Raw genomic sequence first — 72,089 nt, forward strand, 5'->3', positions numbered from 1 at the left:
CCTCACATAACCCCATGAATCTGCTAAAAGCAAAGTATTTCATGCTGACCTACTTCATGATCCACTCACATGCTTTTGGAAAGCTTAAATATGTAACTCTTAAATAATTTGTAGGTCAGATTTTCAAAAGTCACCCCCATTTAAAGCCTGAGTGCTAGAATATCAAATGTTACTGGTATGTTAATTAGGTCAAACAGTGCTGGAGTCGAAGGCACTCATTACTCAAGTGACTCCTCAAAATATAAGAATGATCTGGCAGTGGTAGAAATTGGGACATAATTGCAGTTTCTGTAGAAGCTCCTCTTATAAAGCACAAAAGGCAATTTGCAGTGAGTTTGCACTGTATCCAGACTGCTTCAAAACTCAAAGATCTGATCAGTAGATGCCTTTTTAATATGCACCTGTTTATGCAACAGTGTAGCCATTTATTTGGTATGTATGTTCAAACTCATATGTGTGTGATGTACATGCTAGCACATTATTATGTAATACATACATGTGTGGCTAGGAAATTGAGCTTGTGAGCCAATACGTGTATGTCTGATAATATGGGAATTTGTGGCCCACATACTTTTTTACATCTTTGATAAAAGGGGAGAGAGAGAATGGGACTGTCTTTGACACCCAGGCAAAATCCAATGTGAAGCCAATTGTAGATCACAATTATAATGTGTCAGGTAAAGTTCAAAAAGGGAGAGCCTTCACAAGAAGTCATAATAAAGGGGTCTGACTGTGTGGCCCTTCAGCAGAAACTCACAGCTGGCAGCTGGGTCTGTCTTACCCTCCAGGAATATACAAAAAATGTTTAAAAAATCAACTGACTGTAGCTCTGATCAATGTGTTATTGCCCAAATATCCTTGAGTGGACTAGAATGCTGTCAGGGCCACAGCTTTGTGAAAAGCTTTTTTAAACACCCCTGCACTACAGGTAAAATAAAATGACAACATCTTTCTTACTTCGAATGGTGAAATTCATTCATTGTCAGAATGAATCAGAACAACTGAATTTCTACTGACTTACAAAACCTCATATAACCTCATTGAATGATGGAGCAGAAGGGTCTATAGAAGGGCCACTCAACCTAATTTTCTCACAGCTGCTGCCAGACCTGCTGAGCTTTTCCAGCAACTTTGTTTTTGTTACCAATTTACATTATCAGAAGTTCTTTCAGTTTTTATTCCTTTTTCCTACCTTTATCTTTCTGGACTTATCCCTTATTTCTACACTGTGTGTATGTATATTGTGACAGTGTTTATTCTCAATAAAATTTTTCATTAATAAAAAGTTTGTTAATTCAAGAAAACCTGCTTAAATTTGCTTATTTCAATTGACAAGTTCATTCAGGCCTGGGACAAAGATATCCACATGGAGCAAGATTCTTTTTAAATTAACCTGGTTACGTCCAGCTGAGAGGGCAGGTGAATAACCTCATCCTTCCCACCTGGGGACCTAAGCAACTTAGAGCATCCCTCAGGAACGGTTAGGAATTGAGGATCCTTCTCTGCGAAGCATTTCTGATGTTATATGAACTTTTTCCAAGTGTTGCCATGAATCCACAGCTCATGTGTTACTCATGAGAGTTCCTCTATTGAAATATATTCCAAGAGCCCTCTTATGACACAGTGGTAGGGTCCCTACCCCTGAACTGAAAGGCCACCTGCTCCAGGGTGTAATTACGTCTCTGAACAGGTTGATCGGAAAAATAGGTTAAATAAAAAGAAATGTGAAATGTTGAAATATTGTGCATTAAACACCACTGAAACCATTCAGTATCTGCCTCCAGCTCTGGCTGAAATGTTCTGCCATTTGGTCGGATGTATTTTTGTAACAGGGACAATTAATCACACAGGACAGTGGGGAGCAGAGGCTTCATCGTTTTCCAGCCACTGCTCCGATTCGGTCCATGAGAGGAAATCCTGGAGAAGACTTTTCCTTCTCCACTCCAACCCCACTGCTTACACAATGCCCTCTTACCCTGTCTGCTGGGATTCCCTCAGCAGCAGGCAGTAAGTAGCCAAGATTGATGTTGGGGTTTTCTCCTGTTCAAAGACGCTGAGAGCCGGACCAGGCGATATAGCGATGGATAGTGGTGGTTTCTCGTAAATCCCTTCCCTTCACATCCCCTGCTCCTCCATGGAAACCACCCTTGGATCAGCACTGTTCCCACTCACCATCACTCACTGTGGCCACGATCCAGTGGCTGGGGTAGGTGTGTAAAACTGGTAGAGTTTATTACATCCGTGGTGGCACTGATGGTCATTGGAGAGCTGTCAGCCTCTGATGGACAGGCACATCTCACGAGCAGGATATTTGCCACATTTACCCTCTGGTAGAGGAACTGCTTTGTCAGTTAGCAGTCTGGTTGGCACCAGATGTGTTAGACCTTCCCAAAGGAGAAAGCCTATCAACATCAATGTTTCCTCTAGCTTCTGCACTCTCTTGTTAAATTTTGACTTCCCATTTCCAGCTTTGCTTCTCTCCCTTTTCCATCTATGTTCAGGTGTTCCCCTGACAACTGAGTTAAAACCTGTGCCAATATCACAGAAACACCTTCCTGTAAGCATCTTGTGCCAGTCACCAGCACGCCCTGACCTCTCCCTGTTGACATTTAGCTCCAATACTCCAGGAATCTCTCCTTACTAACTCCCCCGTCTTATGTTCATTTGCCCAATTCTTCAGTCCCTGCATTATGTTATGGATCATACCAGATCCCCCTCAAAATATTTTAAGAATGTAGCCTAGACCCTAACATTTTCTTATTTTAAAATCGAATGTAAAGTACTGCGTTTAAGATGCAATTTTACTAGTCAAACAACTTGGTGTTTAGCAAAACACACTTTATTTAAGTACTATAGCCAAAATAAGACAAAAGGAAGAAGAACTTAGAATAACTTAATTCTACTGGGAAACTTAACAGAATAATAATAAATATTTCTAATTAACTGTTCCAATGCAATAATGTCCTATAAACACATTCCTTGGCAATATGTCAAATTCAGAAATCAGATTTTCTCACATGCAACACCTACAGAAGCAAGCAAAACCCCAGCTTCTAGCTGTCACAGAGAGAGAGGTAAAAAAAAGCTTCTACTTCTTCAAAACTCCAGCAGCTACTGTTGTATCTAAAAGCTAAAAAATAACTAGCAATCCTGGTCTGTGAGAGTTGGCCACAACCACCCAAGCTGCTCCTACTGTTGCCATTTAAAAAAGAAACCGAAAGCTCTCAGGCTGTTTATCTTCTCATTGACTGCTCGCTACCTGTCCCCCAGTCTCTCTCTGAAAGAAAACAGGACAAAATACACCTCTTAAAGCCCCAGCGTCATCATAACTAACTAGTGTCTGTAACTAGGACTTAACTGGAGATTACTTACCGAGATCAGGTTCATTAAACTTGCTCTTAGAACCTTGGAACCACAGAACAGTGCAATACAGTGCAATTGGCTGTTTGGGCAATTAAGTCTGTGCCAACTCTTTTGAAGAGCAATCCGGTTACTCCTATACCCCCCACTGTCTTACCCCTATTTCTTTTTCATGTATTTATTATCTTTTGAAGGTTAGAATTCAATCTGCATCCACATTCTATCTGGCATATGATATAACGCATATGAAACTTTTCTTCCATGTCACCTCTGATGCTTTTGCTGATATGCATATCGTTGACAAGGCTGGCACTTTATCGTCCACCTGAGAAGTTGGTAGCAGCCCATGTCCTTGAACTATTAACAGTGGTTTTTAACAACTGATTCTCTTGTTTGGCCACTCCAATGAACTTAAAGTTAATTACAATGGTGTATGGCTCAACCACAAAAAGGACACAGATTGGTAAAGGATTTCCTTTCCCAATGAATATGTAAGTAATTTCTGCAGATATTTGAAGCTCCATAGATCCTTAGACAACATCTTCACACCCACAATCGCTTCTATCTGGAAAGATAAGGGAACACTATCATCTCCAAGTTCCCCTCCAACTCATTCACCTTCCTTACTCAGAAATATATCGCCATTTCTTCAGAGTCGCTGAGTCAAAATTCTCTCATGGACTGCAGCTCATCATCACCTTCTCAAGAGCAAGTAGGGAGGGGTAATAAACACTCTCCAGGCCTGCATTGCCCAACATCCTGACAGTGAAATAAAACAAAAAGAATAGAACAAATTGAAAGTGTAGAAATGGAAATTCTCTCAATATTTTTAGCCCTTTTCATTTTGCAGATTGCCTTTGTCTCTGACATTCTTTCTAACTTGAATTAACAAATCTTTATGCCTTCTAGAACTTACCAGTTCCTTTCTCCCCTTCACACTGTGGACAGTTTGTTCTTTATTCCTTTATAGTTGATGTGGTTTTCCATTTTTAAAGCATGCTTATTAGCTTAGCTTTACTTGTACCCAAGAAAAATAATTGTAAACTAAATAAATACATTATGTATAGATATGTTTATGTATGTGTATTTATTTTATCTTACACATTCAACAGGGTAACACTAACCCCAGTTCAGGAATTTTCCACTGACAGAAGTATTGCCATCAAAAGAATACAGATTTAAGGGAATTGGCAAAGACCCAGTGAGGGGGATGAAACAAAATGTGTTGAACCCATGGGTTTTATGATCCGGAATGCACTCACTGAAGCTGTAGACTAAGTCACTCACTGCCAAAGCGGGTTTGGATATGAACTCGAACAGGTGTCAGAGGGAAAGATAGGCACATTGGAATTAACTGGAGAGCTTCTGGGCTGCACCAAGTGGTAATGTCCCTACCTCTGAACCAGGTGATCCTGGTCATGCTCCAACTCAGGGTATGTGGTAACAGACTATTTAGAAAGCGTTGCTTCTGAGCACAAGGTTGCACATAATGGGTCGAATGGACTCCTTCTGTGGATAGGATCCTATTCATTTCATGTATAGTAGAATTAAATGTGTAACTGTGGAGATTTCCTTGTTTTAATTAACTTGTAACATGCTTCAACACAGTCAAAAAAGCTGTATTGTGTGTTATTCATAGAATTGATTCCATGTATTCAGTATCATTAAACAATAATGTCTAGAAATCACCAATGATTGTAACATTCCTGTCTAGACATTGATTTGATGCAGAATCTTACAGGGTCCTGAACGATATGAGCCAAGAAGAGATTCGAGTCAGAGCTGGTTGAGAATCGCATGGACAGGAACCCACCTCTTAGACTGGATCAGGTTACTTCTCATAGCTGTTTTACTTTAACGCATTTAAATGGTCTTTGGATAAACATATGAATGATAATGGAATAGTGTAGGTTAGATGGGCTTCAGATTGGTTTCACAGGTCGGCACAACATCGAGGGCCAAAGGGCCTGTACTGCATTGTAATGTTGTGTGTTCTATGTCCTATGCTTACTCCCCGAGCATCTACCTGCAAACTCATAGCATTCCCCTGCCATCCTTTGTCTTGCCACGCCATGCCTGTTAGTGTGTTGATGCATCACCCAGAGCCTAGGAGCGCATTATGTGATTGCAACAACATGCTCAATATCATAGACACACAGGCAGTGACTAGTCAGTAGGAATCTGTCTGGTGGTGGTGATGGGGTGTCAGGGGTGGAGGTGTGTGCTATGGGGCGGAGGATGTGTGACATCTTGCTGTGTGGCACACACCGAGACACTAATTCAATACCCACAGAATGTGCCATCTGCCTACATTGCAAACACACTGATCGTCTATTCAACCAAAAAAGTGGGTGACCGTAACTCTGTAAGTGTTGTTACTTATGGATGAGGATGAAAGTAATCCTACGTGAAAGTGTTAAATTGGGGGAAAGCTAACTACTGCAATATTAGGCAGGAAATGGAGAATATAGACTGGGGAGAGGCTGTTTGAGGGTAAATACACATTAAAGGCTCTTTGATTAGAATTCAGGGCCAGAATGTTCCTGTGAAAACGAAGGAGAAGGATGGCAAGACTCTAGAACCTTGGATGACAAAAGAAATTGACTGCTTAGATGAAGGAGAAACATATAAGGTTTAAGAAACTGAAGAGAGTCAGAGCTCATGAAGAATATAAAGATAGCAGGAAAGCACTCAAACAAGGAAGTAGGAAAGTTAAACAGGGCCATGAAAGGTCCTTGGCAAACAGTTTAATGTAAAGCACGAGGCATTTTATAGAAATGTGAGGAGAAAGAGAGTAGCGAGGGAAAAGGCAGGCCCACTCAAGGACTAAGGAGGGAACATATGCGTGGAGCAAAGGGAAGTGGGTGTGGTCCTTAATGAATACTCTGCTTCATTATTCACAAAGCAGAAGGACATGGTGGGTGGTGAGTTTCTAGAGGGTTACGTTGATAATCTTGGGCATAACAAATGAAAAAAGTAGAGGTGAGGTGTGAGGTGTTTTAAAAAGAATTGAGCTAGACAAGTGCCCAAGACCTGATGGGATCTATCCCAGAATGCTGAGGGAGGCAGGTGAGGAAATTACTTGGGCCTTGTATAAAATCTTTGCATCCTGTTTAGCCACTGGAGAGGTCCCAGAGGATTGAAGAATGGCCAACTTTTGTTTACAAAGGGAAACAAGGATGAAATAGCTCTACAGAGGCCAGTATCTCATTACCAAGTCACCTTTTATTTACATGTGGTGAGCCTATAACACTGATCCAGGTCCCTTAGAGCTAGCTCTCAGAGTCAGCAGAACCTCTGATACTCCTGTTTGTACCTGTCAGCCAGGGCTCGCTGATTGGTCTGGATTAACAGCCCCAATCAGGGCATTTAATTTCTGTGAGGTCCACCTGGCTGACCTCAATGCAATCACAACAAGGGAGAATCTGGGAAGCGACAGGCCAGTGAGTTTTATATGAGTGTTTGGGAAATTACTGGAGAAGACTTTTCGGAGTGGAATTCACTCACATTTGGAAATATATGGACTTATTCGCAATAGACAGTGAGGCTTTGTGCAACGGACCTTGTGTCTCACAAACTCCATTGAGTTTTTTGAGGAAGTGACAAAAATGATTGATGAGGGCAGGCTGATTTTTGTTGTCAATATGGACTTTAGCAAGGCCTTTGAAAAGGGCCTTAATGCCAGGCTGATACAAAAAGTGAAGTCAAATCAGTGCAAAAGATAAGGCTGAAGATCTTTGCAGCAATCTTCAGCCAGAAGTGCCGAGTGGATGAGCCATCTCGGCCTCCTCCAGTGGTCCCCAGCATCACAGATACCCATCTTCAGCCAATTCGATTCACTCCATGTGATATCAAGAAACGGTTGGAGACACTGGATATTGCAAAGGCTATGGGCCCTGGCAACATTCCAGCAATAGTACTGAAGACTTGTGCTCCAGACCTTGCCGCTCCCCGAGCCAAGCTGTTCCAGTACAGTTACAGCACTAGCGTTTACCCAACAATGTGGAAAATTGCCCAAGTATGTTCTGTACACAAAAAGCAGGACAAATCCAACCCGGCCAATTACAGCCCCATCAGTCTCCTCCCGACCATCAATAATGTGATGGAAGGTGTCAGTAACAGTGCTATCAAACCAGCGCCTGCTCAGCAATAACCTGCTCAGTAACACCCAGTTTGGGTTCCACCAGGGCCACTCAGCTCCTGACCTCATTACAGCCTTGGTTCAAACGTGGACAAAAGAGCTGAATTCCAGAGGGTGAGGGGAGAGGGACAGCCCTTGATATCAAGGCTGTATTAGACCGAGTGTGGCATCAAGGAGCCCTGGCAAAATTGGAATCATTGGGTATCGGGGGCAAATGCTCCAGTGGTTGGGCTCATTCCTGACGAACAGGGAGATGGTCATGGTTGTGGAGGGTCAATCATCTCAGCTCCAGGACATTTCTGCAGGAGTTCCTCAGGGTAGTGTCCTAGGCCCAACCATCTTCAGCTGCTTCATCAATGACCTTCCTCCATCGTAAGGTCAGAAATGGGGATGTTCACCGATGATTGCACAATGTTCAGCATCATTTGTGATTCCTCAGATACTGAAGCAGTCCATGTTCACATGCAACAAGATGTGGACAATATCCAGGCTTGGGCTGACAAGTGACAAGTGACATTTACACCACACAAATGCCAGACTATGACCATCACCAATAAGAGACAATCTAACCACCACCTCTTAACATTCAATGGTGTTACCATCACTGATTCTCCCACTATCAACATCCTGGGAGTTATCATTACCCAAAAACTCAACTAGACTCACCACATTTACACAGTGGCGACAAGAGCAGGCCAGAAACTGGGAATACTGCAGCGAGTAATTCATCTCCTGACTCCTCAAAGCCTGCCCACCAGCTACAAGGCACAAGTCAGGAGTGTGATGGAATATTCCCCACTTGCCTGGATGGATATATCCCCGACAAGACTCAAGAAGCTTGACACCATCCAGGACAAAGCAGCCGCTTGAATGGCATTACATCCACAAACATTCACTCCCTCCACCAATGACACTCAGTCGCAGCAGTGTGTACTATCTACAAGATACACTGCAGAAATTCACCAAAGATCCTCAGACAGCACCTTCCAAACCTACGACCACTTCCATTCAGAAAGACAAGGGCAGCAGACAAAAAATTTTTTAAAAATGGGAAAACCAGTACATTCAAGTTCCGCTTCAAACCACTCAACATCCTGATGGAATTATATTGTGGTTCCTTTCCTGTCGCTGGGTCAAAATCCTGGAATTCTCTCCCTAACAGCATTGTAGTTGAACCCACAGCAGGAGGACTGCAGCAATTCAAGAAGGCAGCTCTCCCCCAATTTCTCAAGGGGCACTGGGGGCGGGCAAGAAATGCTGTTAGCCAGCGACTCCCACATCCCACAAAATGAATTTTAAAATATCTACATTGAGCTAGTAAGATTTTTACTGAACTGGCTTGATCATAGAAGGCAGTGAGTAGCAGTGGAAGAGTGTTTTTCTGACTTGACATCGGTGGCCAGTGGTGTTCCGCAGAGATCAGTGCTGAGATCCCTATTGTTTGTAATATATATAAATGATTTGGAGGAAATGTAGGCAACCTGCTTTGCAAGTTTGTGGATGATACAAAGATTGGGAGTGCTGCAGATAGTGAGGAGGATTGCGAGAGGATACAGCCAGATACTGATAGGTTGGAGATTTGGGTCGAGAAATGGCAGAATGGCAAATATGAGGTGATACATTTTGGGAGATCTAATGCAGGAGGAAAGTTTACAATAAACAGCAGAAACCTCTAGTAGCACTGAGCACGCAGAGGGATCTAGGCGTACAGGCCCAGTTCCCTGAAAGTGCAACACAATTGGATAAGTGGTCAAGAAGGCACATCGCATGTTTGCCTTCATCATTTGCGAAACAGAGTTTAAAATTGGCAAGTCATGTTTAGTTAGACCACATTTGAAATATTGTGTCCAGTCCTGGTTGCCACATTACCTGTGGAATGTGGAGGCTTTGGAGAGGGTACAGAAACAGTTTACTGGGATGTTGCCTGGCTTTCAGGGGATTAGCTATGAGGAGAGGTCAGACAAATTTTGTTGTTTTCACTTGAATGTCAAAGGATGAGGGATGACCTGATAGAAGTTTACAAAATTATGACAGGCATGGATAGAGTGAATAGTCGTAGTCTTTTTCTAGGATAGAAATGTCAATTATAGGGCACATAGGTTTAAAGTAAAAGGGGGTAAGTTTAAAGGAGATGTGAGAGATGGGTTTTTTTACACAGAGGGTGGTAAGTGCCTGGAATGTACTGCCAGAGGAGCTGGTGGAGGTGGGTACAATAGCATCATTTAAGAGGCATCTTGACAGATACAGGAATAGGCAGTAAATAGAGGGATCAGGACAATGTAGAGGAAAAATGCTTTGAGTTTAGAAAGACATCTCGAGGGGCCATAGTTTTAAGCTGGTTGGAGGAAAGCATAGAGGGGATGTCAGAGGTGCGTTCTTTATACAGAGAGTTGTGAGAGCATGGAATGCGTTGCCAGCAGCAGTTGTGGAAGCAAGGTCATTGGGGACATTTAAGAGACTGCTGGACATGCATATGGTCACAGAAATTTGAGGGTGCATGCATGAGGATCAATGGTCGGCACAACATCGTGGGCTGAAGGGCCTGTTATGTGCTGTACTGTTCTATGTTCTATGTTCTATGTTGATGCAGTCTTGGTGGATCGAAGGGCCTGTTCCTGTGCTGCACTGTTCTTTTCCCTTTGTTCAAATAGTTGTGTCTGCAATGAGTAGGGGCCAATCCTCAGTGCAATCTGTGTTAGGGCTGTTGCGGGTCGAGGTGTCCCAATACCATCAATCACAGGCACAGATACCCTGCAGAAATTCACCAAAGGTCCTCAGATAGCACCTTCCAAACCCACGACCACTTCCATCTGGAGAGACATGGGCAGCAGATATATGGGAACACTACCCCCTGCAAGTTCCCCTCCAAGCCACTCACCATCCTGACTTGGAAATATATCACCTTTCCTTCACAGTCACTGACTCAGACACCTGGAATTCCCTCCCTAAGGGCATTGTGGTTCAACCCACAGCAGGAGGATGCAGCAGCTCAAGAAGGCAGCTCACCCCCACCTTCTCAAAGGGCAACTAGGGATGGACAAGAAATGCTGTTAGCCAGAGACATGCACATCCCATAAATGAATTGAAAAACGTCTACAGACAGTCTAGGGGCTTGACCACAGTCACATCCACTCAGGATGCTCACAGTCAGGGGTTGTGTCTGAATGCTGTCTGGGCAGGGGTCAGGGGTCAGTCCAGTTGGCTCAACAGCAACAGTTAGGGGAATGGCATGCCGTCAGTCAGCAGACACAGCAGGCAGGGCTCTGCTCTGTTATGTCCAGAATCTGGAGATTCAGGTCAGTCAGAATGTGGGGTGAACACAGTGCTGGGGAGAGCTGTCCATTGAATACTGAGGAGGGTGCGTTGGTAACGGTCTGTCGCGGCAATGGGGAGGAGCGGATCGAGCCTAAAAGGGTTAGGAATGTCAAAACTGGAGGACAGTAGAAGAGGTACAAGGTATGAAATGGGCAAGAACGGTGATGAGGGAGAGCTCGAGATATCGGGGGGATCTGCAGGACAGCACTGAGGGGCATGGCAGTCTCTGGGAGGAGTGGTTACTGACTGTGACCATAACCATGTTCTCCAAAAGGGTATAGAGATGATTGGGGGGCATCATTAAGGTGTAATGTCAGGGTTCAAAGAGCAAGGAGGGCTCTGGAGACAGAGTTCAATGTGATGGGTCTCCACATGGGGGAGAGATGGATGGAAATGGGCCCTTGGGCTAGTGTGAGATTAAGGTGGACATGGGAGTGAGTGGTGAAGGGATGGGGAGGTGAAGGGAGTGGTGTGTGTCCCCCCCCCCCCCCCCCCCCCACCCAACATGTGCTGTCGTCTCGAAGTGAAATGCATGTGGAAAATGACTGGGACAACACCAGGGATAGGTGAGCAGAATCAGTGTCAGTTTGCTGGGCAGAAGTGTGGGATCCATGTCTGTTGGGCATGAGGAAGAGGCATAAAGAGAAGCAGCTGTTAGCAATGCCCAGCTACATTTGTAATTGTTTCAGCCTCCACTTGTAATGTAGAGTGAAAGTGTTTAGGGGTCAGAGTTTGGTCAAAGGCAGATTGCACCAAGACATTGGTGCTTGTAAACCTAACATTTTCATCTCAATGATGAAGAAATTAGCAGCAATAACTTAAAGGAGGAGAATGATGGGCCATCACTTTGTGGAACTTCCCAGGGCAGTGTGGAATAAGGTGACATTGCTGCATCAGATAAGCATGGAGATGGGCTGTAAGGAATGCAATGGAGTGTGGAAAGGTCGAGGTGTGTCTGGCCTGGGAAGGGGCTCACAGCACAGTGGGCACTCTCTATTTTTGGTCTGATATGTTGATGACTCAGCAAATACTGCACCTTCACCAAGTTGTTGCCCAGGCTGTGCTCAGGGCCAAAGTGGAGCAGGAGCAGGCGATGAGCTTGGACCCAGTCTGGGGGAAAGGGTCAAGAGTGGGGAGGATATCCTCCAGTATAATGCAGCCAGAGTGTGCTGCATCAGCCTGGTGAAGCTGTGCCCTGCACAATTGGTGCAGGCAGTGAGGCAATGTGCTAGATGCTAAGGAACTGGGAATGGGATAAATCTTCTGAGGAGGACAAAGACGATATTGGGAGCAGGAAGATGTCCCTTTTTATGACAGAGCTCAACTGCTTTGGATGCTACAAAACACAGGTGGATCAGCCATGCTAAATTGTCCGTAATGTTCAGGGGTGCGTGGGTTATAGGGGAACGGGTCTGGGTGGGATGTTTCAAGGGGCGGTGTGGACTTTTTGGGCTGAAGGGCCTGTTTCCACACTTTAGGGATTCTAGTCTAATCTAAAACAAGCAGAAGCTGACTGGCCCCTGGCTCCAGGCGATGGGAGCTGGATGCACAGGACCATCGCGGATTGTGAATTAGTTGGTACCAGCACTGGGGTAAACTGCTGCTTATTTATTTTGTTTGTGCTCGCCTTTTTTTTGTTTGGAATCATCCACTTGTTTTCCTGATTATGATGGAGCAAATTACTGCAGATGCTGGAATCTGCATTGAAAACAACAAAAGCTGGAGGTCACAGCAGGTCAGCTAGCATCCATGGTGAAAGACCAAGCTAATGTCTCAAGTCTAGATGATGTTGCCTACAATTGTAGATGTCCTGTAGGTACTGCGGTCGCAGTAATGGTGATTCAGAGAGTATGTTTAGATGGAATGCATCAGAGGACAGGGTAAACAGTGGTGGTAGATGGTTAACCGTTGATGAGGATGAGAATTGGGGTTATATGTGTGAGGGAATACCAGCTATTTTGGCTCTGTGCTGTGGGCAGTGTGGCTATTGCATAGGCAGTGACGGGCAATGCTGGATTGCTAATGCCTGTCTAGCTCTATAATGACCTTTCAAAGTTGGCACAGACATGAGTCATGCCGGTCTTTTAGTAGGTATTCAGTGACTAGTAAGTTGTTCGAGGAACTGCTCATGGTAAGGTGGGGTCAGAATTGGGTGAGGACATGCCATAGGGGAAGGTAGGAATTTAATGAAACACATTTGCTGAGATACGGTGAGAAATCTCACTCGACTGTATGGCAAGAAACCTTCCAAAACACTTGATGGAACTGGCACTTAGCCAAAAATGGGCAGATTCAGACCTTGTTATCTCATCATGTGTTTCCCCAGGGTGGTGCTCATTGATGGCAATTACTAATCTCGATAAGCATCTGCTTCGTAGCACATTAAAAAAATTTCATCAGCCTTGCTGTTACTTTGAACATTTCCAGATCATGATCCCTTGTTTGCTGGAGTAGGCAAGTGTGGGAATGAGAGTGCAGGAGCAAATTACTGTAGATGCTGGAATCTGTACTGAAATGAACAAAAGCTGGAGATCAGATTGGGTCAGACAGTATCCACGCGGAGAGAGAGCAAGCTAACATTTCAAATCCAGGTGACGCTTCATCTCAACGGAGTGAGAATGTATTTGTTTGTCCCTCAATATATCTGGGGTTAGCAAAGGGTCAGAGGTGTGCTCATAAGTTTTCCAATGATTAAGTTCAATTGAAATGAAGGAACAGTTAAAACAAACGATCAAAGAGAGTATTTATCAACACATCACCACAGGCTAATCTTTAGAAGAATGTTGTTTGACAAGTGGAACAAATACAAATCTCATCTCAACAAAGTGAGATGAAGCAAACTTAACTCTAAATTGGCCAGCAGACATATTAAAAATGGAATAGGAAAGAAAAAAATCCCTCTGTGATAAAAGAGCTTTCTTGGGAAAGGATAGTCCGAGGGGCAAATAGAGGAAGCTTATTTGCAGAGGCAATCAAAAACAGAACAGATTCATTCAGTTCATCCACTTCACCAACACCTTCCACCCCAACCTTCAGTTCACCTGGGCCATCTCCAGCACATCCCTCACCTTCCTGGACCTCTCAGTCTCCATCTCAGGCAACCAGCTTGTAACTGATGTCCATTTCAAGCCCACCGACTCCCACAGCTACCTAGAATACACCTCCTCCCACCCACCCTCCTGCAAAAATTCCATCCCCTATTCCCAATTCCTCCGCCTCCGCCGCATCTGCTCCCACGATAAGACATTCCACTCCCGCACATCCCAGATGTCCAAGTTCTTTAAGGACCGCAACTTCCCCCCCACGGTGATTGAGAACGCCCTTGACCGCGTCTCCCGCATTTCCCGCGACACATCCCTCACACCCCGCCCCCGCCACAACCGCCCCAAGAGGATCCCCCTCGTTCTCACACACCACCCTACCAACCTCCGGATACAACGCATTATCCTCCGACACTTCCGCCATTTACAATCCGACCCCACCACCCAAGACATTTTTCCATCCCCACCCCTGTCTGCTTTCCGGAGAGACCACTCTCTCCGTGACTCCCTTGTTCGCTCCACACTGCCCTCCAACCCCACCACACCCGGCACCTTCCCCTGCAACCGCAGGAAATGCTACACTTGTCCCCACACCTCCTCCCTCACCCCCATCCCAGGCCCCAAGATGACATTCCACATTAAGCAGAGGTTCACCTGCACATCTGCCAATGTGGTATACTGCATCCACTGTACCCGGTGCGGCTTTCTCTACATTGGGGAAACCAAGCGGAGGCTTGGGGACCGCTTTGCAGAACACCTCCGCTCAGTTCGCAACAAACAACTGCACCTCCCAGTCGCAAACCATTTCCACTCCCCCTCCCATTCTCTTGATGACATGTCCATCATGGGCCTCCTGCACTGCCACAATGATGCCACCCGAAGGTTGCAGGAACAGCAACTCATATTCCGCCTGGGAACCCTGCAGCCATATGGTATCAATGTGGACTTCACCAGTTTCAAAATCTCCCCTTCCCCCACTGCATCCCTAAACCAGCCCAGTTCATCCCCTCCCCCCACTGCACCACACAACCAGCCCAGCTCTTCCCCCCCACCCACTGCATCCCAAAACCAGTCCAACCTGTCTCTGCCTCCCTAACCGGTTCTTCCTCTCACCCATCCCTTCCTCCCACCCCAAGCCGCACCCCCAGCTACCTACTAACCTCATCCCACCTCCTTGACCTGTCCGTCTTCCCTGGACTGACCTATCCCCTCCCTACCTCCCCACCTACACCCTCTCCACCTATCTTCTTTACTCTCCATCTTCGGTCCGCCTCCCCCTCTCTCCCTATTTATTCCAGTTCCCTCCCCCCATCCCCCTCTCTGATGAAGGGTCTAGGCCCGAAACGTCAGCTTTTGTGCTCCTGAGATGCTGCTTGGCCTGCTGTGTTCATCCAGCCTCACATTTTATTATCTTGGAATCTCCAGCATCTGCAGTTCCCATTATCTCAGATTCATTCAGTACCTGATTGGCAATGGGATTGCCAGAGAAAGTGAGAAATACTGGAAGATGCAATTGAGTTTGAGACTACGAGCAGACATGACCAGTATATATTCTGACTCTTTACGTACCTAAAATTTTTACATCGATAAGAGAAATGTGCCCTCTTCAAAGAAAGTAGAAAGAATAAAAAAAGAATTTTTTATAAAGTAATTCTTCGACAAACTGAAAGGACTTAACATAAATTAATCGAGGATTTGGCAGCAGTTATCTGGGAAAATTGAGAGAGACTTAACAAACAGGCTGGTGAGGTATCAACAATCACAGAGGGAATCATTGGTAAATTGGAAGGAATGATTAAAAACAGACTAATGTGGACAAGTTCAATAAAGATGGCACATTGGACAGAGACAAGTAAATACTTATTAATCTTATTTCAGTTCCACAGAAAATGAGGAAAGTGACCATCAAGAACCAGGCAACTCTGACAGGAGCAAAAACAGAAATTACTGGGAAAACTCAGCAGGTCTGGCTGCATCTGTGGTGGGAGAAAGCAGAGTTAACTCAGTGTGTTTAATATGACTCATTTTGGAAGAGTTCTGAAGAATGGACATGGAAGAAGAGTCATGTTGGACTTGAAGCAAAACACTATTTCTCACTCCACAGATGTTGCCAAAGCTGCTGAGTTTCTCCAGTACTTATTGTGTTTCTTTCTGGTCTTCAGCATCAGCAGTGCTTTGCTTTTAATTAACATTAGTCAGTGCTGGGTGAATACAATTTGGCACAGATTAGAATATGAGCCACAGAGTTTTAGATCAACTGAAGTTTTTGGAAAGTGAAGGATGAGAGGCTGACCAAGGGATAAGGGACAGTGGAGATGAGTAACATGAAAATGCAAGTCAGTAGTCCATGTGATAGGGAGGAAATGGGATGGGACCCTCTGGCTGACAAACACATGCGAGGTTGTGAATAGTTAGCTTCAGTATGATACAGGGCTGGGAATGGAATTAGTGTTAAGGATACAGTATTTGTGATGGTGAGGAATGGCAAAAGGATAGTGGGGATGGGGACTGGTAAAACTCATGATTTCTATTTTCCCAATGTTTAATTGAAAGAAATTGCAGTTCATTTAGCACTGAAAATCCACCTGGAAATCTACAACATAGAGGCGATAATTTGCTTCGTGTTTACGAGAGATGTCTATGTCCTGTTTAACATGTCCATATATAATAACTTTCCTGTTTGAAGCACCACCTCAGTGCGTACAACCAATTAGCATCTATATTGTTATAAAGTCATGAAGTTACAGCTTTTCACATTTTTAAATGTTTATACCCTTGCACTGTCTTTTGTCAATATTGGTTTTGAAAGGTCAGTGTGAGGAATGGGAATAAATATGCATGAGATCAAGCTTCACAAATGTTCAAATACAGCTTCCTTGTCAATATTCATAAGTTCCCACCACCACTTGGCCTTAAAACACTCATACAGCAAACTTTGATATTCTGTTTGAATGTGGAAGAGTCTATTTCTGGGACTGGCCAGATAAATCCAGTTCCTTCAGGTATATTACATTTTGCAGAGTTCGGAAATGGTGCAGAAGAAACTAGGGAATATTAGTTCACTTGTTGGTTGATACAAACAAAAGGAGTTGATAATTACCACCACCAAATGAATAAATAAGAAGATTAATTGAAATATGACCGGACATAAGAATGCAAGCAAATCCCAAAGTAGCATTCCCAGGGGATGTCTTAGAAAACAGAAAATTAAAATAGAAGAAGTTGTGGCAATGTTTTCTATTGTAATTACATCCAGTTAGACCTCATTATAAGAAATCCTATTATTAGACACATAATTACAAAATACTCTGATACTATAAACTGTAAAGAACACTGTTATATCAATCTCTCATAATAATCTTTCATTAAATTACCCTCATTGTAACCAGCTTCATTTTTCCAATTTTCAGTAAAGGAGAAAGGAGATTTAATCTCACTACCTTTTGAAATGTGACTGGTCCTTCATTTGGAACCTCAGTAATTTCAAACTTGTTTTATGATTTTGTCACTAAAGTGCTCCCAACAGCAGTTTTGTACTTTAGAAGAAATGCCCATGTTTTGTGCATCTATTCCAGGGATTCCGATTAATACAAAATGTTTAATGTTTTGAAGAGCAGCAGAGATTTCTTTCAATGTTGTTGTTAACATTTTGTTTCAGTGGACACAATAGATCTCTTAGGCATCCTCACTTTATGTTTCAACGCAATGAACGTTATTGTAAAGTAGGATAAATTAAGGGAATTAAGTATAGTTTTAAAAACAAATCAGGCTTCTTAGGAAAGACAACAGAGAGAGTTGATGCTGCCCATGTGGGTAATGTGGTGTATATGGATTTCCAAACAGCATTCAATAAAGTGCCATGTGATAGGCTGAACAACAAATGTTAAAGTCTTGTGGATAAAAATGGGCAGAATGGGTGGGACTTCTGCTGAGGGTCTAGGAACAAGAGTATCTGTGAATGGGATTTTTCCAGGGGAAAGATGTAATTAGTGTTCCTCAGCATTTGGCTCAAGGATTGTTATTTTGCTTGGTGCAGATTGATGGCCTAAACTTAGGTGGGAACACAGGAACAATTTCAAAACTTACAGATGATACAATTTTTAAAGTATTATGCACTCTGAGAGAGATAAGAATAGACTTCAGGAGGACACAGGCATGTTAGTGAATAGGTGGGAGCATAGTGGAGGAAATTAATGACAGGAAAATGTTGAAAGATACATTTTAGTAGGAAGACTGAGGAGAGGCAAGAGAAAGCAAAGGCATAATTTCAAAAAGGGAGTAGAAAAGGAGGGAGCTGGTGTTACATGTGGACAATGCCTTGCAGGCACGTCAGCAAGTTAAGAAATTGGTTAAAATGTTAAAATGCTTTATATACAGAGGCGCAAAGTAAAAAAGCCGCAAAGTTTTTAGGAGATTGTATACAACAGTTTTGGCTTCAGCTGGAGTATTCTGTTCACCACAGTCTGGAACCCTACTCCAACCCCTAACCCCATCGCAGCTTCATAGAGAACAGAAAAAAATCATGGACTTTTCTGAATAAGTTAGAGAAACAGAAATTATTCTTAGAGAAGAGAAGGTTAAGGTGGATTTTTTGGAGAAATTCAAAATTATAGGAGGTTTAAACAAAGTGGGTAAAACAAACTGTTCCCATCAGTAGGGCGATATAGAACTAGAGAACATTGACATAAGGATAACACAATGCAAAACCCTCTACATAGCGAATGTCTAGGATTTAGAATTTGTTAGCTGACAGTGCAGCACAGGCAGGTTTATTTGGGGCTTTTCAAAGAGAATTGGACACAGTAAAATGTTTGGACACCACGGTGAAAGTGCTGGCGAGTGGAGTTAGCTGCGTTGCTGTTGCAGAGATTAGGCACAAACACAATCAGCAAAGTGGCCTCCTTTGTGCCATCGCGATTCTAAGAATCTTTGAAATCAGACACAGTCTGTAGTGGGTTTCCAGTTCTGGCCATGAACAAGGGATTGAAATATCTAACAAAAATTCTGTCACCCATTGCAACATCTAATGTATGTCTGACTGAGGATCACAACAAGTAATCTCAATTTTACAATTGGATGTTAATGTTCTTCTGTAATTTAGTGTTGAAAAAGCACGTTCCCTGTGACAGATATCAGGCTAAATGGAGATAGTTAGCTCAGTTGCTGAATGGCTGCTTTGCTGATGCATAGTGATGCCAGCAGTGTGGGTTCAACTCCTGTACCCAGCTTCCGTCACCATGAAGGACTCTACTTCTCAATCGTACCCCTCACCTGATGTGTCATGTCCCTTAGTTAAACTCACCACTAGTTATCTCTCTCTAATGACAGAGTGGGCCTATGGTGACTTTATCTTTGTTAGGCTAACTGTCCAAGTAGAATCGCAGGGCGGTTACAATGCAGGAAAAAGCCATTTAACCCACCATGCATGCATGGCTTCTATTACCTCGTCTTGATGTCGTGACGTTTCCTCATATCCCTGCACACCATTCCTAACCAAATGGCTAGCAGAAGTTGTGATTCCCTTTGAAATTTGGTATTCCTGCATCTGTTCTGATGCGAGTATGTCTACATTCCCTTTAACCCTTAAACCTGTACCAGCAAAAGATTAAGCATAATTATAATGAAAGTTCCACATTGATTTGTACCAAAATTAATCACCATATTGTATTCTAATTGTTCATGTCTTTAATATGAATGGCCAGCCCCTGAGAGGTTTGAGATGTGGAAGGGCATCACGGTGGCTCAGTGGTTAGCACTGCAGCCTCACAGCGCCAGGGACCCGGGTTCAATTCCAGCCTCGGGCAACTGTCTGTGTGGAGTTTGCACATTCTCCCCGTGTCTGTGTGGGTTTCCTCCAGGTGCTCCGGTTTCCTCCCACAGTCCAAAGACGTGCAGGCTAGGTGGATCGGCCATGCTAAATTGCCCATAGTGTTCAGGGGGTGGGTGGGTTGTAGGGGAATGGGTCTGGGTGGGATTCTTCAAAGGGGCAGTGTGGACTTGTTGGGCTGAAGGGCCTGCTTCCCCACTGTGGGGAATCTAAACAAATGTGACCTTGGAACTGAAAGCCCTGTGTAAGAAGCTCACCATCACGGTGTGACCCCATACAAACTCATTATTTCCAATCATGAAGACAAATATCAGCCAGATAATTATCAGGGAGAGGGGGCTTTATAAGAACATATTAAAATTATTCATCAAGGCGTAAGCACCTACGATTTGTAAAGTTAGGTGAGTTCATGTGAGTTCAAGCATTTATCTTCTTGGACATGGTAAAAGAAACCAATGGATTGTTTTTTAATGTACAATATGCGTGTTTTTCACAGGAGGAAGCTGTAGAGCACGGGACCCATGGTTTACGAAGGGAATGGAATCTCTGGTCAAGAGAAAGAGGAAGGCTTATGTTAGGATGAGATGTGAAGGCTCAGTTAGGGCGCTTGAGGGCTACAAGGTAGCCAGGAAAGACCTAAAGAGAAAGCTCAGAAGAGGCAGGAGGAGACATGAGAAGTTGTTGGCGGATAGGATCAGGGTAAACCCAAAGGCTTTCTATAGGTATATAAGGCATAAAAGAATGTCGAGATTAAGATTAGGGCCAATCAAGGATAGTAGTGGGAAGTTGTGTGTGGAGTCAGAGGAGATAGGGGAAGCACTAAATGAATATTTTTCAACAGTATTCATTCTAGAAAACGACAATGTTGTCGAGAAGAATACTGAGATACAGGCTACTAGACTAGGTGGGATTGAGGTTCACAAGGAAGAGGTATTAGAAATGCTTCAGAGGGTGAAGATAGATAAATCCCCTGGGCCAGAAGGGATTTATCCGAGGATCCTCTGGGAAGCCAGGGAGTAGATTGCCGAGCCTTTGGCATTGATCTTTAACTCGTCATTGTCTACAGGAATAGTGCCAGATGACTGGAGGATAGCAAATGTGGTTCCCCTGTTCAAGAAGGGGAGTAGAGACAACCCTGATAATTATAGACCAGTGAGCCTTACTTCAGTTGTTGGTAAAGTGTTGCAAAAGGTTATAAGAGATAGGATTTACAATCATCTAGAAAAGAATAAATTGATTAGGGATAGTCAGCACGGTTTTGTGAAGGGAAGGTCGTGCCTCACAAACCTTATTGAGTTCTTTGAGAAGGTGACCAAACCGGTAGATGAGAGTAAACCTGTTGATGTGGTGTATATGGATTTCAGCAAGGCATTCGATAAGGCTCCCCACAGTAGGCTATTGTACAAAACGTGGAGGAATGGGATTGTGGGAGATATAGCAGTTTGGATCAGAAATTGGCTTGCTGAAAGAAGACAGAGGGTGGTGGTTGATGGGAAATGTTCATCCTGGAGACCAGTTACTAGTGGTGTACCGCAAGGGTCGGTGTTGGGTCCACTGCTGTTTGTCATTTTTATAAATGACCTGGATGAGGGCGTAGAAGGCTGGGTTAGTAAATTTGCAGACGTCGTTAAGGTCGGTGGAGTTGTGGATAGTGATGAAGGATGCTATAGGTTACAGAGAGACAGAGATAAGCTGCAGAGCTGGGCTGAGAGGTGGCAAATGGAGTTTAATGCAGACAAGTGTGAGGTGATGCACTTTGGTAGGAGTAACCAGAAGGCAAAGTTCTAGGTTAATGGTAAGATTCTTTGTAGTGTAGATGAGCAGAGAGATCTCGGTGTCCATGTACACAGATCCTTGAAAGTTGCCACCCAGGTTGACAGGGCTGTTAAGAAGGTATACAGTGTTTTAGCTTTTATTAATAGAGAGATCGAGTTCCGGAACCAAGAGGTTATGCTGCAGCTGTGTAAAACTCTGGTGCGGCTGCACTTGGAGTATTGCGTACAGTTCTGGTCACTGCATTATAAGAAGGATGTAGAAGCTTTGGAAAGGGTGCAGAGGAGATTTACTAGGATGTTGCCTGGTATGGAGGGAAGGTCTTACGAGGAAAGGCTGAGGGACTTGAGGCTGTTTTCATTAGAGAGAAGAAGGTTGAGAGGTGACTTAATTGAGGCATATAAGATAATCAGAGGGTTAGATAGGGTGGATAGGGAGAGCCTTTTTCCTAGGATGGTGATGGCAAGCACGAGGGGGCATAGCTTTAAATTGAGGGGTGAAAGATATAGGACAGATGTCAGAGGTAGTTTCTTTACTCAGAGAGTAGTAAGGGAATGGAATGCTTTGCCTGCAACGGTAGTAGATTCGCCAACTTTAAGTACATTTAAGTCGTCATTGGACAAGCATATGAACGTACATGGAATAGTGTAGGTTAGATGGGCTTCAGATCGGTATGACAGGTCGGCACAACATCGAGGGCCAAAGGGCCTGTACTGTGCTGTAATGTTCTATGTTCTATGATACCAGTTACCCTAAGAACAAGCGACATATATAGTTTGCTTACAGAATAGCTTCATCAGTCAGACACAAACCACTTAACAGATGAAAGAACTGGCTAATCTCTTGATCCTGTCATCGGTATGTAACTCACTTTTAATTTCCTTTAATATGGCAGTGACACTTCACATCCAAAGTTTTTGTTTAATGACAGTATTGTGCTGTTTCACATCAATTGCTTTTGATGTTTTTGTTGTCAATGGTATCCATGGCAATGGAAGATTTATTTTGATCTGCTTAATAACCATTTAATTTCCTCCACTTTCCGTTTCAGTTACCAATTCAATATCTGAAGCAAGTGTTCAACAAACTGCTCCGTGCATTATCTGGCTAATGTGTTTCTGTCGTAAACCAACATATCTTGTGTGCAATCTGTTACCATAGCAACAGTCAAGACTTATCTTATCAACATTAAACAGACATGATGAAATGCTAAGCATTTTCTGAGTTGTGTATCACAGTGGCATTGGAAACATGCTGAAAAATCAGCTGACAGGGCTAGTTTTAAATTTATACTCAACTTTAAAAACATCCTTGGGCATATATACATTAACTTATGAGGAGTAAAAGATTTCTAAAGCATGCAGGGTGCCTGATGTAAGAAGAGATGAAGACTAAAACCTTACTGTGTAACAGACTCCTGTTATGAGTCTGTGTAGCAGACTCCTGTTATGCACCCTGTGTTTGGCTTCTCAGTTCTTGTGACCTGGGGTGCCCAAGCATTTATTATCACAATCAGTTTATGTTTACCTTTGTCTGGGTTGACCGCTAATCTTATAGGATCAGCGGGCAAGATCAGAAATCACAAAATTATTACACAAGACCATAAGACATAGGAGTGGAGGTAAGGCCATTCGCCCCGTCAAGTCCACTCCACCATTTAAATCCTGGCTGATTTAAAGGAATCTGTTTGGTCCACAGTGCCTATGTTTTTGCCCCCAATGGGATATCCTGATATTCATGCTCCATGTGCCATATATAAGTGCACCGCAGAGAGCCCTTTGCTCAGTGCAAGCCTGTAGAATCTCTCAGTGGATCATTCCCCCTCCCCACCCCTCACTGGCCCAGAGATGTCTCAGACCAGAAACAAACTGACCCTACAATTCAGTAATTTCCCGTGTGAGGGTCTGGGTCAGGCTGCCTGTGAAAGGATGGAAGTACTCTCCCTCAGCAATAGAACCATCTCCACTCCATCTGACCTGGACAGCATAGGCTGAGGTCATAGGCTGGTCTACTAGTGACTCACATGAGAGAAGTCGGTAACATTCATTCCACACAAATGCCAGTCAATGACAATTTCCAATAAAAGAAAATATAGCCACATCCCTTGACATTCAATGGTGGTACCATCACAGAATCCCCCACGTTCAACACCCTGGGGGTTGCCATTGACCAGAAACTCAACTGGACCCACCACATAAACACAGGGGCTATAAGAGTGTGTCAGAAGCTGGGAATACTGCGATGAATAACTCACCCCCTGACACTCCAAATCCTGTTCACCATCATTGGTGAGGTCACGTTTGGAATATAGTGTTCAGTTCTGGCCTCCCTGCTATAGGAAGGATGTTGTTAAATTGAAAGGGTTCAGAAAAGGTTTATGAGGATGCTGCTGGGGTTGCAGGGTTTGAGCTACAGGGAGAGGCTGAATAGTCTGGGGCTATTTTCCCAGAGTGTTGGACGCTGAGGAGTGAACTTATAGAAGTTTAGATAATCATGTGGGGCATGAATAGGAGAGTAGACAAGGCCTTTTCCCTGGGGTAGGGGAATCCAAAACTAGTTGGTTTACGTTCAAGATGGGAGGAGAAAGATTTAAAAGGACCCTAAGGGGCAATTTTTTTCATACAGGGAGTGTAGTTTGTATGGAATTAGCTGCTAGACGAAGTGGTGGAGGCTGATACAATTACAACATTTAAAAGGCACCTGGACGGGTACATGAATAGGAAGGGTTTAGAGGGATTTCGGCCAAAAGCTGGCAAATGGGACTAGATTTATCTACGATGTCTGGTCGGCATGGATGAATTGGACTGAAGGGTCTGTTTCTGTGCAAAACATCTCTATGGCTCTGTGATTCTACAAGAACAAAGCCAGCAGGGTGTTAGAATACCGTCCCCCCACCACCGCATCCCCCCCGCCCCCACTTGTCCGGATGGGTGTTTTTCCAACAACACTCAAGAAACTTGACACCATCCAGGACAAAGCAGCCCTTATGATTGACGCCACACCTAGAAGCACCCACTCCCTCTACTACTGATGGGATGGGTAATAAATACTGGGCAGCGAGCGATACCCACATTCCCATGGGCGAATTGCAGGAAGAGGCTGATGGATCTCCCGTACTCTGAAATGGCAGTGGTACCATGCGCTCACTGTGGGGCTGTCACTCACAGAACATCAATCAGTCTAACTGTGCCAGTGCACAAGCATGCCACCTGTTTGCTGGCAAGCTTCCAAAATGCTTGGGTTATATGCACTGAGGGGCTGACAGCCACTTGATCCCGTCAATGTCCTATAACCTTCCGACAGTGTACTTCCTAATCACTAACCAAAGGTTCAGGGTCTACCCTAATAATGCATGCACATATCGTTCTCATGTACCCAATGAAATTGCACACAACTCCTCTCCCTCCGTTTTTGCAGGACACAGGAAGGTGGAGCAAACCCAGAGTGGGTACTAAGGCATCAACTGTCAATTCCTGACCCCTTTAAAAGAACAGGTAGCGAGGTTGGTGTGGGAGGATTGTAACAGTGTGCCGATGGAGAGTCAGGAGCATCACAAGAACCTATAATGTCAGACACTGTCAGACATTTAACTGTACAAAAAACTGTTCAAATTCCTCAAGTAATTCCTTCTGATCTGCCCTCAGATACTTCACCTGAGGAAGGGGCAATGCTCCATAAGCAAGGGATTTGAAATAAACCTGTTGGACCCTAAGCTGCTGCTGTGTGACTTCTGACTCAGCAATGAGCAGCCCCACCTCCCCCAGAGAGGATAAAGTATACAATGCCATAACTTCCCCCATCAGCAGCACTATTCCTGCTGATCCTGACTGGGCACCGGGATAATGCTCGCTAGCACCTTCCACCATGGGAGGGGCCATGAGGGGAGGGAGTATGAGTGGGGAGGGGTCACCAGGGGAGGGGACATTAGGCAAGAGGACACTGGGGGAGGAGACACGGGGGGAGTGGGGCACTAGTGGAGGGGCCAGTATGGAGGCGACACGAGAGGAGAGGACACTAGGGGTAGAGGGTACTTTAGTGGGGAGGGGACACTTAGAGAGTGGACATTAGGGGAGGGGCCACGAGGTGTAGAGGGTACATTAGTGGGGAGGGGACACTAGGGGAGGAGACACTAGGCAAGAGGACACTGTGGGTGGGGACAGAGGGGAGGGGACACTGTGGGTGGGGGAGACTAGGGGGAGGGGAACCGAGGGATCAGAAACAGAGTGATATCACAGCAAAACCTGTAAGTTCATAATTTGGTAAGTTTCTGCTAATTTGAATCGCAGTTCGAGTGAAAGGAAAATGGGAGAAGCATTTTACAGATTAATAACTAAAAGATAGTGGGAAATTGAAAAAAACAAATTTCAAACTGATGAAATAATTTTGAGATTTTGGGCCAGACAATGTGTTGTAACCGCATGTTGTGGGAACTGGTGGAACTGCATCGTGGTTTAGATTAGATTAGATTCCCTACAGTGCGGTAACAGGCCCTTCGGCCCAACAAGTCCACACCACCCCTTGAAGCATCCCACGCAGACCCATCCCCCTACAACCCACTCACCCCCTGAACAGTATGGGCAATTTTCGCATGGCCAATCTTTGGCCAGACTAACCTGCACATCTTTGGGCTGTGGGAGGAGACCGGAGCACCCGGAGAAAACCCACGCAGACACGGGGAGAATGTGCAAACTCCGCACAGACAGTCGCCCGAGGGTGGAATCGAATCTGGGTCCCTGGCGCTGTGAGGCTGCAGTACTAACCACGGAGCCACCGTGCCGCCCCAATATTTAGCGTGACAGTATTTTGCAGCAAGTGTTAGTTACTTGAGGAACTCCAGCTCAGAGTCGCTGAACAGAGTCGTCCAGGATAGAAACAAACAAAGAAACAAAGAAACCTACAGCACAGGAACAGGCCCTTCGGCCCTCCAAGCCTGCGCCGATCAAGATCCTCTGTCTCACCTGTCATCTATTTTCTAACAGTCTGTGTCCATTTGCTCCCTGCCCATCCATGTACCTGTCCAAATATATCTTAAAAGACGCTAACGTGTCTGCGTCTACCACCTCCGCTGGCAACGCGTTCCAGGCACCCACCACCCTCTGTGTAAAGAACTTCCCTCCTCTCACTTTGACCTCATGACCCCTAGTAATTGAGTCTCCTACTCTGGGAAAAAGCTTCTTGCTATCCACCCTGTCTATACCCCTCATGATTCTGTAGACCTCAATCAGGTCCCCCCTCAATCTCCATCTTTCTAATGAAAATAATCCTAATCTACTCAACCTCTCTTCATAGCTCGCACCCTCCATACCAGGCAACATCGTTGTGAACCTCCTCTGCACCCTCTCCAAAGCATCCACATCCTTTTGGTAATGTGGCGACCAGAACTGTACACAGTACTCCAAATGTGGCCAAACCAAAGTCCTATACAACTGCAACATAACCTGCCAACTCTTGTACTCAATACCCTGTCCAATGAAGGATAGTATGCCATATGCCTTCTTGACCACCCTATTGACCTGCATTGTCACCTTCAGGGAACAATGGGCCTGAACACCCAGATCTCTCTGTGCATCAATTTTCCCTAGGACTTTCCCATTTACTGTGTAGTTCACCCTTGAATTTGATCTTCCAAAATGCATCACCTCGCATTTGCCCGGATTGAACTCCATCTGTCATTTATCTGCCCAACTCTCCTGTCTATCTATATTCTGCTGTATTCTCTGACAGTCCCCTTCACTATCAGCTACTCAACCAATCTTAGTGTCATCTGCAAACTTGCTGATCAGACCATCTACATCTTCCTCCAGATCATTTACATATATCACAAACAACAGTGGTCCCAGCACAGATCCCTGTGGAACACCACTGGTCACAGGTCTCCAATTTGAGAAACTCCCTTCTACTACTACCCTCTGTCTCCTGTTGCCCAGCCAGTTTTTTATCCATCTAGCTAGCACACCCTGGACCCCATGTGACTTCACTTTCTCCATCAGCCTGCCATGGGGAACCTTATCAAACGCCTTACTGAAGTCCATGTATATGACATCTACAGCCTTTCCCTCATCAATCAACTTTGTCACATCCTCAAAGAATTCTATTAAGTTGGTAAGACATGAACTTCCCTGCACAAAACCATGTTGCCTATCACTGATAAGTCCATTTTCTTCCAAATGGGAATAGATCCTATCCCTCAGTATCTTCTCCAGTAGCTTCCCTACCACTGACGTCAGGCTCACCGGACGATAATTACCTGGATTATCCTTGCTGCCCTTTTTAAACAAGGGGACAACATTAGCAAGTCTCCAGTCCTCCGGGACCTCACCCGTGTCTAAGGACACTGCAAAGATATCTGTTAGGGCCCCGGCTATTTCCTTTCTCGCTTCCCTCATAAACCTGGGATAGATCCCATCTGGACCTGGGGACTTGTCCACCTTAATGTCTTTTAGGATACCAAACACTTCCTCCTTCCTTATGTCAACTTGACCTAGAGCAAGCAAACATCTATCCCTAACCTCAATATCTGTCATGTCCCTCTCCTTGGTGAATACCGATGCAAAGTACTCACTAAGAATGTCACCTATTTTCTCTGACTCAGCGCATAATTTCCCTTCTTTGTCCTTAAGTGGGCCAATCCTTTCTCTAGTTACCCTCTTGCTCTTTGTATATGAATAAAAGACTTTGGGATTTTCCTTAACCATGTTTGCCAGCAATATCTCATGTCCTGTCTTAGCCCTCTTAATACCTTTTTTCAGATTCGCTCTACATTCCCAAAATTCTTGCAAAGCTTCGTCTGTCTTCAGTCGCCTAGACCTCATGTATGCTTCCTTTCTTCTCTTGGCTAGTCTCACAATTTCACCTGCCATCCATGGTTCCCTAATCTTGCCTTTTCTATCCCTCATTTTCACAGGAACATGTCTCTCCTGCACGCTAATCAAACTCTCTTTAAAAGTCTCCCACATATCAAATGTGGATTAACCTTCAAACAGTTTCTCCCAATCTACATTCCGCAGATCCTGCCGAATCTTGGTATAGTTGGCCTTCCCCCAGTTTAGTATTCTTCCTTTAGGACCACTGCCAACCTTGCCCTTGAGTATTGTAAAACTTACGGAATTGTGGTCGCTATTTCCAAAGTAGTCCCTTGCTGTAATTTCGACCACCTGGCCGGGTTCATTCCCCAGCACCAGGTCCAGTATGGCCTCTTCCCAAGTTGGACTACATACATACTGCTCTAGAAAACCCTCCTGGACACACCTTACAAATTCTGCTCCATCTTGACCCCTAACACTGTGTGACTCCCAGTCAATGTTGGGAAGATTAAAATCTCCCATCACTACCACCCTGTTTCTCCTACATCTTTCCATTATCTGTTTACATATTTGTACCTCTATCTCATGCTCACTGTTGGGAGGCCTGTAGTACAGCCCCAGCATTGTTACTGCATCCTTCCTATTTCTGAGTTCTACCCATATTGCCTCACTGCTCAAGTCCTCCATGGGGCCCTCCATCAGTACGGCTGTGATATCGCCTTTGACCAGTATTGCAACTCCTCCACCCCTTTTACCTCCCTCTCTATCCGGCTTGAAGCATCGATATCCTGGGACAACTAGTTGGCAATCATGCCCTTTCCTCAACCAAGTCTCAGTAATAGCAATAACATCATACCTCCAGGTACCTCCAGATAGCTGTGGGTTCCAAACAGCAGGTATCACCTGCACATCTGCCAATGTGGTATACTGTATCCATTGTACCCAGTGTGGCTTCCTCTACATTGGGGAAACCAAGCGGAGGCTTGGGGACCGCTTTGCAGAACACCTCCGCTCGGTTTGCAATAAACAACAGCACCTTCCCGTCGCAAACCATTTCAACTCTCCCTCCCATTCTTTAGACGACATGTTCATCATGGGCCTCCTGCAGTGCCACAATGATGCCACCCGAAGTTTGCAGGAACAGCAACTCATATTCTGCTTGGGAACCCTGCAGCCCAATGGTATCAATGTGGACTTCACCAGCTTCAAAATCTCCCCTTCCCCCACCGCATCCCAAAACCAGTCCAGCTCTTCCCCTCCACCCACTGCATCCCAAAACCAGTCCAGCCTGTCTCTGCCTCCCAAACCTGTTCTTTCTCTCACCCATCCCTTCCTCCCACCCCAAGCCGCACCCCCATCTCCTACCTACTAACCTCATCCCACCTCCTTGACCTGTCCGTCTTCCCTGGACTGACCTATCCCCTCCCTACCACCCCACCTATACTCTCCTCTCCACCTTCTTTTCTCTCCATCTTCGGTCCGCCTCCCCCTGTCTCCCTATTTATTCCAGAACCCTCACCCCATCCCCCTCTCTGATGAAGGGTCTAGGCCCGAAACGTCAGCTTTTGTGCTCCTGAGATGCTGCTGGGCCTGCTGTGTTCATCCAGCCTCACATTTTATTATTTTGGAATTCTCCAGCATCTGCAGTTCCCATTATCACTCACACAGCAGATATTTTCTGCCTGCAGGACTTCTCCCATGGGGGCTAGTTAACATGACCTTCAGGAGCATAAAACAATGTGAACATCTCCTGAAGACGTTTGAGGAGGAATGAACTGAAGGGCACCCATCTGTCCCGTCTGCTGCACTGGTGTTCATTCTCCCTGCACAGAGGAGCCCATGCTGGTACAGCCCATATGTACAGCCTCCACATCCTGGCTGCAGATCTCCTGACCTTCCCTGTGCATCCTGAAGGAGGCAGCACTGATGCAGTGGATCACTTTTGGGATCTGGAGCAGCATGAGGCAGGGCAAGGTGACCTTGAATGCCTGTGGGAACATCCTGCACCCACCCTCCAGTGATTGGAGGGAGCTAAGGCTTCTTGATGTAGACGGGGCAGCCTAGAGTGGGCCGAACCTGCAGGAGGGCAGCACACTGCAAAATGACCCTCTGCAGGGACTGAAAACAGAAGGGCCACCTGGCTAAGGGCGACAAGGAGCCCAACAGCTGTAACCTGTATCGGGGAGCAGGCCCCTGTACCACGCCTGCCCAAGGTGGGGCTGGGAGTGGGCACCACATACACTCAGACGGCCATAAATTAAGACCTGTGATAATGGGAACTGCAGATGCTGGAGAATCCAAGACAATAAAATGTGAGGCTGGATGAATACAGCAGGCCCAGCAGCATCTCAGGATCACAAAAGCTGACGTTTCAGGCCTAGACCCTTTATCAGAGAGGGGGATGGGGTGAGGGTTCTGGAATAAATAGGGAGGGAGGGGGAGGCGGACCGAAGATGGAGAGAAAAGAAGATAGGTGGAGAGGAGAGTATAGGTGGGGAGGTAGGGAGGGGATAGGTCAGTCCAGGGAAGACGGACAGGTCAAGGAGGTGGGATGAGGTTAGTAGGCAGGAGATGGAGGTGCGGCTTGGGGTGGGAGGAAGGGATGGGTGAGAGGAAGAACAGGTTAGGGAGGCAGAGACAGGTTGGACTGGTTTTGGAATGCAGTGGGTGGAGGGGAAGAGCTGGGCTGGTTGTGTGGTGCAGTGGGGGGAGGGGACGAACTGGGCTGGTTTTGGGATGCGGTGGGGGAAGGGGAGATTTTGAAGCTGGTGAAGTCCACATTGATACCATTGGGCTGCAGGGTTCCCAAGCGGAATATGAGTTGCTGTTCCTGCAACCTTCGGGTGGCATCATTGTGACACTGCAGGAGGCCCATGATGGACATGTCATCTAAAGAATGGGAGGGGGAGTGGAAATGGTTTGCGACTGGGAGGTGCAGTTGTTTATTGCAAACCGAGCGGAGGTGTTCTGCAAAGCGGACCCCAAGCCTCTGATGAAGGGTCTAGGCCCGAAACGTCAGCTTTTGTGCTCCTGAGATGCTGCTTGGCCTGCTGTGTTCATCCAGCCTCACATTTTATTATTTTGGAATTCTCCAGCATCTGCAGTTCCCATTATCTCTGGTCCCCAAGCCTCCGCTTGGTTTCCCCAAAGTAGCGGAAGCCACACCGGGTACAGTGGATGCAGTATACCACATTGGCGGATGAGCAGGTGAAACTCTGCTTAATGTGGAAAGTCATCTTGGGGCCTGGGATAGGGGTGAGGGAGGAGGTGTGGGGGCAAGTGTAGCATTTCCTGCGGTTGCAGGGGAAGGAGCCGGGTGTGGTGGGGTTGGTGGGCAGTGTGGAGCGAACAAGGGAATCACGGAGAGAGTGATGTTGGGGATGGAAAAATGTGTTGGGTCGGATTGTAGATGGCGGAAGTGTCGGAGGATGATGCGTTGTATCCGGAGGTTGGTGGGGTGGTGTGTGAGAACGAGGGGGATCCTCTTTGGGCGGTTGTGGCGGGGGCGGGGTGTGAGGGATGTGTTGCGGGAAATGCGGGAGACGCAGTCAAGGACGTTCTCGACCACTATGGGGGGAAAGTTGCGGCCCTTGAAGAACTTGGACATCTGGGATTTGCGGGAGTGGAATGCCTCATCGTGGGAGCAGATGCGGCGGAGGCGGAGGAATTGGGAATAGGGGATGGAATTTTTGCAGGACGGTGGGTGGGAGGAGGTGTATTCTAGGTAGCTGTGGGAGTCGGTGGGCTTGAAATGGACATCACTTACAAGGTGGTTGCCTGAGATGGAGACTGAGAGGCCCAGGAAGGTGAGGGATGTGCTGGAGATGGCCCAGGTGAACTGAAGGTTGGGGTGGAAGGTGTTGGTGAAGTGGATGAACTGTTTGAGCTCCTCTGGGGAGCAAGAGGCAGCGCCGATACAGTCATCAATGTACCGGAGGAAGAGGTGGGGTTTGGGGCCTGTGTAGGTGCAGAAGAGGGACTGTTCCACGTAACCTACAAAGAGGCAGGCATAGCTGGGGCCCATGCGGGTGCCCATGGCCACCCCCTTAGTCTGTACAAAGTGGGAGGAATCGAAAGAGAAGTTGTTGAGGGTGAGGACGAGTTCAGCTAGGCGGATGAGAGTGTCGGTGGAGGGGGCCTGGTCGGGCCTGTGGGACAGGAAGAAGCGAAGGGCCTTGAGGCCATCTGCATGCGGAATGCAGGTGTATAGGGACTGGACGTCCATGGTGAAGATGAGGTGTTGGGGGCCAGTGCACGATACCACACCTCAGCAGCTACAGGAAATCACCAAGGTTTTGGGCCAAAAGGCCTTTGATTTGGCCAGGCAAAAACGATAGCCGTTCCTCCAGCCTGGGTATTCTGCTGCGAGGATGCAACTTCCCCATCCCCATGGTTAAGGAGTTTGTTGGTGGGCACCTCCTGCTGGCAGACATTATGCACAGGAGCACTCCCCTGGGGCTAATTAAATGTAAGGAATGAGCAGCTCTCACTCCTGCTAGCCACATCCAGGCTGGCCATTCAGGCCAGAGACTTCAACAGCATCATCGATGTGGTTGGACGATCTGTCGTGGAGGGAGAGTGTGATAGTAAATGGGACTCCACTTCCAGATTCCTGATGGAAACGTTTAAAGTCACCAATCTACACAATGTTTTCAACACCCCTGCTGACAGATCCGCAGGTGTATCTGTCCTTTTAAGGATACAATTCCTGTTTGCGTCTCACACATTCGGGATCCATGGACATCAGGCCGGTGTTCTTCTCTAACCACTGCCTCCTGCTGGTCATCTGTGACCTTACAGACCGATCAGGCAGCCAGCGAGGGAACGTGGAAGCTGAATGTGAAACTGTTCACCCCAGAACACATCGAGAAGGTCACAACAGATTGCACAGGTTGGAGAACAGTGAAGCCCCTCTTTGAGTCTCCAGCAGACCGCTGGGATACACCCAAAGGGAACATCAAGAGGTTTGTTTATCCTCAAAGCATTCAGGAGGTGAGAAGGATGGGCAAAACCGTCCAAACTTGAGAAAAGCATGCAGAACCTACTCCTGCTGCAGGCGATGGGGGGCAATAAGAAGCAGAATCTCCAGAAGATGAAGAGCCAGCAAACCTCTCTCTTTGCCTGAGAGGTCTCCAAGATAAACTGCCAGTTCAGTTTCTATACTGTGGAGCAGGATGAGATGTGCTCATTTTTCTCCTTCTCAAGGGTGAACAAGGAGAGCTCCAGGCTTGATCTGAGCTGATCTGGGACCAGGATCTTAGCACAAAGGTTACGTACAGCTATAACCCGGCTGGAGCTTCACAGAGGAGGGAGGCTCTGTGGACCTTTAGAAAATATCCTAGAATTCCAACCCATTTCTGACAGTCACATGATACCCCAAGTTTGAATGGCAAGGGCCTTAAATCCAATTTAAAACTTTAAATTAGTTGCAAATACTCTTGAAAATTGGATCAAGTTTATAAAAGTGTCAAGATACTTAAATCCTCAGCCCATTAACAGTGAAAAAAATAGTCCTCCTGTATCAGATTGTTGATAAGATTTGGTCCAGCAGTTACCATGGCTGTTCCTCAGTATTACCCAAAGAAATCTCATGATTAGTTACTTGGAGGGGGTTTAGAAGCTTTGTGTGGGCTTTCTGATTTCATTTCATCTCAACGTGACCTGCCCTTGAGTTCTGCCCTTATTGTTTATTGAGTGAGTTGACATGGATTGTGCAGTGGAGAAGCCTGGTGGGTGGCTTAACTGAGTCAATAGTAAGATGGCCTTGGGGGCTCCAGGGGCTTATGAAGGTGCATGGGTGGGCATGTTTTGGCATGGATAGGACATCATATATGGATAAGGAATGAGGGGTACTGAGGGTTAGACAGTCTAAAAAATGAATGAAAAATGGTAATGAGGCTGGCTGTTAAGTACTCAGCAGCTATTGTGTCCAATTCCAATCTGTTTTTAAGGGTGTCATATCGAATATTGTGTACACAGCACCACTGGGAATATGCATCCACTCAGGAAAGTTCCTCCCAAGCTGGGTGCAGCCAGCTACAAGAAGCAAGTCAGAAATACTGTGGTGGGTAACTCACCTTCTGACTCCCCAGGGTCAGGCACCATCTACAAGGCACAAGTCAGGAGTGTGATGGAAAATTCTTCTCTTGCTGGATGGTTGCAGCTCCTGCAACACTCAAGAAACTTGATATCATCCCCAAATATCCAGTCCCATCACCACTGATGCTCAGTAGCAGCAGTGTGTGCTGTCTACAAGATGCACTGCAGAAATTCACCAAAGATCCTCAGACAGCCCCTTCCAAACTCATGGCCACTTCCATTTGGAATGACAAAAGCAGCACATATATGGGAATGCCATGCTCTGCAAGTTCCCCTCCAAGCCACTTACCATCCTGACTTTGAACTATATTGCTGTTTCTACAGTGTCGCTGGTTCAAAATCCTGGAATTCCATCCCTAATGGCATTGTGGGTCAATTCACAGCAGAAGGACTGCAGCAGTTCAAGAGTACCATCTTTTCAACGGCCAACTAGGGATGGGCCATAAAATGCTGGATCAGTCAGAGATGCTCATGTTCCATGAGTGAATAATAACAAAAAAAAACTGGGAGAGAAACCTGAGCACTGAAGGTCACCTAGATAACAAAGTGTGAAGCTGGATGAACACTACAGGCCAGCAGCATCTCAGGAGCACAAAGCTTTTCTGATGAAGGGTCTAGGCCCAAAACGTCAGCTTTTGTGCTCCTCAGATTCTGCTTGGCCTGCTGTGTTCATCCAGCTTCACACTTTGTTATCTTGGATTCTCCAGCATCTGCAGTTCCCATTATCACCGAAGGTCACCTGCCTCTTTGCGACATTGATCACCATTCCTCTTCCTCCATGAAACCACATTGGCCTAAGTCCAGGCTGCCTGGGCTTGGTGCTATCACTTTCTTTCCTGACCCATGAGAGTGAGGACAGCCCTCGCTTCCATAACCCTGTCCGGCAGCCCCTCCAGATCTCTCTCTCCAAAGTGTGTTCTCTCTCTGGAACATCTCAGAGGCAATAGCCTTCCAGCTGTGGTCTGTGAAAGGTTGCTCCTGGCTTGCATGTCCCTGAAGTGGTGTGGGTTAAACATGGCAGCAGTAAAACAAACGGTAAAATGAATATGAGTGCTGAGCACACCTGCCTCTCCTGTTGCTGGAGCAGAGACCGGGTGCGTAATTAATGAGATGGTCAGTATACGATTGTCCAGGAAAGTTCGCAATGGTGGGAAGCGCCTCCGTGAAATTCCCTGAAAATAACCTGGGAATTTCATCCCATTGTGAATTCATGGCACTTTAACTTTCAAATTGTAGCACCTATTCCAGTTGTTATCCAATTTATTGTGTGTCAATTTATCAACTTATAATGGACCCTATTATCAATCATTTGCCCTGAATTTTTAGATTTGTTGAAGAAGTTCATTGTCTCACATCCCTAGTTTCCTTCTGTATTTCTAAAGCGTTTCTGTGGCTCTCAAAGCAGGTCAATAACACACTCACTTCCAATCACTGCATTCTGCTCCAGACATGTTTATGAATACAAGGCATCTGTAGTCTATGTCCTGCACAACTCAAAACACTGAATCTATTGTAGCAACATACTGCAAAACACACAGACCGAGTTCCCTCCAGAAATGAGTGGAAGAATTCCAGGTAAGTTAAAGAACCTCAGGTTTCCTGAGGGACTCTGAGATGGGATTACATTACTGCAGAATGAAAGCATTCTTTCAAATCCCTGAAGAACAGCTTAAAACATTTACACATATTCTTCATGCTCCTGCAATGTCTGGCAATAAGAACTTTTCTCAGACAGTTACTGTCTGCCTCTCACTACTCTGGCTAGTGACCTCAATATTGGCTACACTACTTTCATAAATATTTTTATTCCTCGTCCTAATCTGACCCAAGTTCTTTCCCTTCTCCTCCATATATTTATGGTACACTTTCTCAACATCAATCTGGCTGTGAAAGCATGATAGCATGAAGGGAAAATTAAATAGAATAAATTCTTTCTTTCCTGTTGATGGAATGATAATTTTCACTCTCTGTTAGTGAATTGATGTCATAGCTCAATCACGTCAATAACTTGGTACTTCAAACAAAAACCAGCATCATGACCTTCAAACTTTGGTGATGTCAGCAATCTCATCAGTCACGATATGTTAGGAGATAATGGGAGCTGCAGATGCTGGAGAATCCAAGATAACAAAGTGTGGAGCTGGATGAAAACAGCAGACCAAGCAGCATCTTAGGAGCACAAAAGCTGACGTTTCAGGCCTAGAACCTTCATCAGAGAGGGGGATGGGGAGAGGGTTCTGGAATAAATAGGGAGAGAGGGGGAGGCAGACCAAAGATAGATAGAGAAGATAGGTGGAGAGGAGCATATAGGTGGGGAGGTAGGGAGGGGATAGGTCAGTCCTGGGAGGACGGACAGGTCAAGGAGGCGGGATGAGGTTAGTAGGTGGGAAATGGAGGTGTGGCTTGAGGTGGGAGGAGGGGATAGGTGAGAGAAAGAACAGGTTAGGGAGGCGGGGACGAGTTGGGCTGGTTTTGGGATGCAGTGGGTGGAGGGGACGAGCTGGGCTGGCTTTGGGATGTGGTGGGGGAAGGGGAGATTTTGAAGCTGGTGAAGTCCACATTGATACCATTGGGCTGCAGGGTTCCCAAGCGGAATATGAGTTGCTGTTCCTGCAACCTTGGGGTGGCATCATTGCGGCACTGCAGGAGGCCCATGATTGACGTGTCATATAAGGAATGGGAGGGGGAGTTAAAATGCTTCGCGATTGGGAGGTGCAGTTGTTTATTGTGAACCGAGCAGAGGTGTTCTGCAAAGCGGTCCCCAAGCCTTCGCTTGGTTTCCCCAATGTAGAGGAAGCCACACCGGGTACAGTGGATACAGTATACCACATTGGCAGATGTGAAGGTGAACATCTGCTTAATATGGAAAGTCATCGTAAGGACTTTGGAACACAGTCCGAACGTTCCACCGTGTTAAAATTACTCCACAATTTCTACTGGTGTTTCCTAGTTACTGAAGTTGTTGAAGTTACAAATCATTTAAGCACAGTTTGCTCACAGCTTTTAATCTTAATTTAAATTTAATCTTTTCTACAACTCCAACATGGCCAGTAGCATTATACATTTGATGTTAACTCATTGATTATGAAAACTCAGTCCAAGGTAGGATCTCCATTTAATTCTGAAGCTGATCATTGTACAGTCTGGTGAAGCTGACCCCTGGAAATTCTTCAGTGATCCTGGGCTCAGGAAGGCAGCTCGCATTCTCATTTCTGACCACGCCTGTCCACGGAGAGCATAGTTATGTATATGTCAGGTGAGGATGCAATGAAGCAATTTGTCTCCATGTGCTCGTCCCTAAGAGTCTTGTCCCTAACCACCTTCAGTTATGGATTAACGAAATTGAGCTCCGGGGTTGTCTGGTGTGATCTGAACCAAAATAAAAATGTATCCTTCATTTTGTTCTATTATTCCCCAACAGTTTACATAAAAGGCCACACAGACCAACCACTCTGCTGAAAGGTTGGAGATGAGTCTGTTTCCACAGACCCAGGGAGGCCATGTTTTGATTTGTTTTGGGGCGTTAGGCTGTGGCACATGTCTTCATTTCCAGCTCCGTTTGTGAAGCTCTGCTATTTAACATTATCATGGCTAATCTTATCCCAGTTTAACTCCACTCACCTGCCTGCTGCCCTTAACCCTTCCATAATGAAATATAATGATTTCTTTCTTGAACCTGTTGATTGATCCTGCCTCCACTGCACTCTTGGAAGTAGTTTCTCCTCATCTCAGTTTTGAACCTGCTCACACTCTATATCTACACCGTCTTGTTCAAAATTGTCCCACACAGGGGAACATCTGTTCAATGTCCACCTTATCAATCCCTTTAGCATTTTAAATGCCTCAATCAGATCCCCCTCATTCTTCTGAACTCTTAGAGGTATAAGCCCAAGCAATTCAACTGCTCCTCATTGACAGCCTTTTCAACCCTGGAATCAATCTGGTGAACCTCCTCTGAATTGCCCCCAGTGCCATCACATTCTTCCTCAAGTAAAGAGACCAGAACTGGTCACAATATTCCAGGTGTGGCCTCACCAATGCCTTTTATAATTTCAACAACACTTCTTTAATTTTATACTCCAGCCCTTTTGCAATGAGTACCAAGATCCCATTTGCCTTTCTGATTATACGTTGCAAATGCATACATACTTCCAGTGATTCATGTACAAATATACCCAGATCCCTCTGCACTGACACACTTTGAATCTGCTTCCCATTTAAATAATCATTTCCCTTTTTATTTTTCCAATCAAAGTGGACAATCACACACATCAATATTCATACCTGGCCCATTCTTGTAGCCTATCAATATTCTATTGTGGCAGGGTACATTACATTGCAAGATCTGAGAATTCAGTTCTCATATCCTCTCCCTCTCTGTCCTTTGGGAAGATGTCAAAAAGTTACTGTAATCGGCAAAAGTGAGCCCCGCCCCTAATATCCCCCAGCCACACCAAACCCTTGCTGGCATTTGCTGAGCAGAATGGTCTAATTCTAATCTATTTCTTATGATCTTACGGAAGAATAGCAGCAATATCAACAAGAAAGCCCATGAGCAGCTAAGAATAAGCACTTGAAGTTCTCCACTAGCCCAGGAGAAGGCACACAGCCAAACACTTGCCATGTGACTAGTGGAATTCCAGCATGCATGAGAGGAATGCAGGCAGGTAACCCTCCTGTACCATCTGGTTTTACACAGATTCCTGCACTACCTTGCTCTGGCAGTGAAGTGAGGATGCTGTAAAATTTCATGCAACATTGAAGTCATGAAAAATACCAATAGCATGTTTTTGGAGGATCTTAAGTAACTTCTACTTGTACTACAACAAGGTGCAAAAATGTTGGAAAATGGCAATACAACCAAGGGAAGACATTTGAAATGTTAATTGCATTCGCTCCAAACTTCGCCAGCAGCCAAAACAGATACAGATTCACACAGATAGCTAAAGTAATGTTTTATCTTTGAGGATAACATAAATAACTTGCGATTTTCTTAATTGCACTTTTGACATTTCTGGTCATAAAACGTCTCCTGCCAGCCACATGACAAATGACCATTGTTCCTGAAGATCCTATTTAGTGGGTACAAAGAAAAATAAAGTAACACAGCATCCATGTTGTTGTGCTTTCCATTTACCTCCCATCTGTTCAGAAACAGGTCAATCATTACACCTTAGATATGGGCATACATGTCCTCAGTGCTTTCAGCCAGACAATACTGAATTCAGAGCAAGTGGAGAGCTCATAATCTTTCAAAATTCCCACTCCTTCTTACATCATGTGTATAAATCATCATTCCAATATTTATACCCTGATACTGTTATTATGAAATTTATAAAATTGTTGTGGTTTGGAACTGTACCTTTAATTTAAGGTTGTCATTCTGAGACCTGGCTGACAGTAAGTCTGGGTGGCCAGGTTGTTAGAGATTAAACAAGAGCTTAATTTGTTTTACATGTAAGAAGAAACAGCATCTTTATCCTTGGAGACAATGCGTCTTAGGGAGATAGTGAATCTCCAAACTCGCAGATAAGTGTTGAGAATGGTAGACTGTGAAGAAACATACCTTAAATTTTCCATTTAGTTACAAGATGAAAGCGATGTAAGCTCTCAAGGATAGCTATTGAGCATTTCAATCTAGATACAAGGCCCATGTGATTCATGGGCAAGAATTCAATTTGTAAATACCAGGTTTAAGGCTTTCTTAGAATACCAGTGAATATCATGGACAGCTCAAGGACAGTATAAAACTGCTTGGATCAGCAGGAAGATAATGTTCCTTGTGCAAGAATGCTGTAGGAAACTTGTATTTCCAAAAATATTAAATTCATAGAGTTACAATGACACTGGAAGACTTGCCTAGTTTGAGTTAGAGAGAAAGTTTCCTAAGAAAGAAAACAATACTGTGAAAGACAATGCTAAGATTACAAGGTATCAGGCTGTGGAAAGAATAGAACAGGAATAAACCCATATAATTTGAGAATCACTTTGGAATGATTTTTGGAAAAGTGATTATGTCTGTAAATACCAGTATAAACTATGTCCATAAAGTGTGTTTTCTTTTTCAGTTTGGCCATGAACATGAAGGGGATATTACTGTGACAATACAATGGCTTTAAGGGGTATATTTTGTCCTTTTCTTGAGTGAAGAAAGTTTGAAGTGGGGTGATGAGAGATCTGCTCATAACCAATAAAGTGAGGCCTTGTCTTGTTCATAAAGTTGGAACAATTGAAACAACCTGAATGGGTGGGGTCAATCTCCCACAGAACTGGGATTTTTAGTTTTAGTTTTCTGCGGTTGCTGAGGTCTTGAAGCTGAATGTGGAAACTTTTATTCCTCTCTCTGTTATAGGTAAAGGCCGGGGTTGGCTTCATGCTGTTAGAGTTGCATGTGACACCATCTATTTACTTGATTCTATCTTTGCCAAGATTGTGTCTCTGGGATTTATCAGAACAGTTAGTTAGTAGTAATTAAAATATCCACTATTTTGTTAAGTATTTCAGTGAAGTTACAGTTAAGCTAAGTCTTTTCTTTCATTTTTATTTATATTTTAGTCTGTATTTAAACTGTAGTCTTATATTTTGCATGACTGTATTTTACATCGTAGTGTAAAAATATTTTGCTGAAAGTGGAACAGTTTGACCAATTGAACTGCATCTAAATTGCTTACAAAGGAAGTATTCAATTTGTAGTGTTTTTAAAAATTTATCACAGCATGTGTCTCAAAGCATGAAATTTTGATGTGCCATTCTTTCAGCTCTTAACTGGAATTTGCACTTCCCATCAAGCCTCTCGGCTTTGCACACCCCCAGGTCTCCTCCCAAACTGATTATATGAGTCTGCACTGAGACACATTGCCCCAACCCCCAGCTGTGTGATTTGACCATCCAGGTATGCTAATACACTGACCATCCCTGAAAGCCAAGAATCCTGACTGTGGACAATCCACCCTGCCATGTCACCTGTTCCCATCCTTGATCTATCAAACTTCCCCTGTCCTTACACAGAGAATTGTCCTCTTTAAAATTCATGTGCCCTCTTCCACTTGGTCTGTAGCTCCCAATCCACACATCTGGGTTCTCCAAACGCCTGCCCTCAACACCAACCCCCTTTAATTCCTTCAATTCCACTTTGGTCTGATTGATGTGCATACATCTCCCTGTTTATGTTAGCACTAACTGGCTGCTCACTTTATCTACTCCCTCTACTTTAGAGGCACTGACTCCCTCAACTTGACTGGCCCAACTGGATGCCTGGCTGTGTCCAAGTCTGTGGGCTGGTATCAGAGGCTGAATTGCTGGAATCCTTTGACCGGTGAGTGCCTTCATGTTCTTTGGTGAGGATTACCTCCCTAAAACATTGAGACATGGCTGCTTGTTTTCTGCACATGCAGTATGTTTGCCATGTAAGGTATTGGCACATGGAACAGGCGTGGGTTCGACATAAGTAGCGCACCACCATACAGTGAGATGTCCACTCTGTTGACTGTGGGTTGCTGACCAACAAGCCAAGCTCCCTGCTGACTGGGGTAAGAGACAAGGCAAGGTACGAGAGGGGGTGCTGCATTATTGCTGGAAGGGTGAGGGAGCGGCCTTGAGGCGAAGCCTGGTGCAGCCTGTGAACTTGCCGTGGGTCCTCCTGATTCCTCTCTCTGTTACAGGTAAAGCTGACTCGCGCAGCAGCTGAAGGACCCCTTTTGCCTGCTAAAGCACATGGAACCCCACCACCCTGCGAGTTCCCTCTAATACACTCATCATGTCTTAGACAGAACAGTACAGCACAGAAACAGGCCTTTCAGCCCATGCTGTCTGTGCTGACGATGATGCTATTCCAAATTAATCCCATCTGCCTGAACATGGTGAATATCCCTCTATTTGGTATAAGGGTTTGCACTTTGGAAAAAAGAATACAGGCATGGACTATTTTTTAAATGGTGAGAAAATTCGCAAAGCAGAAGTACAAAGGGATCTGGGAGTGTTGGTCCAGGATTCTCTAAAGGTTAACTTGCAGGTAGAGTCTGTGATTAAGAAAGCGAATGTAATGTTGTCGTTTATCTCAAGAGGGTTGGAATATAAAAGCAGCAATGTGCTTCTGAGGCTTTATAAAGCTCTAGTTAGGCCCCATTTAGAATACTGTGTCCAATTTTGGGCCCCACACCTCAGGAAGGACATACTAGCCCTGGAGCATATCCAGCGGAGATTCACAAGGATGATCGCTGGAATGGTAGATTTAACGTACAATGAACGGCTGAGGATCCTGGGATTGTACTCATTAGAGTTTAGAAGGTTGAGGGGAGATCTAATAGAAACTTACAAGATAATGTATGGCTTAGAAAGGGTGGATGCTAGGAACTTGTTTCCGTGAGGCGGGGAGACTAGGACCCGTGGACACAGCCTTAAAATTAGAGGGGGTAAATTTAAAACTGAAATGAGGCGACATTTCTTCAGCCAGATAGTAGTGTGCTTGTGGAATTCATTGCCACGGAGTGCAATGGAGGCTGGGACGTTGGATGCCTCCAAGGCAGAGATCGACAAATTCTTGATCTCAGAAGGAATCAAGGGCTACGGGGAGAGTGCAGGGAAGTGGAGTTGAAATGCCCATCAGCCATGATTTAAATGGCGGAGTGGACTCGATGGGCCGAATGGCCTTACTTCCACTCCTATGTCTTATGGTCTTATGGTCTTATTCCCTGCCTGTCCTTCTGCCTGTCTAAGTGCCTGGTAAGTGTTGCTGTTAATAGCTGCTTCTTCCACCTCTCCCGGCAGTGCGTTCCGGGCACGTACTACCCTCTGTGTTAAAAAAAACTTGCCTCACACATATCTCCCTTAAACTTTTCCTTTCTCATCTTAAACCTATGGGGCCAAGTATTTGACTATCTACCTGGAAAAAAAAACTGACTATCCACCTACCCATGCTTCCAATAATTTTACATACTTCTATCAGTTTGCCCCTCAGGCTCTGACACTCTAGAGAAAACAGCTCAAGTTTATCCAGCCCTGTTTTTACATCTAATGCACTCCAGTCAGGTTATACCATAGTAAGCCTCTTTTGCACTATCTCCAAAGCTTCTGCCTCCTTATAGTGCGTCAATCTAAATTGGGCACAATACTCCAACAGTTTTATACAGCTGCAACATGACTTGGCAACTTTTATAATCAATGCCCCAATCAATGAATGTAAGCATGCTGTATGCCTTCTTTACCATTTTAACTTCTTGTGTTGCCACTGTCAGAGACCGATAGACTTGTATCCCAAGATCCCTCTGTATATCAATGGTTCTAAAGGTCCTGCCATTTAAAATACACTTTCCTCTTGCACTTGACCTCCCAAAATGAATCACTCCACATTTGACTAGTTTAAACTTCGTCTGCCATTTCTCCACCCGACTTTCCAGCTAATCTATAGCCTGCTGTATCCTTTGATATCCTTCCTATCAACAACGCCACCAATTTTTGTGTCATCTTTAAACTTGCTAATCAGCCACTGGCATTTTCATCCAAATCTGGAAATCTGGACTTGGAAATATATTGCCGTACCATCACTGTCACTGGCTCAAAACCCTGGAATTCCCTCCCTAAGGGCACTGTGGTTCTAGCTGCAGCTCATGGACTGCAGCGGTTCAAGAAGGCAGCTCACCACCACCTTCTGAAGGGCAATTATGGACAGTCAATAAATGTTGGCCCAGCCAATGACACCCATGTCCCATGAATGGAAATGCTGGGAGTTGACCCTAATGTCAAGAAAGGCCTTGTTAGTTTTCTCACCAACTTCTAGTCATGTTCGAAATCATTCAGGCCCCTCTAAGAGTCCACTCATAGAAAATAAGATTAGAACATCAGAATAAGCTGGTAAAAAAATATACATTGACAGTAATTACTTCACCATGCATATAAAATGGAAAAGAAGAGCTAAAGTAAATCCCTTAGCAGATGAGACTCGGGAATTAATAATGGGAAACAAGGAAATAGCAGAGACTTTGGACAAATATTTCACATCTGTCATCAGCAGCATCTCAATAACAACCAAGAGAAAGTAATGATGAGGAATGTTAATGGAAATAAAAGGCTAAAAAGGACCTTCAACGTGATTTTTAAAAGATTTCCTCTGGGAATGTGGGTGTCAGTGGCTGGCTAGAATTCATTACCGAGTTGTCCTCTTGGTTGCTTTCACCTTAGGGTTTTGAAAGAAATCGCTGCAGAGACAGCGGATGCAATATTTGTAATCTTAGTAATGCTCCCCAGGAAACAGCCCAAGGGATTGAGAAACTACAAATGTAATTTCTTAACATAAGGAAGGAAGGATACAGAAAACGGAAAATTATGAGGTTATATTCTAATATCTCATATTGCAAAATGCTGGAATCTACTCCTAAAGAAATTATGACAAAATATTTACATAATGCTATAATCAGAAAAGTCTGCATTGTTTCATGAAATGAAAAGCATGCTTGAGCAATTTATTAGAGTTCTTTGAGGAGTACTGTGTTCAGTTCTGGACACCTTATTTAAGGACAGATGTTGAAGCCCTGGATGGGGTTAATAGGAGATTTACGAGAGTGATACCAAGAATGAGGGATTTTAGATACAAGGAAAGGTTAGAGAAATGGGTTTATTCTCCTTGGAGCAAGAAGATTAAGAGATGACTTTGCTGAGGTGTTCAAAAGCATGAACAATTTTGACAGGATAAAGTAGGATACTTTGTTTCCTCTCGGTATGTCAGTAACTTGAGGTCACAACTTCAACATTTGCAACAAAACAGCTGGGTTGGAGATAATAAGAAACTGTTTTGCTTGGAGAGTTGTTGGAATTTGGAATGTGCTGCCTGGGAGAGTGGGGGAGACGGATTCCGTTGGATTCCATCTGAAAAGAGAGCTGGATATATATTTGAAAGTGATTAAGTTAGATGGCAATGGCAATAGGGCTGCAGAATAGGGCGAGCTGGGTAGCATTTCAGAGTTGGGTTGAATGGCTTCCTTCTGTGCTGTAAAATTCTATGATTCTGCATATTAAATAGGATAGATAAAGGGTAACAAAGAGTCAGGATAAATGGTCCATTCCAAGTTGGCAAAATGTAACTGTTCATCACTTGATCTCCTTGTTGAACGTATGAATACAAGAAATACAAACAGAAGTAGGCCATTCAGTCCCTCAAAACTATCCTGCCATTCAACAATGTCACGGCTGATCTCCCCTTCAACAAGATCATGGCTGAGGTATACTTTTTTTTATTTATTCATTTTGTGGGATGTGGACATCACCGGCTGGGCCCAGCATTTCTTGCCCATCCCTAGTTGCCCCCTTGAGAAGGTGGTGGTGAGCTGCCTTCTTGAACCGCTGCAGTCCTCCTGCTGTTGGTTGACCCACAATGCCCTTAGAGAAAGAGTTCCAGGATTGTGATCCAGTGACAGTGAAGGAACGGCGATATATTTCCAAGTCAGGACGGTGAGTGAACTGGAACTTGGAGGGGATGGTGTTCCCATGAATCTGACGCCCTTGTCCTTCTAGATGGAAGTGTTCATGGGTTTGGAAGGTGCTGTCTGATGATTTTTGATGAATTTCAGCAATGCATCTTGTAGATAGTACACACTGCTGCGTTTTGAATTGAAAACTGTTCACAGTCGGCTCATTATCATCATTTCCTGGGACAAATGAATTGCCTCATGAGGAAAAGGTGAGCAGGATGTACCGTTGGGGTTTTAAGGAATGAGATGATCTCTCTGAAACCTGGAAGATTCTGAAGGTGATTGGCAGGGTGTATGTGGAGAGGAAGGTCCCCTTGTGGGGTAATCAAGAACAAGGATTGGCTGTGTTAAAATAAAGAGTTTCTTATTTTAGACAGAGATCACGAGGAAACAAAAACAGAAGTTGCTGGAAACGCTCAGCAGGTCTGGCAATCTTTTTGAAGAGAAAACAGAGTTAACGTTTCCAGTCCGGTGACCCTTCCTCAGAACTGATGGTCGCTGGGAAAATGTTGGTTCATGTGCAGATGATAAGGTAGGAGGAGGGAGTAAGCAGTAAGTGATAGGTGAGGATAAAGCCCAGTGAGAGAGAAGTTTAGTTAGACAGACAAAACAGTGGATAACATTCTGGCTGGGAGAGTGAACAGCTGTTAAGGGAGGTTGCTGGTGACTAACAATAAGTGGTGTGTAATGGCAGAGGAATGAGGGGGAATCTCTCAGAAAGTTGTGAATCTTTTGAATTCTTTACCCCAGGCGATAGTTAAAGATGGTTGAATGGATAAGGTGGACAGCGAGAGCATTTTTCCGAGGATGATGAGGTCGGCTTGTACGAGGGGGCATAGCTACAAACTGAGGGGTGATAGATTTAAGACAGATGTCAGAGGCAGGATCTTTACTCAGAGAGTGGTAAGGGCGTGGAATGCCCTGCCTGCCAATGTAGTTAACTCAGCCACATTAGGGGCATTTAAACAGCCCTTGGATAAGCATATGGATGATGATGGGATAGTGCAAGGGGAGGGGCTTAGATTAGTTCACAGGTCAGCGCAACATCGAGGGCCGAAAGGCCTGTTCCGTGCTGCATTGTTCTATGTTCTATGTTCTATCTCGATCAGCACAGGCTTGGAGGGCCAAAGGGCCTGTTCTGCGCTGTAGCATTCTATGTACTATATGTTCAAGGCGGATTCAGCAGCTTGTTGATTGAGGATGGAGCCAATGGTTTTGGAGTATAGAGAGGGAAGTGAAATGGACACATGATCATAGAAACAATTATCACATTTTATGGGATACGAGAGACAGAGTGCCCAGTCCTGCTGCGACATTTCTTTTTGATGTTAGTATTCTTTCGCCATTCTCTAATCAAATCGTATTTTCTTCCTTGAAATATCATCAAGTTTTCCATTGTTCCAGAGGGGAAATGATGGTCTAGTGGTTTGACACTGGCCACAGCAGATGGTATATTCGAATTCCTTTTAAAAAAATTCTGGAGAAAAGGATTTAATAATATCCATAAACCAAAAGCCCACCTGGCTTATTAATGTCCTTCAGGGAAGGACATCTGCCATCCTCAACTGGTCTGGCCTATATGTGACTCCACACCCACAGCAATGTGGTTCACTCTCAACTACCCTCTGAAATGGCCTCAAGCTCCTCAGTTATACCAATCACTATAAAGACTCAACAAACAAAAAGAAACCGTTGACGTGGACACAAAAACAGGAAAGGACAACAGCAGAAACAGCCGTGCCGACCCTGCAAAGTCCTCCTTGCTATCATCTGGGGGCTAGTTCAAAATTGGGAGGGCAATGGTCCACTGGTATTATCGCTAGACTCTTATTTCAGAGACCCAGGTAATGTTCTAGGGACCTGGGTTCAAACCCTGCTGTGGCAGATGGTGGAATTCGAATTCAATAAAATATCTTGAATTAAGAATCTAATGATGACCATAAATCCATTGCAAATTGGCAGAAAAACCCATTTGGTTCACTAATATCCTTTAAGGAAGGAAACTGCCATCCTTACCCAGTCTAGCCTACATGTAACTCCAGACCTACAGCAATGTGACTGATTCATAGCTGCCCTCTGGGAAATTAGGGAAGAGCAATAAATATTGTATACCCAGCGACATTCCTCATCCCATGAATGAAAAAGAAATTGTCTCACAGACTAGTTAAGCAACAGCCTGACACAGTCATACTCACAGAATCATACCTTACAGACAATGTCCCAGACACTATCATCACCTTCCCTGGATATGTCCTGTCCCACCAACTGGACAGACTCAGGGGAGGTGGAGGCACAGTGGGACACAGTCAGGAGGGAGTTTCCTGGGAGTCTCCAATATTAACTCCGGGCCCTATGAAGTTTCATGGCATCGGGTTAAACATGGGCAAGGAAGCCTCCTGCTGATTACCACGTACCATCCTCCCTCAGCTGATGAATCAGTACTCCTCAATGTTGAACAACACTTAGAGGAAGCACTGAGGATGGCAAGGGCACAAAATGTACTCTGGGTGGGAGTTTCAATACTTACCACTAACAGAGGCTCGGCAGCAGTACTACTGATCAAGCTGGTCGGGTCCTAATGGACATAACTGCTAGACTGGGTCTGCAGCAGGTGGTGAGGGAAGCCACAAGGGGGAAAAATGTACTTGACCTTGAAATAACTTCACAGAGGCTGGTATCCCATTGCCAAGGTCACCTTTTATTTACATGTGGAGAGTCCTTGACACTAATCCAGCTCCCTCAGAGCCAGGTCTTAGAGTGAGCAGAATCTCTGACACTCCTATTGATATCTGTCAGTGAGGGTTCTCTGATTGGACTAGATTAACAGCCCCAATCAGGAAATTTATGTGCTATGAGATAGACCTGGTTAACCAGAAATCAAGGTTAACCAAGAACAAGAAGCTTTACGCCATCCAAGACAAAGCAGCCCGCTTGATTTGTATTACATTTATAAGTATCCGCTCCCTCCACCACCAACACTCAGCCGCAGCAGTGTGTACTATCTACAAAGATGCTCTGCAGAAATTCACCAAAGATCCTCAGACAGCACCTCCTAAATCCATGGCCACATCCATCTAGAAGGACAAGGGCGGCAGAAACATGGAAACGTCATTTCCTGCAAGCTCCCCTCTAAGTTGCTCACCATCCTGACTTGGAAATATATTGCTGTTCCTTCACTGTTGCTGGGTCAAAATCATGGAATTTCCTCCCTAAGCACATGGACTGCAACGGTTCCAGAAGGCAGCTCACCACCACCTTCTCAAATGCAACCAGGAATGAGCAAGAAATGCTGGCCCAGCCAATGTTGCCCAGTTTCTATAACAGAATAAAATAAAGTACCGTTGGGTTCTGGTGGTGAGTTTCCTTAAGTTGGTGCTCTCATTTTGTCTTTAAAAACGTAGGTATTGAGCTGATACATGAACATTTCTCAGTGATGAAGTGTTTGTCATGATTGCAGTTAATGGCTAGGCAGGTGTTTCAACCAATGCCCCAGATCCATTCCTGGTGCCTCTCCAAAGATAACTTAGATAAAGGAGACACATCCAGTTTTATATTAGAGCTCTTTTTTTCTCAATATGACCCTTTTGGAGTACTATGTTCAATTCTGGTCTCCCTGCTGTAGGAAAGATGTCATTAAACTTGAAAAAGTTCAGAAAAACTTAAAAGGATGTTGCCAGAGTGGAGGATTTGAGCTGTAGGGAGAGGCTGCATACGCTGGGCTATTTTCTGGGAGCATCCGGCCAAAATCATGAGACACGTGGATAGGGTGAATAGATAAAGAATCTTCCCCAGGGTGGGGGAGTCGAAAACTAGAGGACATGGGTTTAAAGTGAGAGGGGAAAGACATAAAAGGGACCTAAGGGGTAACATTTTCACACAGAAGGTGGTGCATGGATAGAACAAGCTGCCAGAGGAGTTGGTGGAGGCTGGTACAATTACAACATTTAAAAGGCACATGGATGGGTAGAATAAGGGGAGGGGTTTTGAGGGATAGAGGCCATATGCTGGCAAATAGGACTAGATTAATTTAGGATATCTGGTTGTCACGGACGAGTTGGAACGAAGGGTCTGTTACCATGCTGTACAGCTCTAATGACTCTATGTACCCATTCCCTTAATATATCAGGCTCACAGTTCACTTCTGCCATAACTGAGGAGAAAGAAGGATGACTAACTTTAACATTTTTGCAGCTGCAGAATGATGAAGGTAGAACTGCAGCTCCTTCCGGTGTTCAATGTTGGTACCATAGAGATACATTCTGTTCTTAAGTCAAAAAGTGTACAAAACAAGCAAGCAGACATAACAGCAATGTAAACTTTTGATGTAATTCCTAAAGCCAAGTGTGTTACAGCCTGGCATCAAAGCACCACTGTTTTGTTATTTATGTGAATCTTGCCATATAACCTGTTGTAAGTAGCCATGAACTTCCAGCCAGTTAATTGACTCAGTCCCCGATGGCCTCAGCATTCAACATATTCCAGAAACCCACAGGAAGCAAAACAGGATGTCTCAGAAACTGTGTCCATTAAGAACAATCTTCTCTTAGTAATGTCTTTTACACCCAGTAAAAAGAGAACAGCTTTTCTTACCCACTACCATTTAAGTCATATACAGATTTCAGAAGAACTTTAGAAGACATGAAACTGTCTGCACATGTTCATATGTAGACTAGTAACTATTGCTTACATTATTATAAGATGCATTATTCAATGTATTGATTATCTTGTCAAAATTCCTTTTAACTCATTATTGATCACAAAAGTAAAATCAACCCATTAGTTTTTCACATTTTTTATTTAAATTCATGAGAATGTTCCCCTTTGGAGTCCTCATCATTGACTCTGGACCCCATGAAGTCGTGTGACATCAGGTTAAACATGGGCAAGGAAACCTCCTGCTGATTACCACATACCATCCTCCCTCAGCTGATGAATCCTCAATGTTGAACAACATGTGGCGGAGACACTGAGGATGGGATGGGCACAAAATGGACTCTGGGTGGGGGATTTCAATGTCCATCACCAAGAGTGGCTCGGCAGCAGTATTACTGATCGAGCTGGTCGGGTCCTAAAGGACAAAACTGCTAGACTAGGTCTGTGGCAGGTGGTGAGGGAACCAACAAGAGGGATAAACATACTTAATCTCATCCTTACTAATCTGCCTGCTGCAGTAGTATCTGTCCATGACAGTATCGGTAAGAGTGATCAACGGACAGTCTTTGTGGAGACAAAGTCCCAACTTCCCATTGAGAACAACCTCCATCGTGTTGTGTGGCACTATCACTGAGCTCAATGGGACAGACTTCACACAGATCTAGCAACTCAAGACTGGGCATCCATGAGATGCCATGGGCCATGAACAGCAGAATTGTACTCCAACACAATCTGTAACCCAATGGCCCGGCATATCCCCCACTCAACCCTGGCTCAAGGGAGAGTGCAGGAGGGCATGCCTGGAGCAGCACCAAGCTGCTAAAAATGAGGAGTCAACCTGGTGAGGCTACTAAACAGGTCTGCTTGCATGCCGAACAGCATAAGCAGCAAGTGAGAGACAGAAATAAGCAATCCCACAACAAACAGATCAGCTCTGAATTCCTGTCGCATCCAGGAGTAAATAGCCATGGACAAGAAAACCATTATTATTTTTTGTAAAAACACAGCTTGTTGACTAATCCTTCTTTGGGCAGGAAATGTGCTGTCCCTACCCAGTCCGGCTTACATGCAACTCCAGACCCACAGCAAAATCTGGCTCAACCAACAATGCTCACATCCCATGAATGAATGAAAAACTCTTTTACATTCAAGTTAATGCAATTTTTACGAAATGCAGAAAAGAACGGGACATGAAATAACACCTGACATTAATAGAAAAGGAGAGAATCCGTGGGGCCAGTTGCCATTTCACAGATTGGTATGAAACCCAGCTGAGTTAGAGCATCAGATCAAAACAAATTTTCTGACATACTGAATGCTTAAATCTGTGCTTCTTTGCTGAAAAACTAGCGTCAAAAGCTCTGACATTTTATTTCTACCATTCCCATTAAGTCCTGCTGAACAATGGAGTTAAAATAATAATCTTTTGTTGCATTTTAAATTAATTGGCTAATTGCTACGTATTTCTCTATTTCAAAGAAGAGTCAATTAGTTCTTGCCCAGTGTACATGAAAACATTTGATCCTCAACCAACATGACCAGGACAGATTATCAAGTGATTACCATGTTGATATTTGTAGGATCTGGCAGGGTGCAACTTGGCTGCCACCATTTCTACGTCACAACAACAACTGCACTTCAAAAATACTTGAGACTGTTCGGGCATTTTTAATAACGCGTTTACAAGATGTGGATGTCTATAGCTAAAGCCAATATTTATCACCAATCCCTTATTGTCCTTTGGTTGGGTTGAAGTGAGCTGCCTTCTTGACCCACTGTGGTCCATGTGCTGTGGGTTGACCCACAATGCTGTTACGGATGGACTGCCATGATTTTGACCCAGTGACACTGAAGGAATGGTGATATATTTCCAAGTCAGTCTCGTGAGTGGCTTGGAAGGGAACTTGAAAGTGGTGGCGTTCCCATGTACCTGCTGCCATTGTCCTTCTGTAGCTAGGATAAAGAAGGTTCTTTATAAATGTGAATTTTTCTTTTTTAGAAGCTGTGATACTTCCCCAAAATGATGAAATACTGAGCGTAGGTGTTCTGCCTGAGTGACACCTTTCACCCTCGAGTGCTTGGTTTTGTGATGCATTTACAGGTATCTGAGTGTAGACTCCCTGACCACTCCATCACAACCAGGTATGAAGCTGGGCAGAGAAAAACTTAAACACAGAAGTAAGATCTCATCAGGAAAAAAATACATTAAATGCAGTTTTTCAAGTAATATTGGAAGCAAAGTGGAACGGCTACATCTTTTTCCCAGGCAATTAGCCTTATCAATTGACATGATTTTGCTTTAAATTTCATTCATTATCTGCTTTCTTTCTGCAGCATAACAGCAATTTTTGGTTTAGTGTTTCTCATTGCCAAGTCAATGCTGGCAGGCTATTTGAACAAAACCATGAAGCTAACGCACAAAATTAAATCTGGGTCAATGCTATCTAGGTCAATGAAAACTAATGTTCAAGCTTAGATATAGGTCTCAGTTGGTTAATGGGTTAAAAACGGGGACAGACAATTCCCCAAAGACTCTGGAAATCTCCAAACATGTGAAAATATCTCAGCAATCCATTCATTAACTAGAGTACTCAAAGCTGCTGCATTAAAATGATCTACTCATGTAACAGTTTTAACATTGCGATCACACATTGCCATGTTGACAATGCTTAACCATTTTTTTTAATCACATAAAACCATTTCTAATTATTTGTAATAGACTGAAACACAGTTCTGCAACATCTTGTATCAGAATTTTAAAAACACACTAATTTTACAGGCACAAATAGAAGGTAAGGATTCAATAATGTGAAACATTTATCTTCACTTTAAAATTAGTAGCATAATTAATCCTCATTTCCATTGAGTGTGGGCAGCTGAGAAAATCACAATGAATCCAGAGGGAATGTTATTAGGATGAAGTAAAATTTCCTAAGGATTTGTATGCAGGAACTCAAACTGCATGGTGCAATCCTGCAGCCTCCACACAGCTCCAAAAATTTTTTTTTGATTTTCAAATAATCATTTCACTTACACACATAATTCTAATGGAAATAGTTATCCAAGAGTGAAGAAAAATAATTGAAATGTACTTTTCACACAAACCCAACTGCTTGACTTAAAGGGTTTGAAACAAGTCATGGCCCATTTTTTGGTCAATGAAGGCTCGGCAGAAACTGGATCTTGTTTTTTTGTTGGGTAGTCGTTTAGATGAGCTGTGCTCACATTGTTACAGCTCCAACTGAAGACAAGTAACTCAGGCCTATGCTGGCCCTCAGCACTGTTGTACAGTGGAGTGAATTGTCCAGTTTAGATGACATTTGACCTTTAGGCTGCAATACCTGCTGTGGAATCCTGAATGAGAATCCCAGACAAATATCATTCCTCCGTAAAATCTTTAACTCTTACCAAATTGACCTTTCTCCGCTCTCCTCCTTGGGTTGCTGGGACACTCAATGACTCCATTTGGTTTGAACTTCCTTTTAGCCCTGACTGTGAAAATTTTTGCTTAAGTCCCTTCTGTTAATGTAACAATTCTCTTGAACTGAAATCATGATTCTCCTACTAGAGAAAAAAGCACTTTCAGAGCTGAGGTCAAATTTAAAACAAATATGCCTACTGGGGCCAAAGCAGTCTGGTTATAGCCAGATATTAGGACTAAAGAACTAAGTGGACCAGGAACGGGGCACACTCTGCTCAACACCAACAAATTACTCAGAAAGGTCTTTCAACATTAGACCCCTCATTGACCTCTTACATACAGAATGACTACCATTGTTGACCTATTGACAAGCCAGGCTTGTTACAGGTACCTTTGGGGTCCAGGACATACCCAACAAAACTAAACACTTTTGCTCCCACTTCCTCTCTGTAACCTGGGCAACATGGATTTCTACTCCAATGTTTTACTTGTTTTGAAAATGAAAAGCCTTCTGGAGAAGAAAGTGGAGTGGAGGATTATCTTGTCATGCATGATCTCATGAACGGTGAGACAGACTTGATGGGCTGAATGGCCTAATTCTATTCATATGTCTGATGGTTTTATGGAGTTCTGAATGCCATCAAGTATGCATGAGCTTGGATGTGTTTATTTTCATGTTCTTCAAAATCCTAGCAACAACATGCCCTAACTTTAATTGGAAATGTTTTCTGTCATAAGATCTTGGACAAATTATCACAATTCAGTATAGAACAAAAGTGAAGTAAAAATTAATGTTTGTAAATTATTGCTTTCCTACAGCTCTATGCCACCCAACAACTGAATTGATCAATTATCTATGGACCACACAACACTTTATCAAAGCTATAAGTTCCACTGAGTCCTCATTTACCAGTTCAGTCAGCAAGGGCCCTTAAGCTTATTTTGGCACTTTACAGCTGTCATTGATTGAATTATAGAAGCTGTTTCGGTGACCTATTTTTTATTCTATTACTCCCGAGAACAAAGTAAGTTGTGAAATGAAACATTTAAATATTGAAATTTGATTTATAGAGTCACAGAAACAGACCTTTTGGTCCAACTCACCCATGCTGACCAGGAATCCAAACTTGAACTAGTCCCATATGACTGCATTTGGTTCATAGGCCTCTAAAATTCCTCCATTCATGTACCTGTCCAAATATCTCTTAGATGTTATAATTTTACCCACTTCTACCATTTCTCTGGCAGCTTATTCCATACGCGCACCATTCTCTGTGTGACAAAATTGCCCCTTAGGTCCTTCCTAAATTTTTGCTCTCACATTGTAAACCTATGCCCTCTTGCTTTGGACTCCCCTACCACTGGAAAAAGACATTGGCTGTTCATCATATCCATGCCCCTCATGATTTTATAAACACTGTGAGGTCTGCCTTCAGCCTCCTATGCTCCTGGGGGAAAAAATCCCAGCCTATGTAACAGAATTGATAATGAAAGGGAAAAGAATAAATGACCTCTTTAGTTCTATTCTTTGTTCAATTAATCTTTTGACTCTTGGAGAGACATGGCCAAACTTGGCTTTTATTCATCTATTGGGCAAACTGTTTACCCAAAAATATTGTGCACAGACTGGCATACTCAATGAATCATTAATAGCAGAAAACATCACTTTTTCTTTTCAAATTACGTAATTGGACATCCATCCCCGCCTCCTTGATCTGTCCGTCTCCTCTCCACCTATCTGTTCCTTTAACCATCTTCTATCCGCCTCCCAACCCCCTAGTTATTCCAGAATCCCCTTCCCCTCCCCCATTTCTGAAGAAGGGTCTAGGCCCGAAACATCAGCTTTTGTGCTCCTCTGATGCTACTTGGCCTGCTGTGTTCATCCAGCCTCCACACCTTGTTATCTCAGATTCCCCAGCATCTGCAGTTCTTACTATCTCTAATTGGTTCTTCCACAAATTTTACATTCTTTCATTGTTTTCAAGAAAGTAAAGGGCAGGAGAGATGTATGTTGGGCAGTGTTTTGGTGAGGATTGTGTGGATGTAGGAAATGAAGGGTTCCAGTGGGGGTGGCACTGTCTCTACTCTTACCCTGAACAATCTGTTCTGAATTGGAAAAACAGGAAGCTAGTTCCGTCTTCTTCCACTCACCTTGGACAGGTCTGACGTATTGCCCACCTGCAGTTGTGATCCACAAGCACAAGATGACAGCAATTAGCTGTATTCCCTTCCTTCCTGGGACTAAATCCTTTGAAATGAGATTGTTTGCTTATAACATAATATACCAACTAAACTTTTGGTTGTTTATGACACGTTGTTGTTGATTTCTCTGGATTTGAAATTCTAGTTTTAAGAGTGTTCTTCTAAAAATGTGATTGATATATTTCTTTAAAAATGGTTGGCCTTCGATGAGTTTGATGAAGTAAGAGTGAAGAGTTTTCTCACACATGAATTCCAGTCACATTTTCCTTGGGACTAGATGTCACAGGAATGGAGGTGCTATCTGATCTGAGTTGACTGTGTTTCTGAGGAGAATGATGTAATGTACCCTCTGTGATTTTGGGACGATATGTGCTGACATTGTACCCCATAGCGATGACAAACAAATCAGTAATGGTTAATAAATCAGTAACGATTAACAAACCATTCTGTCTTTAAGAGTGTCAAACTTCTTCAACAATTGATTCTGTGGCTGGTGCTGTGGATAACCTGGGAAATAAAAATGAAGTGGCTCAAATTTCCAGCCACTTTTGATGAGCCCCATAACTCCTTGTTGGGAAGAACACGAGTGTTAACATGCAGACTATGAACTGGAAGGTCAGGAGAGGTGCTTTTGTGAACTGAATTAACCATTCCAGCTGAATTGATGAGCACACCAGCCTGTGGTGGAGGAACTTCAAATATTCAGGATTTGATGAGCCAATTTGAGTGGTTATAGTGGCTCTGAGTCTTCAACATGACAAACAAAGACAGCAAAAATGGACAATGTTGCAGAGATGGAGAAGGGCGTTTTATTATGGAAGCACTGACCTACCAAGAGTCTTTCAAATACATTTGTCTTACTTCCCCAAGCCCAAGGAGTAGTGCTAGAGATGGCACAAGCGACAAAGCTGTGCTACTTTAGCAAAACCAAGAGCCACGCACTAGGGTGATGTCGATTTGTCAGCAGCTGTAAAGGTCACAGCGGCTCTAAAAGTCATTACATCCAGATTTTTCCACATAAACTCGAGGGATACACTAACATCTCCTGGTACTCTGTCCATCAAGGTCTTCAGGAGATCTCCTGTGCCAAGGAGTGACAAGTTTCTTGCTTTCATCCTCAGCAGAGGAAGGTAGGATGAGAGGGCACATGGCAGAATGCAGAGATCTATATACTGCACGCATGGCACCATCAGCTCCACATATCGATGGGGAGGGACATTTGGGACATTTTGGGACATTTTGGGACATTTGGGACATTAGGACAGTACAGCACAGGCCCTTCGGCCCATGATGTTGTGCCATGGAATAATCCTAATCAAAAAATAAAATAACCTAATCTACATTCCCCTCAATTCACTGCTGTCCATGTGCATGTCCAGCAGTCGCTTAAATGTCACTAATGACTCTGCTTCCACGACTACCACTGGCAAACTATTCCATGGGCTCACCTCTCAATTTCAAATCGATTGAAGTAGTCCAGCATTATTGGCACTACTGACAAATAAAAGATATTGTGTAAACTTGCCCAGAAAATATTCACGTGGATGTTGCCAGCGTTGCAGGTTTCGGACTGTACGGTGAGGCTGAATAGGCTGGAGCAGTTTTCCCTGGAGCGTCGGAGGCTGAGGGACAACCTGACGGAAGTTTATGAGAATATCAAGGATATGGACAGTGTGAGTAGTCAAGGTCTTCATCCCACGGTGGGCGAGTCCAAAACTGGAGGGTAAATAGTTAAGGTGAGGGACATAAATTTTAATGCGACCTGAGGGCCTTCTTTCATGCTAAAGGTGGTGCAAGTATGCATTGAACTGCCAGACAAAGTGGTGGAGCCTGGTAAAATTATAACATTTCCATGGCATCCAAATGCATGTGTGAATCGGGTGGGTTGCGAGGATATGGGCCAAATGCTGTCAAATGGGTCTGCGTTAATTCAGGATATCTGGTCAACATTGGCGAGGTAGGCCAAAGGTTGTGTGTCTGCTCTCTACATTTCCACAATCAAATTGATAACCACTGGCACAATGGAAATGAGGAGCAGATGCTGTGTGCTCTCCGCCATCCTCCTTTGACTTGTAACAAAACATGGTCTCACTGTTGTTCTCAACTGTAACGCAACTCATCCCTACCCTGCTCCAGTATAACAGCCAAACAACAGAACAGGCTACCAAGAGAAGTGGCAAAGGCGGTGTTCAAACCCACGCCACCAAGGAGACTAGCACCTGAAACCGCTTGGCCACACTACCACACACGCGCATGCTGCAGACATGATACTTTCTGATGTTGCTACTGAAACCCAACAAAAGTGAAGGCACAGGGAAAGGCTTCAAGGATCCATGTCTTGTTCGTCCCTTTTCTTAGCTGCTCGGCAGTGCCCAGCCAAAAAATTATTTTCCCACCAGATGCTGACAGCAGTTTGATCAAATCAAAAATCAACGGAAAGCTGAGCACATCTTGTGAGACTTGATTAGGCAACAAATGTAATGTGCCTGGGAGAAAGTATATTCGGTTATGCTTGGATAAAGAAAACATGAACTGCACGGCATTTCTGGAATTTAGATTTTCACTCTGGCAAATGATTTCGCCCTTTGATCGAAAGAGAACAATTTTTGCGTTAACATGTAGCGTGAAAAACGTCGGACTACCGGGGAAACGCACCAAGCTGAGCAGGTCGTGCACCAGATCATATTGTACAGCATCCTTAGACTCACCGAGATGGTTTTGCAGTGTAAGTGGCTCAAAGATAACCCACTTCTGGAAAAACCAAGCTAGCGTTAGAATTCGAGAACCACAAATCACATTGGGATGCTGTTCGAACCTTGGTGCAGCTACGAACTGCCATCTTCCTTGCCTTTCTCCTTACCCCAAAATTTTTCTGCACAGTTTTCCATTCCTGGACATGAACAAATCTCAGGTGGCAGCCAGCTGATTTGGAAACCGGTGTGGGAGATGAGGAAAAGCAAATCAAGATGATGAAATTCCACGGTGCTTATTTAGAGATGCACAAAAAAACAGTTGCTGAATACACTTCTGTACGTTAAAGGCGATCAGAGGTGTCAAAGAGATGCTCACAGCTTGCAATTGCTTTTTTGCTCAAGAAGCCAAAAGCTCTCACACCTGAATCACCATCACTTCACATCCTGCTGACCGATTAAATTGCGTATTGCTTCACTTGAGTTTCACGTGGCTCGCTTTCCTATCTCCCCTTGTTTAGACTTTCTTGATCTCTTTGATATAAAGACAAAAAAGAATGGATGCGATATCAATTGGTAGCCTGCCATTTCATTTCCTCGCTTTCAATGCCAGTGCGTCTTTGACTTGAGAGCACATGTTAATGTTAGTGATTCTGCGACAGTCAGTAGTTTCTCTTGTCTCCATGCCTCCAAGACCTTCCAGAGGTTGTCTGCTCACGGATGAAGGATCTTCATCAAGATTCCCTTCCTTTATTCAACCACACGCAGAATAACAAAATCCAAAGGTTGTCAACAGTTTGGAGAAATGTCTCTGGTGTTTACAAGCCAGAAGGGAACCCATCATTGCATCCTGCAGTAGTTGGCCTCCTGCATTCTCTAACATTATCTTCATGGAGATACAGCTATTGCTGTTGCAATCCAGAGGTGCTCTAGGAAAGGGAAGGAGGAAGAAGGGAGGATACACCCAGAATCCTTTTGCATGGGCAGTTGCTTAGTCAATAATTCCGACGGGACAACTTCCTTTTATACTGATGGATTGACCATTCCTCACCATGTTATCCACTTGAGGTGATCCATCATGGGGTTTTCTGAGCTAAAATCCAGCATCCACCATTTCAATGACATCATTAGGAGGTATGCGAGAATGAGGTGCAGGATCTAAATGGTCAGAGCCAGTCCTAAATGCTAGAAACTACAGGTGGGTGATAGATTGAAGAGCGATGCATTGTGTAGCTGATATTGGGGCTGGTGAGTATTCACTGACCATCACCGCCTGCACTAGATTTTTAAATGGCATTCTTCAGAATCAGTCCCTGAGAGGTGGATGTTATGGGGCACTGCAGTCCCTGACCCACAACTGGCCAAAAAAATGTGGGAAGTCCACCCAAAATCCCAACAGCTAGCCCACAGTAATTTAACACAGGGCAGAGTGTTCATTTCTTTAGGGTGACACCTCGACTTGTTTGATATGAGAAAGTCCCACATTAGAGACCTGGGTAGTCGTACATACACACATACACACACACACACAACCCATCCACACACACACACACACACACACCCCATCCACACACACACACACCATCCACACACACACACAACCCATCCACACACACACACACACACACCCCATCCACACACACACACACCATCCACACACACACACAACCCATCCACACACACACACACACACACCCCATCCACACACACCCCATCCACACACACACACACCATCCACACACACACACACACCCCATCCACACACACACACACACACACACACACACCCCATCCACACACACACACACACACACACCATCCACACACACACACACACACACACCATCCACACACACCCCATCCACACACACACACACACCCCATCCACACACACACACACACACACCCCATCCACACACACCCCATCCACACACACACACACCATCCACACACACACACACACCCCATCCACACACACACACACACACACCCCATCCACACACACACACACACACACCCCATCCACACACACCCCATCCACACACACACACACCATCCACACACACACACACACACCATCCACACACACACACACACACCATCCACACACACACACACACCCCATCCACACACACACACACACACACACCATCCACACACACCCCATCCACACACACACACACCATCCACACACACACACACACACCATCCACACACACACACACACCCCATCCACACACACCCCATCCACACACACACACACCATCCATCCACACACACACACACCATCCACACACACACACACACACCATCCACACACACACACACACACCATCCACACACACACACACACCCCATCCACACACACCCCATCCACACACACACACACCATCCACACACACACACACAACCCATCCACACACACACACACACACACCCCATCCACACACACCCCATCCACACACACACACACCATCCACACACACACACACACCCCATCCACACACACACACACACACACCCCATCCACACACACCCCATCCACACACACACACACCATCCACACACACACACACACCCCATCCACACACACACATTAGAGAACATAGAACATAGAAAAGTACAGCACAGCACAGGCCCTTTCGCCCACAACGTTGTGCCATGGAATAATCATAATCCAAAAATAAAATATCCTAACCTACATTCCCCTCGATTCACTGCTGTCCATGTGCATGTCCAGCAGTCGCTTAAATGTCACTAATGACTCCGCTTCCACGACTACCACTGGAAAGTGTAACACTTCCTGCGGTTGCAGGGGAAGGTAGTTCATCCACTTCGCCAACACCTTCCACCCCAACCTTCAGTTCACCTGGGCCATCTCCAGCACATCCCTCACCTTCCTGGATCTCTCAGTCTCCATCTCAGGCAACCAGCTTGTAACTGATGTCCATTTCAAGCCCACCGACTCCCACAGCTACCTAGAATACACCTCCTCCCACCCACCCTCCTGCAAAAATTCCATCCCCTATTCCCAATTCCTCCGCCTCCACCGCATCTGCTCCCAGGATGAGGCATCCCACTCTCGCACATCCCAGATGTCCATGTTCTTCAAGGACCGCAAATTTCCTCCCGCAGTGTTTGAGAATGCCCTTGACCGCGTCTCCCGCATTTCCCGCAACACATCCCTCACACCCCGCCCCCACCACAACCGCCCAAAGAGGATCCCCCTTGTTATCACACACCACCCCACCAACCTCCGGATACAACGCATCATCCTCCGACACTTCCGCCATCTACAATCCGACCTCACCACCCAAGACATTTTTCCATCCCCACCCATGTCTGCTTTCCAGAGAGACCACTCTCTCCGTGACTCCCTTGTTTGCTCCACACTCCCCTCCAACCCCACCACACCCGGCACCTTCCCCTGCAACCGCAGGAAATGCTACACTTGCCCCCACACCCCCTCCCTCACCCCCATCCCAGGCCCCAAGATGACTTTCCATATTAAGCAGATGTTCACCTGCACATCTGCCAATGTGGTATACTGTATCCATTGTACCTGGTGTGGCTTCCTCTACATTGGGGAAAGCAAGCAGAGGCTTGGGGACTGCTTTGCAGAACACCTCTGCTCGGTTTGCAACAAACAACTACACCTGCCAGTCGTGAACCATTTTCACTCCCCCTCCCATTTCTCAGACGACATGTCCATCATGGGCCTCCTGCAGTGCCACAATGATGCCACCCGAAGGTTCCAGGAACAGCAACTCATATTTCGGTTGGGAACCCTCAGCCCAATGGTGTCACCTATCTTCTTTTCCACCCATCTTCGCTCCGCCTCCCCCTCTCTCCCTAATTATTTCAGAACCCTCTCCCTATCCCCCTCTCTGGTGAGGGGTCTAGGCCCGAAATGTCAGCTTTCATGCTCCTGAGATGCTGCTTGGGCTGCTGTGTTCATCCAGCTTCACATTTTGTTATCGAGCATCCTGGTAAACCTCCTTTGCACCCTCTCCAAAGCCTCCATATCTTTCCATTAATAGGGCAACCAGAACTGGACACAATATTCCAAGTTAATAAAATGTGAGGCTGGATGAACACAGCAGGCCAAGCAGCATCTCAGGAGCACAAAAGCTGACGTTTCGGGCCTAGACCCTTCATCAGAGAGGGGGATGGGGGGAGGGAACTGGAATAAATAGGGAGAGAGGGGGAGGCGGACCGAAGATGGAGAGTAAAGAAGATAGGTGGAGAGGGTGTAGGTGGGGAGGTAGGGAGGGGATAGGTCAGTCCAGGGAAGACGGACAGGTCAAGGAGGTGGGATGAGGTTAGTAGGTAGCTGGGGGTGCGGCTTGGGGTGGGAGGAAGGGATGGGTGAGAGGAAGAACCGGTTAGGGAGGCAGAGACAGGTTGGACTGGTTTTGGGATGCAGTGGGTGGGGGGGAAGAGCTGGGCTGGTTGTGTGGTGCAGTGGGGGGAGGGGATGCACTGGGCTGGTTTAGGGATGCAGTAGGGGAAGGGGAGATTTTGAAACTGGTGAAGTCCACATTGATACCATATGGCTGCAGGGTTCCCAGGCGGAATATGAGTTGCTGTTCCTGCAACCTTCGGGTGGCATCATTGTGGAACTGCAGGAGGCCCATGATGGACATGTCATCAAGAGAATGGGAGGGGGAGTGGAAATGGTTTGCGACTGGGAGGTGCAGTTGTTTGTTGCAAACTGAGCGGAGGTGTTCTGCAAAGCGGTCCCCAAGCCTCCGCTTGGTTTCCCCAATGTAGAGGAAGCCGCATCGGGTACAGTGGATGCAGTATACCACATTGGCAGATGTGCAGGTGAACCTCTGCTTAATGTGGAATGTCATCTTGGGGCCTGGGATGGGGGTGAGGGAGGAGGTGTGGGGACAAGTGTAGCATTTCCTGCGGTTGCAGGGGAAGGTGCCGGGTGTGGTGGGGTTGGAGGGCAGTGTGGAGCGAACAAGGGAGTCACGGAGAGAGTGGTCTCTCCGGAAAGCAGACAGGGGAGGGGATGGAACAATGTCTTGGGTGGTGGGGTCGGATTGTAAATGGCGGAAGTGTCGGAGGATAATGCGTTGTATCCGAAGGTTGGTAGGGTGGTGTGTGAGAACGAGGGGGATCCTCTTGGGGCGGTTGTGGCGGGGGCGGGGTGAGAGGGATGTGTCGCGGGAAATGCGGGAGACGCGGTCAAGGGCGTTCTCAATCACCGTGGGGGGAAAGTTGCGGTCCTTAAAGAACTTGGACATCTGGGATGTGCGGGAGTGGAATGTCTTATCGTGGGAGCAGATGCGGCGGAGGCGGAGGAATTGGGAATAGGGGATGGAATTTTTGCAGGAGGGTGGGTGGGAGGAGGTGTATTCTAGGTAGCTGTGGGAGTCGGTGGGCTTGAAATGGACATCAGTTACAAGCTGGTTGCCTGAGATGGAGACTGAGAGGTCCAGGAAGGTGAGGGATGTGCTGGAGATGGCCCAGGTGAACTGAAGGTTGGGGTGGAAGGTGTTGGTGAAGTGGATGAACTGTTCGAGCTCCTCTGGGGAGCAAGAGGCAGCGCCGATACAGTCATCAATGTACCGGAGGAAGAGGTGGGGTTTGGGGCCTGTGTAGGTGCGGAAGAGGGACTGTTCCACGTAACCTACAAAGAGGCAGGCACAGCTGGGGCCCATGCGGGTGCCCATGGCCACCCCCTTAGTCTGTAGGAAGTGGGAGGAGTCAAAAGAGAAGTTGTTGAGTGTGAGGACGAGTTCAGCTAGGCGGATGAGTGTGTGGTGGAGGGGGCCTGGTCGGGCCTGCGGGACAGGAAGAAGCGGAGGGCCTTGAGGCCATCTCCATGCGGAATGCAGGTGTACAGGGACTGGACGTCCATGGTGAATATGAGGTGTTGGGGGCCAGGGAATTGGAAGTCCTGGAGGAGGTGGAGGGCGTGGGTGGTGTCACGGACATAGGTGGGGAGTTCCTGGACCAAAGGGGAGAAAATGGAGTCCAGATAGGTGGAGAAACACTTGTCCCCACACCTCCTCCCTCACCCCCATCCCAGGCCCCAAGATGACATTCCACATCAAGCAGAGGTTCACCTGCACATCTGCCAATGTGGTATACTGCATCCACTGTACCCGGTGCGGCTTCCTCTACATTGGGGAAACCAAGCGGAGGCTTGGGGACCGCTTTGCAGAACACCTCCGCTCAGTTCGCAACAAACAACTGCACCTCCCAGTCGCAAACCATTTCCACTCCCCCTCCCATTCTCTTGATGACATGTCCATCATGGGCCTCCTGCAGTTCCACAATGATGCCACCCGAAGGTTGCAGGAACAGCAACTCATATTCCGCCTGGGAACCCTGCAGCCATATGGTATCAATGTGGACTTCACCAGTTTCAAAATCTCCCCTTCCCCTACTGCATCCCTAAACCAGCCCAGTGCATCCCCTCCCCCCACTGCACCACACAACCAGCCCAGCTCTTCCCCCCCACCCACTGCATCCCAAAACCAGTCCAACCTGTCTCTGCCTCCCTAACCGGTTCTTCCTCTCACCCATCCCTTCCTCCCACCCCAAGCCGCACCCCCAGCTACCTACTAACCTCATCCCACCTCCTTGACCTGTCCGTCTTCCCTGGACTGACCTATCCCCTCCCTACCTCCCCACCTACACCCTCTCCACCTATCTTCTTTACTCTCCATCTTCGGTCCGCCTCCCCCTCTCTCCCTATTTATTCCAGTTCCCTCCCCCCATCCCCCTCTCTGATGAAGGGTCTAGGCCCGAAACGTCAGCTTTTGTGCTCCTGAGATGCTGCTTGGCCTGCTGTGTTCATCCAGCCTCACATTTTATTATCTTGGAATCTCCAGCATCTGCAGTTCCCATTATCTCTGACAATATTCCAAGTGTGGTCTCACCAGGGTTTTGTAGAGCTGCAGCATAACCTCGCGGCTCTTAAACTCATCCCCCTGTTAATGAAAGCCAAAACACTATAAGCTTTCTTAACAACTTTATCCACTTGGATGGCAACTTTGAGGGAGCTATGCACTTGAACGCCAAGATCCCGCTGTTCCTCCACACTGCCGAGAATCCTGCCTTTAATCATGTATTCAGCATTTGAGTTTGACCTTCCAAAGTGCATCACTTTGCATTTATTCAGGTTGAACTCCATCTGCCATTTCTCAGCCCAGCTCTGCATTCTGTCAATGTCTTGCTGAAGCCTGCAATAGCCCTCGATACTATCAACAGCACCTCCAACCTTTGTGTCATCAGCAAACATACTAACCCACCCCTCAACCTCCTCATCCAGGTCATTTATAAAAACAATGAAGAGCAGAGGCGCAAGAACAGAGCCCTGTGGGACACCACTCAGCACTGACCTCCAGGCAGAATATTTACCATCTACAACTACTCTCTGCCTCCTGTCAGACAACCAATTCTGAATCCAGACAGCCAAATCACACTGTATCCCATACATCCTGACTTTATGAATGAACCTGCCGTGGGGAAACTTATCAAATGCCTTACTGAAGTCCATGTACACCACATCCACTGCTAGACCCTCGTCAACCTGTCTCATGACTTCCTCAAAGCTCAATAAGATTTGTCAGGCATGACCTGCCCCTCACAAAGCCATGCTGACTCCCTTTAATCACGCTATGCTTTTCCAAATACTCATAAATCCTATCCCTCAGAATTCTTTCCAAAACCTTGCTGACCACAGACATAAGACTGACTGGTCTGTAATTTCCAGGGATTTCCCTATTCCCTTTCTTGAAAAGAGGAACAACATTTGCCTCCCTCCAATCTTCCGGTACAACCCCCAATAGCAGTAGGGAGATTGAAGAAAGCAGAGGTCGGCAGATTTTGGAAAAGTGTGGATGTAGAAGGGTTGCTGTAATGGGTGACTTTAACTTTCCCAATATTGATTGGAACCTCCTTCGAGCAGAAGATTTGAATGGAGCTGCTTTTGTAAGGTGTGTTCAGGAGGGTTTCCTAACTCAGTACGTTGACAGGCCGATGAGGGGAGAGGCCATTCTAGACTTGGTGCTCGGAAACGAGCCGGGGCAGGTATCAGATCTTGTGGTGGGAGAGCATTTTGGTGATAGTGACCATAACTGCCTCACATTCTACATAGCTATGGAGAAGGAGAGGATTAGGCAAAATGGGAGGATATTTAATTGGGGAAGAGGAAACTATGATGTGATTAGACATGAGGTAGGAAGCATGGACTGGGAGCAATTGTTCCATGGTAAAGGCACTATAGACATGTGGAGACTGTTTAAGGAACAGTTGTTGCGAGTGATGAATAAATATGTCCCTCTGAGACAGGCAAGAAGGGGTAAGATAAAGGAACCTTGGATGTTGGATGACAAGAGCGGTGGAGCTTCTTGTCAAAAGGAAGAAGGTAGCTTACATAAGGTGGAGGAAGCTAGGGTCAAGTTCAGCTAGAAAGGATTACAGGCAGGCGAGGAAGGAGCTCAAAAATGGTCTGAGGAGAGCCAGGAGGGGGCACGAGAAAGGCTTGGCAGAACGAATTAGGGAGAACACAAAGGCATTTTACACTTATGTGAGGAATAAGAGAATGGTCAAAGAAAGAGTAGGGCTGATCAGGGATAGCAGAGGGAACTTGTGTGTGGAGTCTGAGGAGGTAGGGGAAGCCCTAAGTGAGTTTCTTGCTTCTGTCTTTATGAAAGAAATGAACGTTGTAGTGAATGAAACCTTTGAAGAGCAGGTGTGCATGCTGGAATGGATAGAGATAGACGAAGCTGATGTGCTGAAAATTTTGTCAAACATTAAGATTGACAAGTCGCCAGGTCTGGACCAGATTTGTCCTCGGCTGCTTTGGGAAATGAGAAATGCAATTGCTTCGCCACTCGCAAAGATCTTTGCATCCTTGCTCTCCACTGGAGTCGTACCTGAGGACTGGAGAGAGGCAAATATAATTCCTCTCCAAGAAAGGAAATAGGGAAATCCCCGGCAATTACAGACCAGTAAGTCTCACGTCTGTCGTCTGCAAGGTGTTAGAAAGGATTCTGAGGGATAGGATTTATGACCATCTGGAAGAACATGGCTTGATTAAATGCAGTCAACACGGCTTTGTGAGGGGCAGGTCGTGCCTCACAAACCTTATCGAGTTCTTTGAGGATGTGACTAGAAATGTTGACGAGGGTCGAGCTGTGGATGTGGTGTATTGGACTTCAGTAAGGCATTTGATAAGGTTCCCCATGGTAGGCTCATTCAGAAGGTCAGGAAGAATGAGATACAGGGGAACTTAGCTGTCTGGATACAGAATTGGCTGGCCAACAGAAGACAGCGAGTAGTAGGAGAAGGAAAATATTCTGCCTGGACGTCAGTGGTGAGTGGTGTTCCACAGGGCTCTGTCCTTGGGCCTCTACTGTTTGTAATTTTTATTAATGACTTGGATGAGGGGATTGAAGGATGGGTCAGCAAGTTTGCAGACGACACAAAGGTTGGAGGTGTCGTTGACAGTACAGAGGGCTGTTGTAGGCTGCAGCGGGACATTGATAAGATGCAGAGATGGGCTGAGACGTGGCAGATGGAATTCAACCTGGATAAATGCGAGGTGATGCATTTTGGAAGGTCGAATTTGAAAGCTGAGTACAGGATTAAGGATAGGATTCTTGGCAGTGTGGAGGAACAGAGGGATCTTGGTGTGCAGATACATAGATCCCTTAAAATGGCCACCCAAGTGGACAGGATTGTTAAGAAAGCATATGGTGTTTTGGCTTTCATTAACAGGGGGATTGAGTTTAAGAGTCGTGAGATCTTGTCGCAGCTCTATAAAACTTTGGTTGGACCGGACTTGGAATACTGCGTTCAGTTCTGGTCGTTGTATTATAGGAAAGATGTGGATGCTTTGGAGAGGGTTCAGAGGAGGTTTACCAGGATGCTGCCTGGACTGGAGGGCTTATCTTATGAAGAGAGGTTGACTGAGCTCGGACTTGTTTCATTGGAGAAAAGAAGGAGGAGAGGGGACCTAATTGAGGTATACAAGATAATGAGAGGCATAGATAGAGTTGATAGCCAGAGACTATTTCCCAGGGCAGAAATGGCTAACATGAGGGCTCGTAGTTTTAAGCTGGTTGGTGGAAAGTATAGAGGGGATGTCAGAGGCGGGTTCTTTACACAGAGAGTTGTGAGAGCATGGAAGGCGTTGCCAGCAGCAGTTGTGGAAGCAAGGTCATTGGGGACATTTAAGAGACTGCTGGACATGCATATGGTCACAGAAATTTGAGGGTGCATACATGAGGATCAATGGTCGGCACAAGATCGTGGGCTGAAGGGCCTGTTCTGTGCTGTACTGTTTTATGTTCTATGACTCCCGTGGATAGTGAGGAAGCAAAGATCTTCGCCAGCGGCTTAACAACCTCCTTTCTCGCTTCCCGGAGCAACCTAGGATAAATCTGGTCTGGCCCTGGGAACTTATCAACCTTACTGTTTGCCAAAATTTCCAGCACATCAACTTCCTCAGTCCCGATCTGTTCAAGCCTGTTTTCCTGCTCGTCAAAGTTCTCACTCATAACAAGGCCCCTTTCCTTCGTGAAAACCAATGCAAAAAACTCATTTAGGCCTTCCCCTATCTGCTCAGACTCCACGCACAAGTTCCCTATGCTATCCTTGATCGGCTCTACCTTCTCCTTGATCATTCTCTTGTTCCTCACGTATGAGTAAAATGCCTTCAGGTTCTCCCTAATCCTTCCTGCCAAGCCTTTCTCGTGCCCCTTCCTGCCCCTCCTCAGTCCACTCTTGAGCTCGTTCCGAGCAAGCCTGTAATCCTCTAAAGCTGTGCTAGACCCTTGCTTCCTCCACCTTACGTAAGCTGCCTTTTTCTCTTTGACAAGAAGCACCTCTGTTCCCGTCATCCGAGGCTCCTTAATCTTACCCCTTCTTACCTGTCTCAGAGGAACACATTTATACATCACTCACAACTGCTCCTTAAACAGCCTCCACATGTCAGTTGAGCCCTTTCTGTGGAACAATTGTTCCCAATCTGTACTTCCCAACTCCTGTCTGATAGCGTCATAGTTTCCTTTACCCCAGTTAAATATCTTCCCCTGGTAACTGCTCCTTTCCCTTTCCATGGCTTGGGGATTGGCTGTCTGAGTGAGGAGTAGAGTGACATGGGGAAACATGGAAAAATAGAAAATAGGAGCAGGAGTAGGCCTTTCAGCCCTTCAAGCCTGCTCCTACATTTAATATGATCATAGCTGATCATGCAATTCAGTCCCTGTTTCTTGATTCCTGTTCCCCTCGACCCCTTTAGCCCCAAAAATGATATCTAGCCTTTTTTCCCTTTCTTGTCCACTTGGCTCTTGAATTTGTGACAGATAAATGAGAAACAGCCAAATTAGAATTGAATACTACATCCTCTTTATCAGTAACTCTTTAGTTCTTAGTCAGCAGACAGTCCACATTTTCTGATTAGAATCTCGATACCACCTGTATGTAGCAAACTGGCCAGCTTTATTCTTCTGAGTTCCGAACTCAGTGTCTTCTCTTCGCAATGTTTGGCCTCAAGTTGCTGTCAATGTCACTGATGTGCTTTTTTCTTTCCAAAGTCTTCTCGACTGTTCAATGCCATGTTCCCTTGCACAAGACTCTTGTATTTCAGAACTCATTTGTCTCAGTGTTGTGTAAGCAGGAGACATCTGTTTCCATTGCCCTTTATTTCAGCCTAACTTTATTCCTTTTTGCAATCCCAAGGGTCAAATCATCTTTAGTATTTACCCAGTCAGCAATCTGCTTTTACTTCTTCCTTTCACAGCAAGTGGGTCTGATGTTTATGTAAAATTAACATCATTTCCCATCATGCTTCAACAATGCTAGCCACAGGGCCACTGTTAATCATCAGCTCACACCATTATGGAGGAAAGCTTCTCAGTGGAAACAATGAATCACGTTTTTTTACAGTGTCCTGGATTTCTCAGCTCCACACCTTCTTCTACTTGACCTTGACCTGAATTGTTTGATGGTGGTCTGCCTCCCATGGAGCTGTTTGCAGCTCACCGTCATTTTGTGTGAGCAAATCTTTCTTCACAATCTGCTGACAGCTTTGTGTAGAAGTTCACAAACTCTTCAAACTTTTGTGTAGGTTGAATGCGTTCATGCACCACCGGTATAATACCGGTACATCAAATGCTAGGGCGCAATGTCACATTCCCCTCGGACTGTAGTGTCTCATCATATTCAAATTTCTTAGAGCAATTTGTTCAGCAGATGGCCTTACTGTCAAAACAATTTCAGTCCTACATTCCTCACTGAGCTCAAACAAGTTGCACTGTTCATTGTTGTTGTCAGGGTTTGTTCATTTGCTAACTTTTGTCATCTAAACATTTCTCAGTGTTGTTAAGAATGGAAAATGTCAGGTAAATGTTGGGGAAATTGATGAGATTGAAGTTCGATAAATCCCCAGGGCCTGATAAGCCACAACTCAGAGCCCTTAAGGAAAAGGTAAGTGATGGTTTTGTGTATTATCGCTAGATTGTTAATCCAGAGACCCAGATAATGTTCTGGAACCTGGGTTCAAATCACAAACATGTTGTAGAGCCAAGTACAATACACCACAGGAACAGGCCCGTCAGCCCACCAAGACTGTGCTGATTCCTATTTAGACCCACTACTTCTTGCCAATACCTGGTTTCTGTCCCACTGTTTGTCTCCCATTCATGTATCTATTTATAAACACCCTAAACATTGCTAATATACCTGCTTCCACTACTTTCACTGGCAGTGCATTCCAGGCGTCTACCACCCTATGTGTGAATACTTCCTCCTGCACTTTTCCCCTAAACTTTCCCCCTCATCTTGAGCCTGCGCCCTCTTATAGTTGACCTTTCCATCCTGGGAAAAAGCCTCTGCCTATCCACCCTCCCTATGCATCTCCTAATTTTGTAGATCTCTATCAGGTCACCCCTCAACCTTTGTCTTTCCCGTGAAAACAATCTGAGTTTACCTAACCTCTCCGCATAACTGAAACCTTCCAGGTGACGCAACATCCTGGTAAACCTTCACTGCACCCACTCCAAAGCATCCCTGTCCTCCTGGTAGTGTGGCAACCAGAACTGCATGCAATATTCCAATTGTGGCCTGACTAAAGTTTTACACAGCTGTAACATAACTTGCCATTTTTTATAAAAGACAAAAAGAATTGCAGATGCTGTAAATCAGGAACTAAAACAAAGTTGCTGGAAAAACTCAGCAGGTTGGACAGCATCTGTGAAGGAAAAATCAGAGTTAACGTTTCGGGTCCAGTAACTCTTCCACAAAACTGATATATAATTTTCTGCATATAAACTG

Source organism: Stegostoma tigrinum, chromosome 14, assembly GCF_030684315.1.
Source record: "Stegostoma tigrinum isolate sSteTig4 chromosome 14, sSteTig4.hap1, whole genome shotgun sequence".
In the NCBI taxonomy this organism is placed as follows: Eukaryota; Metazoa; Chordata; class Chondrichthyes; order Orectolobiformes; family Stegostomatidae; genus Stegostoma; species Stegostoma tigrinum.